This window comes from Microchirus variegatus, assembly GCF_963457635.1.
Source record: "Microchirus variegatus genome assembly, chromosome: 17".
Lineage (NCBI taxonomy): Eukaryota > Metazoa > Chordata > Actinopteri > Pleuronectiformes > Soleidae > Microchirus > Microchirus variegatus.
Window position 1 is genome coordinate 20,268,414 of NC_139818.1, and position 72,089 is coordinate 20,340,502.

Sequence of the window (72,089 nt, forward strand, 5' to 3'; positions counted from 1 at the left end):
AAATTTGACATTTTTTTTCAAAATCATTTTTTTGGTCTAAAAAGCGTCATATGTCGTCCGAAATTTGACTATAACGTAGTACTATGCTATATCATCCAAATGTGGCAGCTTTTGAGAGAAAAAAAATTTGGTCCAAAATTTGAAAAACATCATACTATACTATGTCGTCCAAAATTTGACATTTTTTTTCAAAATCATTTTTTTGGTCTAAAAGCGTCATATGTGGTCCGAAATTTGACTATAACGTAGTACTATGCTATATCATCCAAATGTGGCAGCTTTTGAGAGAAAAAAAATTTGGTCCAAAATTTGAAAAACATCATACTATACTATGTCGTCCAAAATTTAAAAAAAATTTAAAAATCATTTTTTTGGTCTAAAAAGCGTCATATGTGGTCCGAAATTTGACTATAACGTAGTACTATGCTATATCATCCAAATGTGGCAGCTTTTGAGAGAAAAAAAATTTGGTCCAAAATTTGAAAAACATCATACTATACTATGTCGTCCAAAATTTGACATTTTTTTTCAAAATCATTTTTTTGGTCTAAAAAGCGTCATATGTCGTCCGAAATTTGACTATAACGTAGTACTATGCTATATCATCCAAATGTGGCAGCTTTTGAGAGAAAAAAAATTTGGTCCAAAATTTGAAAAACATCATACTATACTATGTCGTCCAAAATTTGACATTTTTTTTCAAAATCATTTTTTTGGTCTAAAAAGCGTCATATGTGGTCCGAAATTTGACTATAATGTAGTACTATGCTATATCATCCAAATGTGGCAGCTTTTGAGAGAAAAAAAATTTGGTCCAAAATTTGAAAAACATCATACTATACTATGTCGTCCAAAATTTGACATTTTTTTTCAAAATCATTTTTTTGGTCTGAAAAGCATCATATGTCGTCCGAAATTTGACTATAATGTAGTACTATGCTATATCATCCAAATGTGGCAGCTTTTGAGAGAAAAAAAATTTGGTCCAAAATTTGAAAAACATCATACTATACTATGTCGTCCAAAATTTGACATTTTTTTTCAAAATCATTTTTTTGGTCTGAAAAGCATCATATGTCGTCCGAAATTTGACTATAATGTAGTACTATGCTATATCATCCAAATGTGGCAGCTTTTGAGAGAAAAAAAATTTGGTCCAAAATTTGAAAAACATCATACTATACTATGTCGTCCAAAATTTGACAATTTTTTCAAAATCATTTTTTTGGTCTAAAAAGTGTCATATGTCGTCCGAAATTTGACTATAATGTAGTACTATGCTATATCATCCAAATGTGGCAGCTTTTGAGAGAAAAAAAATTTGGTCCAAAATTTGAAAAACATCATACTATACTATGTCGTCCAAAATTTGTCATTTTTTTTCAAAATCATTTTTTTGGTCTAAAAAGCGTCATATGTCGTCCGAAATTTGACTATAACGTAGTACTATGCTATATCATCCAAATGTGGCAGCTTTTGAGAGAAAAAAAATTTGGTCCAAAATTTGAAAAACATCATACTATACTATGTCGTCCAAAATTTGACAATTTTTTTCAAAATCATTTTTTTGGTCTAAAAAGTGTCATATGTCGTCCGAAATTTGACTATAACGTAGTACTATGCTATATCATCCAAATGTGGCAGCTTTTGAGAGAAAAAAAATTTGGTCCAAAATTTGAAAAACATCATACTATACTATGTCGTCCAAAGTTTGGCTTTTTTTTTCAAAATCATTTTATTGGTCTAAAAAGCGTCAGATGTGGTCCGAAATTTGACTATAAAGTAGTACTATGCTATATCATCCAAATGTGGAAGCTTTTGAGAGAAAAAAAATTTGGTCCAAAATATGAAAAACATCATACTATACTATGTCGTCCAAAATTTGACATTTTTTTTCAAAATCATTTTTTTGGTCTAAAAAGCGTCATATGTGGTCCGAAATTTGACTATAACGTAGTACTATGCTATATCATCCAAATGTGGCAGCTTTTGAGAGAAAAAAAATTTGGTCCAAAATTTGAAAAACATCATACTATACTATGTCGTCCAAAATGTGACATTTTTTTTCAAAATCATTTTTTTGGTCTAAAAAGCGTCATATGTCGTCCGAAATTTGACTATAACGTAGTACTATGCTATATCATCCAAATGTGGCAGCTTTTGAGAGAAAAAAAATTTGGTCCAAAATTTGAAAAACATCATACTATACTATGTCGTCCAAAATTTGACATTTTTTTTCAAAATCATTTTTTTGGTCTGAAAAGCATCATATGTCGTCCGAAATTTGACTATAATGTAGTACTATGCTATATCATCCAAATGTGGCAGCTTTTGAGAGAAAAAAAATTTGGTCCAAAATTTGAAAAACATCATACTATACTATGTCGTCCAAAATTTGAAAAAAAAGTTCAAAATCATTTTTTTGGTCTAAAAAGCGTCATATGTCGTCCGAAATTTGACTATAACGTAGTACTATGCTATATCATCCAAATGTGGCAGCTTTTGAGAGAAAAAAAATTTGGTCCAAAATTTGAAAAACATCATACTATACTATGTCGTCCAAAATTTGACATTTTTTTTCAAAATCATTTTTTTGGTCTAAAAAGCGTCATATGTGGTCCGAAATTTGACTATAACGTAGTACTATGCTATATCATCCAAATGTGGCAGCTTTTGAGAGAAAAAAAATTTGGTCCAAAATTTGAAAAACATCATACTATACTATGTCGTCCAAAATTTGACATTTTTTTTCAAAATCATTTTTTTGGTCTAAAAAGCGTCATATGTGGTCCGAAATTTGACTATAACGTAGTACTATGCTATATCATCCAAATGTGGCAGCTTTTGAGAGAAAAAAAATTTGGTCCAAAATTTGAAAAACATCATACTATACTATGTCGTCCAAAATTTGAAAAAATTTTTCAAAATCATTTTTTTGGTCTAAAAAGCGTCATATGTCGTCCGAAATTTGACTATAACGTAGTACTATGCTATATCATCCAAATGTGGCAGCTTTTGAGAGAAAAAAAATTTGGTCCAAAATTTGAAAAACATCATACTATACTATGTCGTCCAAAGTTTGACATTTTTTTTCAAAATCATTTTTTTGGTCTAAAAAGCGTCATATGTGGTCCGAAATTTGACTATAACGTAGTACTATGCTATATCATCCAAATGTGGCAGCTTTTGAGAGAAAAAAAATTTGGTCCAAAATTTGAAAAACATCATACTATACTATGTCGTCCAAAATTTGACATTTTTTTTCAAAATCATTTTTTTGGTCTAAAAAGCGTCATATGTCGTCCGAAATTTGACTATAACGTAGTACTATGCTATATCATCCAAATGTGGCAGCTTTTGAGAGAAAAAAAATTTGGTCCAAAATTTGAAAAACATCATACTATACTATGTCGTCCAAAATTTGACAATTTTTTTCAAAATCATTTTTTTGGTCTAAAAAGAAGCGTCATATGTCGTCCGAAATTTGACTATAACGTAGTACTATGCTATATCATCCGAATGTGGCAGCTTTTGAGAGAAAAAAAATTTGGTCCAAAATTTGAAAAACATCATACTATACTATGTCGTCCAAAATTTGACATTTTTTTTCAAAATCATTTTTTTGGTCTAAAAAGCGTCATATGTCGTCCGAAATTTGACTATAACGTAGTACTGTGCTATATCATCCAAATGTGGCAGCTTATGAGAAAAAAAAAATTTAGTCCAAAATTTGAAAAAACATCATACTATACTATGTCTTCCAAAATTTGAAAAAAAAATTCAAAATCATTTTTTTGGTCTAAAAAGCGTCATCTGTCGTCCGAAATTTGACTATAACGTAGTTCTATGCTATATCATCCAAATGTGGCAGCTTTTGAGAGAAAAAAAATTTGGTCCAAAATTTGAAAAACATCATACTATACTATGTCGTCCAAAATTTGACATCTTTTTTCAAAATCATTTTTTTGGTCTAAAAAGCGTCATATGTCATCCGAAATTTGACTATAACGTAGTACTATGCTATATCATCCAAATGTGGCAGCTTTTGAGAGAAAAAAAATTTGGTCCAAAATTTGAAAAACATCATATTATACTATGTCGCCCAAAATTTGAATTTTTTTTTCAAAATCATTTTTTTGGTCTAAAAAGCGTCATATGTCGTCCGAAATTTGACTATAACGTAGTACTATGCTATATCATCCAAATGTGGCAGCTTTTGAGAAAAAAACTATTTGGGCCAAAGTTAAAAAAAAAATGTCATACTATATACACTGTACTATATACTATATACTATATACATGTCGTCGAAAATTGAAATTTTTTTTGAAAAACATTTTTTGGTCTAAAATTGGTCAAAAACGTCATACTATAGGATGTCTTCCAAAAATGGACAAAATTGGTCAAAAACTTCATAGTATAGTATGTCGTCCAAAAATGGTCAAAAAGTCATATTATAGTATGTCGTCCAAAAATGGTCAAAAACGTCATACTATAGTATGTCATCCAAAAATGGTCAAAATTGGTCAAAAACGTCCAAAAATTTTCAAAATTGGTCAAAAACCTCATAGTATATAGTATGTCGTCCAAAAATGGTCAAAAATGCCATCGTATAGTATGTCGTCCAAAAATGGTCAAAAACCTCATAGTATATAGTATGTCGTAAAAAATGTCATAGTATAGTGTGTCTTCCAAAAATGGTCAAAAAAGCCATAGTATAGTATTTTTGTCCAAAAATGGTCAAAATTGGTCAAAAACGTCATACGATATAGTTTGTCGTCCAAAATTTGTAAAAATTGGTAAAAAAAAAACGCCATACTATAGTATGTCGTCAAAAACGTCATAGTATAGTATGTCGTCAAAAGGGTGCTTGGAAGGTGCTCGGTTGGTAGGTTCATGAACAGGTAGGTTGTCATTTATTTTTCGACATGCCTCTAAATACACGTTACCTGTTGGTGTGTTACAACTGCCTCCTACTATTTTCCTTAACACATCTCAATTATAAGCCCAAACCCGTTTGTTTCCCTGACTTGACTCTTGGCAGCGGAAACCTTCTCAGTTCTCCCTGGGAATGACAAATTGCTCAATCAATTGTTCTGTGGGATTAGGCGGTGTATACCGTCTGTTCACATGCATCCTCATAACAGGGCCTGATGGTATAAAGACGCAGCTCCTGCAGCTGAGCAAAAGCAGAACACTCTCTGGTTTCCCCTCTCTGCCTCCTCACTGACCTCAGACATTATGTCATTTTCATCTCAAGACCCAAATGTACGACCTGGATTTGCAACCCTCTGTAACTCCTTCAATCATTACTCTGCTATGTGCACTTTCCCCCCCCCTCTGGGATCTCAGTACTGGAGAGAGGTCAAAACTGTGAAGATTCTCCTGTAATAAACAAGTTAATTTTTGTATATCATCAACTACCTGGAAAGCTCCTGCTGCTGTACCAGTCAGGAATGCAAGAACGCCCTATAACCCGACATGAAATACCAAACAAGCAGCAGTATTATGCAGGTGAAATACGGGTTTTAATCTGCATATTATATCATAATTTGACAGATTTGAGCTTTTTACAACAGAGACATCATCACTGACTCTCTTATCAGTTTGATATGTAAAGGATTTTCCAGGATGAATGTAAAATAATGTTAAAAAAAACTCTAGTCGTTGCGTGCAAAGACTATTCAGTGTGTGGTGGAGGAAACTACACAACAACACACACACACAGACACACATATCCAATGATGTGCGACATATACCTGGGTGTGGAAGATTGGATGTTCTGGGCTATCACAGTCTCTCCACACTCCACAGACTTCCATTAAAGGGAAAAGCCAAATTCAATTATTGTGTGGGGAAACTGCAGGAACACTACTCTGTCCAACACACACACACACACACACACAGAAAGACACAGTGAACACTCTCTGAGGACAGTTTTACTGTCTCTGAGTCCACACAACTGCAAACTCAATTCCAATTAGTCTTCAGGCACCTGCTGTCCTCTCCCCAAACTTTTAGCAGATCATGAGTCGCTGCCTTTTAAAGGTTTCTTTCCCCCTCATTCAAGATCAGAAATGATCTTGCCGTTTACAGCCCTCTCTCCGTCTTGACTCGACACGCCCACCACTGCCTGATCACGTCATCACAGTGCGAGGACGTCCTCTCTCCTCTGTCCTCTGTCCCTCCCACAGCAGCTGGGTTTCGAACGTGCGACACGTGCCTTGAGTTGGGTTTTTTTTGCTGACAAAGGCGTCGGCGAAACGAACGCATCTTCGCAAGCTTTATGGCTCCGTAGATATCGCCAACATGGGAAGTTGCATGGTTGATCTTAATCTGGTAATCTCAAATTGAACTTACTGTGACCCCCCCCACACACACACACACAGAGTGGGTTACGGGTGGTCGTGATCCCTGTCATCCTATGTCTGATGATGTAGTGTGGGGGTCACGTACAATCTTGTGACATGTTATTTTAAAAAACGAGTCCTTCAGCCTTGACCTGACCCAGATCCACATGGGTCAAACCGACCGAAACTCAGTGTTAATCCAGCTTCATTCAGTAGATTTGACCACGGCTATTAAGGGTGGGGGGGGGGGGGTAATCGATTCACATAGGAATCGCGATTCTAATCATCCACGATTCTGATAATAAATCTAAAGCAATTGGCCATAAAATCCTCCTAATATGTCACAGAGACTCAGGAATAATGTTCATATAACAAACTGAACTCACCAACAACAACAGTACAGACAAAATATTTGCATTAAAAAAATATTTTTTGCAGACTGCAAATCACGTTTATGTTTTGAAATCATGTTTTGGCGTCATGTGGCGCCACCTACCGCCGTCTACCAATCACTGCAGTCAGTAGAGTCTCAGCTGCCGAGCAACCACGGGTTGCCAGTTACGTCAGAAAACGAAACCTAAAAGACCGCGGTATTTTGAATTTGAGTGTAGTAACTGTTTTTGGCCACATTCTTACATATGGCACCTTTAAAAAAAATAGATTTTTTGAATCGATATTTTGTGTTATTTGTGTACAGTAACTTCTGGGGGAAAAAGGCAGCTAGCTTAAGTTATTTTTAGTTATTTTTTTGTACAGTCAGTAAGTTTTAATTTGTTTTGAATGAATAAATGTCAACTTTAGTCTTAAGTTTGCCTTTGTGTGATCACATTATCACATTATCTTATACAAACTGTATTGTTTTGATGCCATAATTTGCCTTAACACACTATGCATTGTATCAATTTTTGAATCAAGAATCATTTGAATCGAGAATCGTATGAATCGAATCGGTTGAATTATGAATCGTTTGAATCGAAATCGGTTGAATCGAGAATCGTTTGAATCGAATCAGTTGAATCGAGTATCAATTTTGAATCGAGCATCGATTCTGAATCGAGAATAGTTTGAATCAAGAATCGTTTTTGAATCGAATCGTGACCCTAAGAACCGGAATCAAATGAGCCACCCAAAGATTGACATCCCTAACGGCTCTACTGGAAAACAACAAAACAGAGACGTTTCAGGGCTGCAGCCATGATTAAATCAGTCAACAGTTGGGCGTTTTACCAATAAAAACAATCTTTCTGAGTTTTCTGCTTCTTAAATGTGAACATTTTCTGCTTTCTTTGCTCCACACGACAAAGAAAACCATTTAAACTGATACATTTTGAGGTTTGAAGTATTCAATTTATCGACATATTCATAGATTATGGAAAATAATCCCGAAAAAGCAATGTTATATTGCTATTGTTAGCTGTATTATAGCCCTTGTGTAAGCCTATAAAAGACGTATAACAACATTGTTTACGCCAAAAAAGTGGAACGTCAGCATCATTAAAAACGATGTCGTTATCTCGTGCCCGACAGCAGAAACTCGTTATCAACAGAAACTCAACTTTTTCCCCCGTCGTAAAAACGTCGTCGATTACATTTTCGATCCGGAAAACCTTTAACGAGCAATAAGGATAAAAGTGGATATCATAAATATAATCAGATTAGATTTAGGATTAGTCATGTGGATATCAAGGTTGAACAAAAACGTGACACTGACGCTGCGAAGCTAGCGGCTACAAATATTATATAAGAGTCGTCCGATTTGATTGATTCCGCAAATGTATACAAATGTGTGTTTTAATTCAAGCCAAATCTTTGAAATTGAACTTTCCAGAAGACGTCGTTAACATTTACGGCTTCTTCCTGAGGACGAGATAACTCACTGAAACATTATCAGGTTATACGACTTCATTCGGTCACGCCCGCAATCCACACAAGACACAAACATGTTTTGATGGGGGGGTTTTTTTTTCGCCTCTTGAAACACGTGTCGGTCATTTAGTCGTTTTGGATTCGGATGCCGTTTCCCGAATGCCTCAGAATTGAATTCTCATATCACGTGTCACAAAGTGTCACAAAGTCCAGTCATTGATGACGATCGGCGGCGATAGCGCTGTTAAATTTTTGAAGCGTCAGCGGAGAGAGAGAGTGTGCAGACGCGCGTCGCGGTCGCAGGGTCGCGCGTGTTTGCGCGCGTGTGCGGCGTCTGTGGAGCGTGGGCTGGACACATCCAGAGCTAATTCACCTCAAAAAAAAAAAACACATTAAAGGACAATCACGATAAATACTTCAACGTCCACGTGCGCTCAAGTCACTGCGGGAGCGTTAAGAAAGCCGTCGTGAAGTCGTGGACGTGCAAAGACGGTGAAAGCGCACGTGTTACAACAGCCAGAAAGAGGACGACGGTACGAGCTACACGTGTCTCTTCAGCCTATTTATACGTCAAATGCCATATTTAAAGGTGCATTATGTAATAAATGTAAAGCAACTGGCCATAAAATCCTCCTAATATGTCACAGAGACTCAGGAATAATGTTCATATAACAAACTGAACTCACCAACAACAACAGTACAGACTAAATATTTGCATTAAAAAAAAATCTTTTGCAGACTGCAAATCATGTTTATGTTTTGAAATAATGTTTTGGCATGTGGCGCCACCTACCGCCGTCTACCAATCACTGCAGTCAGTAGAGTCTCAGCTGCCTGAGTGACGACGGGTTGCCAGTTACGTCAGAAAACGAAACCTTAAAAGACCTCGGTATTTTTGAATTTGAATGTAGTAACTGTTTTTGGCCACATTCTTACATATGGCACCTTTAAAAACCTCCCCAAAGCTGACAAACTTATGCTAGGAGTATGGAAAGCCTTTTCCAACACTTACAAGGACGTCCCACTACCGTTAAAAAGTTTGGGGTCAAAAGAAAAGCACTTTTTTTTCAATGAATATAACATTAAATGAATCATAAACACACTCTATACTTTGTTAATGTGGTAAACGACTATTCTAGCTGCAAACGTCTGGTTTTAAATGGAATATGTACATAGGTGTAAAGAGGCCCATTTCAATCGCGTTAGAAGGCTATTGGATGATTAGAAAACCCTTGTGCAATTATGCTAGCACAGCTGAAAACAGTTATTATTTTGAATAAAAATCATTATTTATAATCTTGTCAATGTCCTGACTATGTTTTCTATTCATTTTGCAACTCTTTTAGTAAATAAAAGTGTGACTTATAATGGAAAACACAAAAAAAATTGTACAGGTGACCCCAAACTTTTGAACGGGAGTGCACGTGTCCGCGAAGGACGCGCACACGAGCGACATAACATCAACTATAGTTTTTCATTTTAATAGTTTTTGTGGCTCCAGATTCCAATTTTCATTTGGGTCAAAAGTGTCTCGCTAGGCGACAGGTTAACCGCGACGACGACGTTGACGTTGTCGCGTCGTCCAGACCAGCTGATAAAACAGCTGATCGCACAATTAACGAGCCCCGGCAAATATTGACACACACACACACACACACAAAGCGCGCGGGCGCACAAAAGTGTCCTCCTGAGCCAACACATGCCAGAGCTTTGTTTAAATGAGAAGGAACACAGAAGTGGTGGGAATCGCTGCATCGTCGCTCCGATACCGGTCGAAACCACTGGATGGGATATCGGACGAATAAAAACCTAAATCCTATGCACAGTGTTTATCGCATGCTTTAGTTTGGGCCGTACGTCTTCAGCGATGTCGTTGAAATGACTCAGCAACAGCTTCATAGTTCACAAATGGCCTAAAATGACTAATATGGGATTAGTAGATTAACTGTGTCTTCAACCGTTTGCCGGTTTGCACTGGATCAACCCGACAAGGTATTAGGTTCATATACGTCACAGGTTTTTGTTTCTCCCACAATTTAGGAGTCATGGGAAAAGAAAAGAAAAAAAAAAACGTGTGACTCATGCACAGCAGAGGATTTGATATTATTGCTTCATATAAACACTCGACTCCTTAAATCTGTTTTACCTGATCTCTCAGAGGACTTTGTGTTAGAGCTCAGAGTTAGATTTGAGATTTTAGTCAGTGAGCAATCATGACTTAGAGCACGAGAGAAAACATGTTGCTGCACGTTTGTCTGTCTTTAAATCTCAATGATCACAAAATCCTGTTCAGGATTCTGTGTTTTCTGCCTCACTTTTCCTTCAAATCTGACCTCAGTCTACGCTCTTTTTTCCCCCCCATTTTACCCCTCCTGTCCCCTCTCTCTCTCTCTCTCTTTCATTTCCCCCTCTCTTTCCAACTCCCCCCTCCCACTGTTGTCACCAAGTTGAAGGAGGGGTCTGAGAGCAAAGTATGTGGAGTCCCTCCTCAGACTCTCCACATGCTGGTTATTGAGGAGACGCACCCGCTCTGAGCTGCTGTGTCATATCTTATCTCTCATCTCGCAGAGCAACTCCGATCCGATCAAAGGTGCCACAGCCTCTCTCTCTGAGTTCGGGGAGGACAGAGAGGAGAGCAGAGGGAGGGAGGAGGGGGGGGGTGAGCAGAGAAGTGTGGGCTGGGTTAAAACTGGGCACTTTAAAAAGACGCTCGCTTTGGCTTGCTGTGCATTTCACCAGCAACCAGGCTGTGGACAGACGGCTCTCTGCTCACAGAAGAAAAAAAGTGCATTTCTGCTGCTCCTTAGAACTCCAACGATTTAAGTCTTTCTCCTGCACGCTTGTCTTTGGACGGAGCCATGGACAGGTTTCCTCGGTGCTCTGTGCTGCTGCTGCTGCTGCTGCTGCCAGCCTTGGGACTCTGTGTGACTCTGCCAGCAGAGTGGCAGCCAGGCACTTACGGGGACTCCGTGGCCGACGCGCAGAGGTTCCTCGGCGACTACAACGGCACGGCGGAGAAGGTGCTGTTCCACAGCGTCTCTGCCAGCTGGAGCTACAACACCAACATCACAGATCACAACTCCATGCTGCAGGTAAGGACAACTCAGAAGAAGAAGAAGAAGTTTAGAGGGTGAGCGTTTAAGCGTCGTTGCCAGCATGACGGCGGTCTGCTTAGATGAGTTCTTGGCAAACGCTGAAACCCCCCCCCTCCCCACCCCCCCCCCCCCTCTGTTCCCTCTCATCAACACAAATGCAGTCATGGTCAAAGGTCACTGTGGAGCTGGAGATCAGTGATATTCATCTGTCTCCAGAATCACATGCTCAGTTTCCTCTCGTCGCAGCCAACTCGCGGCTTGTGTGTCAACGCAAATATAAACCTGACCTGATGAATGTGCCTGTGGATTGAACGTCTCCATAAATAAATTCTTACGGGGGGGGGGGTTGTTGTGTACTGTGTTATTATCAGTTTTACTGTGTGTTTTATTACATATTCAGCTTCAAAACACACACACACACGCACCTGTTATAGGGAACTAATATCATCTCTACGCCGCAGCACATCTGATAAACGATATAATCGGTTTGAAGCTTTTTCCCACGATTAACAACAAGGTTTCTGATTGTTTTAAGCTTCTTAAATGTGAATATTTTCTCACCACGTGACAAAGAAATCGTTAACAAACTGAATCATTTTGGTTCGTGGACAAAAACATAGACGTTCGAGAACATCGTCATTTCCAGGTTTGACAAACGCGGATCAACGTTTTTTTTTAACATTTTCTGAAACGATTCATTGATTAATCGTGAAAATAATGCTACAGATTAATAATAATAATAATTAATGAGGCGTTTAAACATATTTCAGTGATTTAAGAGTTGAACTCACGGTTACCAGCTCTTTAGTAGGTTTTCTAGCATATACTTACTGACCTTGTAAGGACCAGTAGTCCTCGTGTGTGAGGAACGGGGTTTGAAGTTTATCAGGCCAAAATTGAATTAGAGTTAGACATGTGGCTTGGATTTGGTTGTCTAAATGAATGGGTGTTAATGCAGCGGTCCTGAGAACGATAGCGCAAACCTGTGTGTGTGTGTGTGTGTGTGTGTGTGTGTGTGTGTGTGTGTGTGTGTGTGTGTGTGTGTGTGTGTGTGTGTGTGTGTGTGTGTGTGTGTGTGTGTGTGTGTGTGTGTGTGTGTGTGTGTGTGTGCGTGTGTGCTTGGACAGCTGTCACAGCAGGATTTCACCACACTCTTCACACTTTGGGGAAACGGTCTCCTAATGGACCAAACAGGTGTAACCACACCAGTGTCAGCAAGGTCAGGCTGCAGCATGTGTTTTGCTCCTCTCCGTGTGTGTGTGTGTGTGTGTGTGTGTGTGTGTGTGTGTGTGTGTGTGTGTGTGTGTGTGTGTGTGTGTGTGTGTGTGTGTGTGTGTGTGTGTGTGCGTGTGTGTGTGTGTGTGTGTTGGAGCATTCTGCACAGTTCAAAGGATCTGAAGTGAATCCGAGGGTCTGAGCTCCATCTGATCCGGCAGCTCGGGCGGTGACCACTGAGCCTGACACACGTTTTCTAAGTCTGGCAATTCGACTTATGCTGCAGATTATTAAGCAGTGAAGAGGAGAATGGGAGCGGATTAAATATGCATGCGTGTGCGTGTGTGCGTGCGCTCACCACATCTTTGCACTTTCCATCCGCACATCCATTTTCTACCACTTTTATCCTCCACGTGAGGGCGGGCGGCGGGAGCCGGCGTCAGTCCATCACTGGGCCACAAAGACACAAACAACACAATTTTACAGTGTCCAATTTGCCTAATTCCTAAATCTGCATGTTTTTTTCAACTGTGGGAGGAAACCAGGGGTCATAAACATGCTGAATTTAGATCAGGCAACACTTATTCACCATTTACTAACATAAATAAGTAGCATACTAGCCCTTTATTTGTAATCATTAACCTTATTCTACCTCTACGACCACATTTTCCTACATAAGGTGTTAATACGTGCTTCATATTACTATTAAAGGGCTAGTATGCTACTTTTACGCATGTTAGTAAGCACCTAGTTGATGCTGAATGTGTTTTCCCTAATCTAAAGTGTCCCATATATCAGTGACTGATGCTCTTTTGGCCCCATAAAAAAAATACATAAAGTGTGACACAATCAGACCTGAGGCTCATTTCACTGTTGCACAAACGGTAAAAAATACGGCTCGAACGTCAGGTTTGTCAACGACTGTAATCTAAACACAACCGGTTCATTTTTAAAACATCAAACAAATCCCAGAAAATCTGTTTACACCAAACTCGTAAACTCGCAAATGTGCAAATTGACGTTTGAAATGCGCCGAAAAGGCGAACGTGGGAGTTTATGGAGCCAAGTCCCACAACATTTTACATTTACAACACAGGCTGCAGCTCATAAAAAAAACGCACAAGACCTTGAGCGAAAAGGTATTTCACGGCCTTATCTTTGTTATTCGTCAAGAACGTGATTATCCCAGCGGACGGGGCGGTGGGATCGACGTGGATGGGGGAAAAAAAGACAGAGATTGAGAGGAAGTGCAAAAAGGGTCAGAGCTAATGCTTCACCTCACTGTCAGTGGTTTGCTCTCCTGCCGCCTGTTGTTTTAATGAAGTGTGGAAAGAAAGCAGGACATGACGACGCTTCTGTGAAAACACTGCTGTTATCGTGTGTTGAGCAGCTATGGGAACCAGTTGGTCTGTTTTTTTTTGTTTTTTTTTTAAATGTGTGACTCAGCTCGGTTGCTTCACACCATAAGTAGCATTTCCCATTATTTATCACGATGACACAGTGTCAGGTTTTTTCTTTTCGGGAAGTAAAAACGTTTGATGTTTAGCGCTGCCGCGACACAGCGTTCAGCAGCAGTGTTCTGCAGCCTTGACCTCATCCATCCAACCATCCATCCCGGCAACTGACATTATTAAATTGAAAACACACACGTATATATACAGTATATCCTGTATGACCTTCACAGTCCCAGAAGCTCTGGAGATCCACTGAGGCCAGATAGGACCACGTGTACTTGAGCTACAATGGACTTTTGTTCAAATTATATTATCCCGAAGGCATTGGAGGATATATTTCGAGGGTTTAGAAGGTTAAAGCATTTTCTCCATCCCGTGAGGAAGCAGCTGTTTGAGCCACAATGAAGACGTCACATGTGTGATTTTAATAACATGAGGCTGGTACCGGTCACTTAGAAATGTCATTATTTTTTGAAGGAAAAGCACTTTTTTTTCAATGAACGTGACATTAACCCTTTAAGGTTCTACTCAACCATTTGGTCGACCACACTTTAAGTCACTATATCTCATTGTAAAAATGCATCAAGCTGAACTCACTAACACTTAATGTGACTTGTTCTGAATGTTGTACTTATGCAAACCAGGTTTATTATGAACAGACGTCTCAACCCTTTGGTAGAGGCCTGTATCTGAAATACTGTAGGGTCTCATTTAAAAAAATAATAAAAAATATTGATTGATATGTACATAGGTGTATAGAGGCCCATTTCCAGTGTTCTAATGGTACATTGTGTTTGCTAATCGCGTTAGAAGGCTATTGGACGATTAGAAAACCCTTGAAAACCCTTGTGAAATGATGTTAGCACAGCTGAAAACAGTTTTGATGGTTCTCCAACCCTAACCCTAACCCTTGACTTTTAATTGTAATAGGTGTAATTGTAGAGATGACCCCAAGCTTTTGAACGGTATTGCACATCAAAAAAAATAGAAACGTCAGAGGATCACTGAAGGTCAAAAATGTTGTCTATAAGACTAAAAAACTACTAAAACCACTGAAGGGGAAACTAGAAATAAGCCCAAATCAACCAAAAGTCACTTCAGCGACTTTGGCATGAATGTGCAAAGAAGCTAAATGCTGCTTTAAATCTGAATTTCTGAAACACCGTTACAGCTAAAAAAACCAATGACTTCCTCCATCTTCTCCTCCTCTCACCTTTAGGTAAATGCAGCCCTTGTCGAGCAGGCATTTTCCGAAGCCTGGGGGATGAAGGCCAAGAAAACCTTCACTGCTGCAACTATCGACAAACTAACTGACCCAAAAGACAAGACGCTGCTGGGAAAGATCAAGACACTGGGAGCTGCCAACCTGCCCGAGGAAGAGAGGAAGGAGGTTTGTTTATGCTTGTTCCTGCCTCTGCATCAGTGTTGAGGGGTTAACCCTAACCCTAACCCGTTCTATCTTCTTCCTGTTTGCAGTACAACACCATTCTCAGCACGATGGACAGTATTTATTCAACAGCCAAGGTTCACCCACAGCCAAACATAAGCTGGAGCCTGGAACCCGGTGAGTAAACGTGATAGAAAGTGCAGAGGGGAAGTCTACGAACAAAGTGGGTAAGATGTTATCGGCTCCGTGGAGAAAGTAACAGGATGGGCTAAATGACTTCAGAGAGGGTCAACAAAGGAAATGCTATATGGATGTGCCCACGAGTGCTGAGAGCAAAAGCTGTATAGAAACAACACGGGGAGCTTTTTAAACGCGGCGCAGACGTCGTATCGCGCACAATAGCCGCGCGTTTTTTTTGTACAGGAACAACCCACCGAGACATAATCGTGAGAAACGCACTGACAACACACATACGCGCTGTAACAAGGGTCGACCCAAACAATTGAAAAGTAAATGAATTTTGAGCTTTTGAGTTAATTGTCGCCAAGGTGCAGTCGTCGCGATAACAGTGATAACGAAACAGGGTCAGTCAAAGGATGTGGGCAAAAGCCTGTCATTAAAAACAACAAACAGACTCTCAGCAGAGATCTCTCCCTTTTCCACCATTCCCTCTGCTGTCTTTAGCTTCACCTTTCGCTCGCCTTCGTTTCCCCTCTAATACCCGCATTCTGAAGATAAATGTCTTTTTAGATGATGCTTCGAGCCGCTGAGCTCATCTCTTGGGTAAATGTGTCTGCCGAGAACGTTTCCTGCTGATAGAGCACAGAGTTATCTAAACACCAGTGCAACTTAACTACCTAATCATGGAAGAAGAGGAAGAAGGGAAAAAAAAACAACCTTTTGATTGGATTCTGGATTAGAACATTCACTTTTTTTTTTTTTCTTGTTTTTCTTGCAGACCTCACAAAGATCATGGCCACCTCCCGGAGCTACAAGAAACTGCTGTACGCCTGGGAGGGCTGGCACAACGCGTCCGGTGTCCCTCTCATGAAGCACTACCCGAGGTTTGTGGAGCTGAGCAACAAAGCCTCCGAAGCTGACGGTAAGAGCGTCACCGACGAGGAAGAACGAGAAGAACGACGGAGTGTAAAAAAGCAAAAAGAATGAATCAAAACGTGTGTCCTTTTTTTTTTAGATTTTGCAGACACCGGAGCCGACTGGCGGTCTTGGTACGATTCGCCGACATTTGAGGCCGATTTGGAAGAGCTTTATAAGACCATCGAGCCGCTCTACAAGAACCTGCACGCCTTTGTGCGCCGCCAGCTCTACAACCAGTACGGCTCCAAATACATCAACCTTAAAGGACCCATCCCCGCTCACCTGCTAGGTACAACATCCAAACATGTCGCTAACAAACACCGTCTACTGTTGAGAGCCATGATTATGTTCCAGAGAGGATTGGTGCAAGGCGCCATATGTAAGAATGTGGCCAAAAACGGTTACTACATTTAAATTCAAAATACCAAGGTCTTTTAGATTTCGTTTTTTTGACGTAACTGGCAACACGCAATTGCTCGGCAGCTGAGACTCTACTGACTGCAATGATTGGTAGACGGCGGTAGGTGGCGCCACATGCCAAAAACATGATTTCAAAACATAAACATGATTTGCAGTCTGCAAAATATATATTTTTAATGCAAATATTTTGTCAGTACTGTTGTTGTTGGTGAGTTCAGTTTGTTGTATGAACATTATTCCTGAGTCTCTGTGACATATTAGGAGGATTTATTTATTACATACTGCATCTTTAAGGCAGCAGAAAGTGTAGTTGTGCTTTTTTAAAACCACTGTAAATTTGGACCATGACCTTTGTGGAAACTATAGGTTTTGACTATTGTTAAATCTCTGGAAACTTCTACAATATCAAGAAGTCTAAAGTCATTAAATGACTTTCTTTCTCACTCACAGGAAACATGTGGGCGCAGACCTGGAACAATATTTATGGTCTGATGATCCCATTCCCTGAAAAACCCAACTTGGATGTGACTGATGAAATGCGCAACCAGGTAAGTGTACCGACCGGTACCGGTATTGTGCCACGGTGACGCAGATCAAAAAATCCCATTCTTATTGGGGGGGGGGTTTTTTTTGGATTGCATTTCCACAGGGCTACAATGCTACGCACATGTTCCGCGTGGCAGAGGAGTTCTTCACCTCTCTGGGCTTGAAGGAAATGCCTCAGGAGTTCTGGGACGAGTCTATGCTCGAGAAGCCCGAGGGTCGAGAGGTGGTGTGTCACGCGTCTGCCTGGGACTTTTACAACCGCAAAGATTTCAGGTAAAGCCGAGCAAATTCAGATATGTGTCGATTACTTGTACCGAAATAGTACACGCCCTGTGAGTTATATTTGGTGTTTTTTAGGATCAAGCAGTGCACCACGGTGACGATGGAGCAGCTCTTCACCGTGCACCACGAGATGGGCCACGTCCAGTATTACCTGCAGTACAAAGACCTGCCTGTAGGCTTCCGCCGCGGCGCCAACCCCGGTTTCCACGAGGCTATCGGGGACGTGTTGTCCTTGTCGGTGTCCACTCCCAAACATCTGAAAACCATCAATCTGCTGGAATCTGCCACCTCTGACCCTGGTGAAGACACAGAAACATATTTAAAAAAAAAGAAATCTAACCCGATTCAATTATGAATTCATATTTACGATGAAACGTTTTCTCCAGAAACCGATCTCAATTACCTGTTGAAGATGGCTCTGGAGAAGATCGCCTTCCTGCCCTTTGGCTACCTCATCGACCAGTGGAGATGGGGTGTGTTCAGTGGGAACACTCCTCCAGAGCGCTACAACTCGGACTGGTGGTACCTCAGGTAGGATAAGAATAACAAAATAAAGCCACATGTCTGTTGTGCATCGATGGTGTTATAATTATTTTTAAAGGTGCCATATGTAAGAATGTGGCCAAAAACGGTTACTACAGTCAAATTCAAAATACCGAGGTCTTTTAGGTTTCGTTTTCTGACGTAACCCAACCCGTGGTTGCTCGGCAGCTGAGACTCTACTGACTGCAATGATTGGTAGACGGCGGTAGGTGGCGCCACATGACGCCAAAACATGATTTCAAAACATAAACATGATTTGCAGTCTGCAAAATATATATTTTTAATGCAAATATTTTGTCTGTACTGTTGTTGTTGGTGAGTTCAGTTTGTTATATGAACATTATTCCTGAGTCTCTGTGACATATTAGGAGGATTTTACGGCCAGTTTGCTTTAGATTTATTACATAATGCACCTTTAAGGTCTATTTTTTGGTGGTGTACAGTTTGCGTAGGTTGCTTTGCAGTCAGGGTAGAAAGCAGTGGTTACTCTGGCGAGCATTCAAATTGAGGTGTGTGAGTGTTTGTGTGAAGTAAGGTGTTTCTGGGAGGAGGAGAACACACACACACACACACACACACACACACACACCAGCTGAGACTGGAACCTAAACAAAGAGGAAAAACAACAATTATAGGCAGGGTCGTTTTCCCGTTCTTATGTAACCACGTGTAGCAGAGTGCACGTATCCATCTGTTTCTTGTTTCTTTTCACAGGACCAAGTATCAAGGCATCTGCCCGCCCACCAGACGTACAGCTGATCACTTTGATCCTGGGGCCAAATTCCACATTCCTGGAAACACGCCGTACATCAGGTACGGCATCGCAGCTTTAATAACAGCGTGTGCAGCCGCAGTCGCGTTTTTAACAGGCGAGACGAGCCTGGTTGGCTGCAGAGAGTCGTGTCTGAATTCTGTGTTGGAACAACACAATAACCGTACAATAGCAGGAAGTTTTGTTGTCGAGGCATTGTAGGCATTGTAAGAAAATCGTACGACCTTGTTTTTCTTGGGAGGATAGTTAACGGAACGTACGTTTTGTGAATCGGGAGATGACAACCTTTCCCCCCCTTGCAGGTATTTCGTCAGCTTCATCCTTCAGTTCCAGTTCCATGAAAAACTCTGCGACGCAGCCAAACACAATGGTTCCCTGCACACGTGTGACATCTACCGCTCCAAAGAAGCAGGCGCCATTCTGAAGTATGTGATCGATCGATTGCGGCGAGCCTCTGTTGGAAACATTAAAGGCTTGTTGGCGGCAGTAAAGATGTAGTGCAATTTCCCTCTTTACCTCCCCCAGGAAGGTTCTCGAGGCCGGCTCTTCCAAAGCTTGGCCTGACGTGCTCATGGAGGCTATAGGCACCAACAAGATGAACGCTAAGTCACTGATGAACTACTTTGCTCCGGTTATTGAGTGGCTGGAGAAGCAGAATGAAAAGGAGACCTTGGGATGGCCCGACTTCAACTGGGTCCCACCCATCCCTGAAGGCTACCCCGAGGATATTGGTGAGCGAGAACTTACGGATGTTGTCTCGTTTGTCGTTCACACTTTATAATCGTAACTCAGAGATCGTCATGACTAACTAACTAACGGCTAATTTTGTACAGACAAGAACACGGACGAGCTCGATGCAAAGGCGTTTCTGGAGGAGTACAACAGTACAGCCGAGGAGGTGTGGAACGCCTACACCGAGGCCTCCTGGAAGTACAACACTGACATCAATGGAGCCAATAAGAAGGCGATGGTGAGACACTCTGACTCTACTGGGATCTTTTTTTCTCGGATCAATAACTGAGTCAATTCTTCTTCTCTAGCTGGAGAAGAACATGGCGATGGCAAACCACTCCTTTGCGTACGGAGAGAAGGCCCGTATGTACGACACCACCGACTTCCAGGACGCCTCGGTCAAGCGCATCATGAACAAACTCAGTGACATCGACCGCGCCGCGCTGCCTTCAGACCAGCTGGAAGAGGTGAGGAGGATATGCAATCTACCACAAAGCAGCTAATTTTAGCCATGCTGCTGCTGCAGGCCACGCAAAAAAAAAACGTGTAATCTCACATACTCGTACCCCGTCACTCTGAGCAGGTGTGGAAAGCACCCAACAATCTAACTCTTGGTGGACACGTTTGCCTTTTCAGTACAACAATCTCCTCTCCAACATGGAGGCCAACTACAGCGTGGCAGAGGTCTGCAGAGAAAACGGCACCTGTCACCCACTAGATCCAGGTAAGACAATGGAATAGATGCCATAGTTTAAACGATTTCCTTTAGTCTTCTCAATTATAAGCTGGTGTGAGTAAACAAATGTGTTGTGTTGCAGACCTCCAGAAGATCATGGCTGTGTCCAGGGATTACGATGAATTGTTATTCGCCTGGAAAGGATGGAGAGACGCTGCTGGAAAAATACTTCGTCAGGATTTCAAGAGATACGTTGAATTGGCCAACGAAGCGGCCAAACTCAATGGTACGATCACAAATGGACCCCTTTGTCCTTTTGAACTTCTCCAACAACTCCCCCCCCCCCCTAACTGGAAACCCTGTTGGGGTTATCCCTGGTGCTCTTTTCAGGTCACTCTGATAACGGTGCGTTCTGGCGCTCCCTGTACGAAACCCCGAGCTTTGAGGAAGACCTGGAGACTCTATGGAAGGAGCTGGAGCCTCTCTATCAGAACGTGCACGCTTACGTTCGCAGGGCTTTGTACAAAAAGTACGGCTCCAAGTACATCAACCTGAAGGGACCCATTCCTGCTCATTTGCTGGGTAAGTACCAAGAGGAGACTCTCTGTGAAAGAGCCATTTCTTTTTGAATTGGACGTCACAGAACTGCACTTTTCAGAGAACTTATGAAATCCAATGGAAACTCAGACCGCAGCCAAAAGTCTTTCTTTCATGTGGAGACGTATCCCACTGATTTTAGTCTGGATTTAATTGGCTTTCAGAGACAACCTCTGAAGCTCAAAGTTTTGATACCTGAGGGCCAATTTAGGAACCTAACATGGACTGAGGGCCGCCAAAGGAAAAAAAAAACAGAAAGAAATCCCATTTGTAATCATTTTAATGACCAGATTGCAGTTCTACAGTTTAGCGTTAACTAATATAAGCGTTAATATAATGTAATTTTAGCGTTAATATAATATAAACGCTTTATAATTTACTGGGTAATTACTCAGTATTTTGGCCATAGTTCTTATCTTCTAATTACAGTTTAATACCAAGCAACTTGTTTCTGTTATCATATATTTACTGGGTAAATAGCTAGTAATTGGGGGCTGTAGCTACCTGCTTATTACCAGTTTATAACCCAATAATACACTAAAATTCACCATATAGAAACCAGGTAAATACCCAGTATTTTTGTTTACACTTATTGGTCTGTATCCAGTAATGTCCAATAAACATTTAACAAGGATTAAACACTGGATTAAAACTATCAACTGTAATTCATTGCGGGCCGCCAGAAATGTTGCTGTGGGCCGCCATTGGCCCCCGGGCCGCACTTTGAGAACCAATGCTCTAAAGCTTAGAAATATGAATCGTCTTGTCGTCCTTTCAGGTAACATGTGGGCACAGACCTGGTCCGGCATCATGGATTTGGTTATGCCCTATCCAGATGCAACGCAGGTCGACGCCACGCCGGCAATGGAGGCAAAGGTAAACCGACTGATGCGCGATGATCGCAAAAACCGCACAAAACCACGTGAATGTGTACATTTATTGTACAACAGCTGTTGCTGTTAACGCACTTTTCTCCACTCAGGGGTGGGACGCCGTGAAGATGTTCGAGGAATCGGACAGATTTTTCACCTCCCTTGGTTTGATACCGATGCCGGCCAAGTTCTGGAACAAGTCAATGCTGGAAAAGCCATCCGATGGACGCAAGGTGGTGTGCCACGCCTCGGCGTGGGACTTCTATAACCGAAAAGACTTCAGGTTAATCCTCAGTTTTCCTCACGATCCCGTACATGTCAAAAAATTGAGTGGAATAACAATTTTAAAGGGGCAAGGGATGGAACTACATTGACGTGTAAAATGAACGCCTCATTTTGCGTCTCCAGGATCAAACAGTGCACCGTGGTAACCATGGACGACCTGATCACCGTGCACCACGAGATGGGCCACGTCCAGTACTTCCTGCAGTACAAAGACCAGCCCGTGTCGTTCCGCGACGGAGCCAATCCCGGGTTCCACGAGGCCATCGGCGACGTCCTGGCTCTCTCCGTGGCCACGCCCAAACATCTGCAGAGCATCGGCCTCCTGGACAAAGTTGAGAGCAACGCCGGTGGGTGACCGTTCTACAAAAAGCAGAATCACAACACGGTGTTCAGCTCGTGACACGGGTGTTTTTTGACCTTCCCTTTAGAGAGCGACATCAACTTCTTGATGAACATGGCGCTCGATAAGATCGCTTTCCTACCGTTCGGTTACCTGATGGACCAGTGGAGATGGAAGGTATTCGATGGACGCATCCCTCCCACTGAATACAGCAAAGAGTGGTGGAACCTCAGGTAAAGTTCACGTGTGCTTTTACAGTCGTCCTGTAATAAAAAAGGAGGCGGCAGTGCAAATTGTTAATTATTCACTGTAATAACCTGTTGACACACTTTTGTCGTTGCAGAATGAAATACCAGGGACTGTGTCCGCCCGTAAGCCGCACCGAAGACGACTTTGATCCCGGTGCAAAGTTCCACATTCCCGCGAACGTGCCCTATGTCCGGTAAATTCAGCCGATTCCACAGAACAAACACGACACCCTACAATCGAGCACAGAGCAACTGATAACTGCTTCAACGCAAACCTAATCAACCGTGGATTGATAAGATAAATATTAAAGTGGAACATAAAGTGCAGATAAGACAAAAAAAACTCAATCTCGCTGTCTCACAAGCATCTGACGTTGACTGAAGCGTTTGTTTGTTTGTTTGCTGATCTTCATCCAGGTACTTCGTCAGCTTCATCATCCAGTTCCAGTTCCACAAAGCTCTGTGCGAGGCAGCCAAGCACGAGGGGCCTCTCCATACCTGCGATATTTACCAATCAAAGGATGCTGGGAAGCTTCTGGGGTTAGTACACACACACACACACACACAAAGCTTCCCTCACTGTCATGTCTTAGTGGGTACATCCCAGATTATTTAACTTGGTTTAACCCGCTAAAAAAAGACAGTTTATCCATTGCCTTTTGGTTGTTCCACCCTGAGGTGTTTTTCTTCCACCACTGCTTCACCGGTGCGTGAAATGTGACGTTACAAGCTCAGCTCTATGATTTTTATTTTACGACTCGTATTATGAAGTAAGGTGAAAAAGAACGATAGAGCAAAAAGTGTGGATATATAATATGTATATATATATATATATATATATATATCTCTGTAGAACACGCTGACCCTCGTCTTTTTCTCTGACCCGTGATCGCAGTGACGTGATGAAGCTGGGCTTCAGCAAACCGTGGCCCGAGGCGATGGCCATGATCACCGGCCAGCCCAAAATGACCGCCCAGCCGCTCATGGAGTATTTCAAACCGCTCATCGAATGGCTGGAGAAAGAGAACAGCAACAACAAGGACGTTCGTGGGTGGCCCGAGTACGACTGGAGGCCGTCGGGTACGTCCTTGGACGTTCACAGCATCGCACTTCCACACACAAACACTCACACAGGCATGCGTTTATGGAAACACTATTTGCTGGATGTTTGGGTAAAAATACGTTTTCCTATCTCCGAGCCAAATGATTTTGTGAACTCTTTCCCAGAGAAGGAAAGGCACCATAGCTTCTCACAGAGGCATTCGTTTTGTTTATCCTTCGTAAAACAGTGAAATCAGCTCCGTCTTGTTTAACTGACGAGGTCCCCGCTGAAAGGACGTAGACACACGAGATTAATACACATTCTTAGCGAGTGCAGAGGAGACAAGGCGGCAAAACAAGAACACAGCTGTTGTTGCAGAGATCAAGCGAGGAAATCAAGACTGTGAGACCTGATCTGAAAAAGGCCGTCAAAGTGGACAGAGTTCGCCTTCTTTGGTGGATTTTGACCACATCACAGCACAGACTTTGATATTAAAAAAAACAGTCCTGCATGTCACTTATGCATTTGTTTTGTCTGTGTGTGCAGAGGAGAAAATGGACCCTAAAGCAAGCTCAGTGGACTTCCTGGGTATGAACCTGAACAGCTCGGCCGCCGTCGCCGGTCAGTGGGTGCTGTTGGCGATCGGCGTCGTCCTCCTGCTCGCCACCATCCTCCTCGGCTACAAGTACAGGAAGTCAAAAAAGGCCAAAAAGTCCAGCTCCATGATGGAGCTCAAGTGAAAGTGACTCGTCGTCGGTTGGCGGCGTAAAAGTCAATTCCGACTTACTGTAACGATAACAGTGCCAACCTCAATGTGAACGTCAGTGTTTTGTGTACTGTACATGTATACATGATCCAGTTTTGTTTTTCTTTGCGGCCTCCCTCCCTCCCTCCCTCCCTCCCTAACTAGTCTTGTACATATATTATAAACACTTGAAGTGGAATTGTTTTTTGCCTATGCAAGAGAACATCACGATTTTGTAATTTATTTGTAATATTTGAATGTTTTCAAATGAATGTAAAGTTGATAATTGTATTCGGATTTTTTGGAAATATTTGTTTCTTTTGTTTACGTTGAATCCCGTTGCATTTCTACAATAAAGAGATGAAATACCGACTGCGTCCACGTCCTCATGATAAGACAACACAGGATGTCTCCGATTGTGGAAAAACATTTTTTTTAATTACATTGAATCTGCACATTAAAAAAAAACAAAAAAACACACACAAAACCACAGAGAGGAGAGTTGTGCATGGGTTTCAGCCCTTTCCCGCATGACTCTGAGTCAAAGGAGCCTCTGTGAAGGCACAGTCTGGGCTGTGTGTCGCCGTCGGCTCTCAGGTAGCACGGAACGAGAACGGTAACGCAACACTCGAGTCCCTTCAGAGACGCTTCAGCGACTTTGTCTTCTCTTGATCCAGTACATCGTCAGTGCTGCAAGTGTCCGTACTGTCTTGTACAAAAAACATACAAAAGGCACAAACCCACTCACTCATTCATTCATTCAAACAGTTCACTTTCACGTCACTATCTACAAAAAAATGATGAAACTTAAGCTTAAATTACAACATCAGACGGACAGATATAACACCGCGTACTCTTTAATCCAGTGTTGCGACTCCCTGTGTGTGATATACTGTACTTAAAAGTTATCCAAGTAAGAGTGAAACACAAAGACGGCCTAATAAATAATTACAAAGTGAGCGCCGAGTAATTTTTTTTGGAATATTCCACGTACAAACAAGAATCTATACTTTCTCGAATGGAGGAAATTGATGTGGGCAATTAAAACATGTCCAGCTGGGCTATAAAACACTGTTGCCCTCTGAAAACTATGTCTTCTATGCAGCTCCCTGTACATGGGAAGCCGCGTTTCACACTTTTGGGGCGGCCCGTGGGCCAAGTGGAACGGGTACGTGGCTTGTAACCAGAGGGTTTGAGTCCCCAGCAGGTCAAAAAAGAGCAAAGCAAGGTACCCAACCCTGCCCGCTGCTCCTAATTCTAGGAAAGAAGAAGAAAGAATTTCTCCTGTGGGATTAATAAAGGACTAATGATCTTGATCTGACTAATTATTCATTTGTTATTTCTATGTAGCTTAAAAAATTAAGACATACGTCCCGAGATCGAGTGTTTGTCTCAAAAAGACACTTTTTTCCCCACTTTTTGGTCAAAAGCATTTTAAGTGCAACTGGAAAATGATGGTGTGAATAATCCTCATCAATAGATATGGTGTCAATAAACCATAGGAGGTTTATGCCCAATAACTGCTCGTAAAAGAAAATAAATGACAGTATATATGAAATCTTGAATGCAACCCCCAATTCCAATGTACAACACAACATTCTTAAAAAAAAAAAAAATACTTAAAAATACAATCTCTGAAACAATATGTTCAGTATATTGCACTGAAAGAGTTAATGACATCTAAAAAAAAAAATCAAAATTATTTTATGCTTTTTCCTTGGTCCGTGCACGGCAGAGTCTGCGCGGCTCAACCCTGAGCCCAGTGCTCTTTTGTTTTGCCGCGTGACAGTGTGACGGTGAGTGGGTTCAGGGGTTTCTCAAAGTAAAGGACTCAGTAGTAGTAATTCTGCATCTCTGTCCAGTTTGTGATCCAGTACTTTTTCTGCGGCTCCTCTGGCTGAAACCCCAGGTTGAACTGATAACGCTCAGCCTTGCGAATTTTCACCCCCTGGTGCTTTGGCATCATCCGGTAGTAGACGGACCGCTTAAAGAATCCAAGCTGGAGGGGGAACAAAAAAAAAATGGGAGAGAAGGAGGTGACATTTAAGAGGATGCTGTTAAACAGCAGGAAAGCTGGGATTAATGAGGGAAGAGGGGTGGGGGGGGTGGAAAAAGAAGATTTAAGTTTCAGGAGCTGAGGAAAATCAGGTTAGGTAACAGAAAAACAAAAGGAATAAAAAGTGATCAGCAGTAGAAGACTGGAAGGGAAACAGAAGAAATGTTAGTTACAGTAACAAGAGCAAGGTGGGCTACAGTGAGGAGCAGAAGGCGGAGCGTTAAGTTGAATCAAGTTGAGAGCTAAAAGAAAAAAGAAAAAAAATCCATTTGATGGGGTTGTTTTTACCCAAAAGCCCCACTGGTGTGTGCTGTTTGAGACCCGGTCAGTAGTCCTCAGTCAACCTCTCTGTCTCAGAGGGCTGGATCTTCATCTCAGCCTTCTGGGCTTTGGCCTCATACATCTCCCTCCTGCTGGCCCTCTGGAAGAAGCCACACTGGAGGAGGAGGAGGAGGAGGAGGAGGGTGCGTGGGGTGGAAGTGGGGGGGAGGTGGTTCAAAGGTTAGACTAATGTGAAGGTCACAGATGACAGACGAATGACTTTGCAAGTATCGCGTAACCCAGAGTGGGCCCTCTGTGTAGTAGGACCGGAGAGCGTTTACAGGTCATACAAAGTGTCTTTGTGCGTTTGTCAGTGCTGGTCTCACCTTCCATAGAATAAGGATGATGATTCCAAGCAGCAGAACTCCAGCGACAATGGCCGAGATGATGATCCACAGCGGGAGCTCGTAGGGCACTTCCACTCGTTCCACCGGCTCTATTTCTACCGCGAACTACAAGAGAGGTGGAGATGGTCGAGGATAAACAACAATCTGCGTTCAACGCAATTTGCAAACGTTGCACTTAAATGGTTCTAATGTTGTTCATTTTATAGGTAGGAGGGTAGGTCAGTCGTTTGATAGATGGTCGGTAGGTCGATAGATGGTTGGTGGGTAGGTCAGTAGATGGTAGGTAGATAAGATGGTAGGCAGCTAGGTAGATAATATGGTAGGTTGATAGATGGTTGGTAGGTAGGTCAGTAGATGGTAGGTTGATAGATGGTTGGTAGGTAGGTCAGTAGAAGGTAGGTAGATAATATGGTAGGTTGATAGATGGTAGGTAGATAAATGGTTGGTAGGTAGGTCAGTAGATGGTAAGTAGGTCAGTAGATGGTAGATAAGATGGAAGGTTGATAGATGGTTGGTAGGTAGGTCAGTAGATGGTAGGTTGATAGATGGTTGGTAGGTAGGTCAGTAGATGGTAGGTTGATAGATGGTTGGTAGGTAGGTCAATAGAAGGTAGGTAGGTCAGTAGATGGTAGATAAGATGGTAGGTAGGTAGGTAGATAGATGGTTGGTAGGTCAGTAGATGGTAGGTAGATAATATGGTAGGTTGATAGATGGTGGGTAGGTAGATAAATGGTTGGTAGGTTGGTCAGTAGATGTAAGTAGGTCAGTAGATGGTAGATAAGATGGTAGGTAGGTAGGTAGATAGATGGTTGGTAGGTCAGTAGATGGTAGGTAGGTAGATGGTAGGTTGATAGATGGTAGGTTAATAGGTCGATAGATGGTTGGTAGGTAATTTCGACAGATGGTAGGAAGGGAAGTCAGTCGCTCGATAGATGTTAGGTAGAAACTTGTGTTACAATATTATATTGTTTCAAATCTATAACTTGAGTTGCAATATCAGAAAAATCACATTTGTCCAGCCCTTATCAACACCATGATCATCATCACAATCTTCCATCATTATCAGTCAGGAAGAATACGCACCCTGGTGGTCTGATTGACCATCTTGAGGGTGGATTTATCTGTAATGAGCGTCAACGTGGCTTGACCGACGACTGTAACTCTCAGAACATTGGGATAGTCCTGAAAAAACAAACACACACACACACACACACAGACACGTGGAAAAGAAATAAGAGAGGCGATGTTATGGTTGGGTTGGGGGGGGGGGGGGGGGTAAGGAATGCATTGTCCTCGCAGCTGAGAAAGTGTGGGCGAGTCAGCTGACCTCCAGCATCGTACTGTTCCACAAACGGGAGCGGACAAATATCTTGGCCGAGTCCGTCATGTTGAGCAGCGGGCAGAGGAACTTGACACAGTTTGCTGTCCCTTTAGAGCATTCCTTCAACACAATAACGAGAGACAACGGTGAACTGCTTTGCAATTGTAGAATGACACTGAGTTACAATATTGAGTTATATGTATCTGCGGGAGTGTTCAGGCAAGTCCATTTCTCACCAATAGGTGGGTCTCTTTTCGAGGAGTGAGCAGAGATAAGGCTGCTTGCCGCTCGATGGTTTTTTGCCGACCCGTTTCACGATCGTCCACCGTGACCTGACGTCTGGTTCGCTTTGGTCTGCTCTCTGACAACTGGACGACAAGAGAGCGGAAAGACAAAATGACAGAGGGGAGTCAGAGGAGACAGAGACGGAGACATTACATCACAGGGTGAGTGGTAATTACTGGTTTTGATAAAGACATTACCAAATTGTCCTCAGAATAGCATTGTCATTTCCACCGTCTATATGTGGGCCTCACACGTTATGATTTTTCTATTTGTGGCCCTGTGAGGTTTGCATGAGGCGACACAAATGTTTTCCCCCAAAATGTATTTCTGAACAGCTGTGGTTTGGCCTGGAGACAGTTTTCACACCACTGAGGTTTCCTCGTAACGCTCAGACTGCGTCACTTCATGCTGACGTCAGGATGAATCTCATGTCACAAGACTGTGCATGACACTGTGTCATCTGGGTCAGGAGATTTTTTTTTTTCTCTCTCTCTCCTGTGGCGACTCCCAATTTTTCTTCTCTGCACCGATAATTTGGCACAGATTTCTTTGAATGCACCTCCTGACACGACCTTCTCCATTTATCCAGGCTCAGGGAACAATGCCAGGAGTACACTTATGTCCCCCCAGAGGCTGGATATACACTATATTGAGCACAATCAATTCCCACTATATTTTTTTTTGCTTAGGGAGACGAAACCTACCGACCTAAATTTACTGCCCTGTCAGTAAATGTGTTCTTACTTAATATCTAAGTCCAGGTCAGTGAGGTTGTTCACTCACCAAAGGCATTAAATCAACAGAAATACTTTCACAAAATGTTGGAATGAGAGTTTAAGACATTCCCCGTTGCCTCAGCTAAACTCCGCGGTCCAGTGCCAATTAGCAAAAGTCAGTGTGCAAACAAAACATGGTGCTAAACGTGTCATTAGCGCCTTAGCGTGCTGACGTTAGCACTTACGTCAGTGGTGTCAAAGTCATTTTCACTGAGGGCCACATCAGCATGATGTTTACCCTCAAAGGGCCAGATGTGACTGTCATACAGAATAAATGTTACTAAATGGAACCAAATATACTGTAAAATAAAAGTAACTACTCCATAACATATTGCTAAATAACTTTGTGTATTTATAACTTATTCAAGTTACAAATTTGATGTATTATAGATGTAACCTGGTCCGCAAAGTGTAATCGCCATGCATTGTGGGAAATGTCGTTTATGGTCAACGCACGCCTTAAAGCAGCATAGACCTATTTTAACACAGATTTTAAAGAACAATGAATCACTCGCGGGCCACATAAAATGACGTGGCGGGCCACATCTGGCCCCCGGGCCTTGAGTTTGACGTTATGTGATTTAGGTCGAAGGCCTCACAGAGCTTTATATTTATTTGTTACCAAGATTATGACATTTTGGCACATGTGTACCAACGTGGAGAGCTGCAGTCACGTTTAAAAAGAGAGGTAGGGATGACGTGCGTCATAGGTCTCAATCTTAACATCAACCACACATGGTATATGAACAATGTTTTAACGTGATGACGATGTGGAAAATGCCTGAATTTAACGGTCCCAATCAATTTTTAAATACCACGAGTCTATTTTAATCTACGGTGCCCTTTAAAGTAATGAAGATTACCTATCACCTCACTTCTTCCCCAGCCTCATCCTATCGTCTAAATACGGTCCCCTCATGTTTTCAAAATTGAAAAACTCGAGGCAGGTCACTGATGTCAGTCAACTCGCACTCCGTTCCATCGCCTCGCTATTTCAGTTTTCTCATTTAAAAGTCTGAGCCTTACAGTGAGGTTCAGCGGGTTGACTGCTTCTGGAGCGTAACACTCCGTCTCCGAATCCCCCTTGACGACAACCTTGGTCAGGTACAGCAGCCACTTGCCGCTGGCGACCTCAAAGGGCCAGTCGAACTCCACGGCCAGGGTCCCCAAGTCTCCCAGCGGCTGGCCCCTCATGTTCACCTGGTGGAGAAAAAAGAGAGTATAACTTTATAGCTTTTAAAGGAAAGCACAAAAAACTACGGAAGCGTATTGCATTCACTTGAAAAAAAAAAAAAAAAATCCTGTTTTTCTCACTAATTAATTTTCGGTTTTATTTTTTGAATAATCTTTTTTCTGTTTTTCTGACTAATATTTTTTTCCCCTGTTTTTCTGTCTAATTATTTTCCTGTTTTTCGGAGTAATTTTTTTTCTGTTTTACGGAGTAATTTTTTTCTGAGTTTAGAGAGCATTTGAAATAATAAACACATTCACTCCTTTATTGAGAGTTCGATTTATAACAACATGGATGGCTTGATTAGTTTAATCAAGTTTTACTTTGATCTGGGTTTAAGACACTGGGAGATAGTCCTGTCTTTAAGTCACATAGATGGTATTATCATTAGTTTGTCGACTTTACGCAGGCACCTGAGGACTTTGCGGTTGTTTTAATTGACCCGCTACGGTAGATCATTTATGAGGCATGTATGTGCGGGAAGGAGTCACCATATGTGTATGCATGGATGTATATCCATGGGTGTATGGGAGTCACTTGCAGGTTGGAGGTTCTCGCAAGAGTTCTCGATAATTCAGAAAAAAAATTACTCTGAAAAACAGGGAAAAAAGATTTGCAAGAAAAAGAAAAAAATAATTACTCTGAAAAACAGAAAAAAAATTACTCCGAAAAACAGGAAAATAATTAGACAGAAAAACAGGGGAAAAAAATATTAGTCAGAAAAACAGAAAAAAGATTATTCAAAAAATCAAACCGAAAATTAATTAGTGAGAAAAACAGGATTTTTTTTTTTTTTTTTTCAAGTGAATGTAATACGCTTCCGTAAAAAACAACAACAATGTTGTTAAATATAAAATAGTCAAAGCTGCATGGTAGCTTTGTGACTACAAAGACGGTATCCACCCCCATTCACGCTTACACCACAAACCATGTCTCACATAGCAATCTTATCCCCACGCAATATTAAACTTCTAAAAGAAGCAAAAAATGTTGGCTTTAAAAGACTGGGTGGGGATGATGGAAATGTGGGTGAGTAGCACTCGTCCTGTAGATGCAATATACCATCATGGAGGTCTAGTATAGACTGAGTGGCAGAGGTGACTCACGTTGAACTTGAACTCCACCAGACTGCCCACGTCACTGGTGTTCACCATGGCCGACATGCCCATCACTGTCCCACCGAACTGTGTCTGCACCAAGGTGTTCTCTCTGAGCGGAGTGGGTTAAAAAGAAAAAATGATTTGTACACGGTGAAAAACAATAAGTCAGTGTGGAAAAAATAGAGTGACGTGACATTCCTTTGTGTTTATGCAGCACGTCACGCGTCGTTAGGTAACGGGACTCACATGGAGAGGGAGGGGAGGATGGTGTTTTCGATCAGCAGGGCCACAGGCACAGGCGTCAGGTCGCTCTGCTCACTGAGACTGAAGAAACACAATCTTGTTCATGACGTCACCGTGACACCAATGTGTACTGTACATCTTTAAAAAAAAAAAGAAAAAAAAAGGCACTTACGTGGACAGAAGCAGCAGTGACTCCACCTCTTGTGTGTACAGATTGATACCCGACGTCTCAAACTTGAGGGCAAGTGACACCTGATACGGAAAAACCACAAGCTCAGTGTCAGAAAACAGAGGTATGGAAGAGGATTAGGGCCACACAGGAGAAAAAATACTTGAGTTCTGACTTTATTTGTCAAAATTCTGACTTTAAAACTCAGAATTCTGACTTTCTTCTCAAAATTCTGACTTTAATCTCAAAATGCTGACTTTAAAACTCAGAATTCTGACTTTATTCTAAAAATTCTGACTATAAACTAAGAATTCTGACTCTAAAACTCAGAATTCTGAATTTAAAACTCAGAATTCTGAATTTAAAACTCGCAATTCTGACTTCATTCTCAAAATTCTGACATTAGTCTCAGAATTCTGACTACACTCTCAAAATTCTGACTTTAAAACTCAGAATTCTGACTTTCTTCTCAAAATTCTGACTTTATTCTCAAAATTCTGACTTTAAAACTCAGAATTCTGACTTTCTTCTCAAAATTCTGACTTTAATCTCAAAATGCTGACTTTAAAACTCAGAATTCTGACTTTATTCTAAAAATTCTGACTTTAAACTAAGAATTCTGACTCTAAAACTCAGAATTCTGAATTTAAAACTCAGAATTCTGAATTTAAAACTCGGAATTCTGACTTCATTCTCAAAATTCTGACATTAGTCTCAGAATTCTGACTATACTCTCAAAATTCTGACTTTAAAACACAGAATTCTGACTTTATTCTCAAAATTCTGACTTTAAAACTCAGGATTCTGAACTCAGAACAAATATTTTTCTCCTGTGTGGCCCTAATCCTTTTATGCACAGAGGGAATATAATCCTTGAAAAAAAAAAAAAAGCTATGGTTACTCACCTTGTCATTGCCTTTCAGTGGATTCCCCAGCTCACAAATCACTGTGTCGTCAAAGCTGCATTGCACGTCATGGTCCGGGTCCTGGTAAAAAAACACAATGTTAAAACTTGGGATAGAGTGGGGAAAAAAACAAATGGACATCTGCTGCCCTCTAGTGGACGCACCGTGGACCTGACGCCGGAATATCTCAGTGCATCAGGAAAGCTGATGTTGAGCGTGGCCTGGTGGGCGTCCTCGCCGAGTCTCCCACCTGAAGGGAAGTTGGTCACCTCCACCATCATCCGTATTATCTTCATGTTGCTGTTGAACTTCAGCACCTGGAATTTGCCTTTCCTGCACAGCAACACGTTTACTTTTTAATTGTGTTGACGTTTGGTTCAGACTGTGAATGACACTTATCTCCATCACGGTGTCAGCGGCTTTAGGGATTTCATTTTTACCTGGGGTAGGGCTTTTCTTCTTTGTCGACAAACTGGGCCGTGAGCTGCAGATTACTGCTACACTTGTTGTCTGAGCCACATTCATTCTGGAAATTAATCTGTGGGAGAGCGGTAAATGAGATTACATTACAGCCCTACAGTGGTACCGTGACATGTACAAAGGCCTCTGTGAATGTGTCTTATGAGCACTGTGCTGTACCTCAGTTCTCTGAGTGAGTTTTTGTTCCTGGCTCAGAATGGGAAAAGAGTCCAGGTTCTGCACGGAGCGCCGGGACTTGGGTTTCTGCTCGTGCAGGGACAGGACCAGGGAGAAAACGATGGGCTCCAGTTTGTCCATCACAGGCGCCTGTGAATTCATCCAAGGATTTAGTCTAAGGGTGAATTTCCAATTCCTTGCCTAACCCTTAATCTCAAAAATGCGCGCTCCCGCCAGGGCGAGTGCTGTCCCGATTCTCAGAAAAATTAAGTTGAGGGGCAAGTTTAAGGGCTGTATCGCCCTCAATATTGAGATTTTTTCGAGACGACCCTTGGGAGCAAGGGCTACCCAGAATGCATTGCGTGTTTTGACAGAACAAAGATGGCGTCGAAAGCAGCAAAACGAGTGCGATACAAATTAACTATTTTCTTTGTTAATAGAGATATAAAAATGATGAAAAACATTGTATTATCTTAGTTTAGGCCCATATTATGGTTTACTCACGTCATTGTTGCGTAACATTTATTTTTATTTTACGATCTTTTGTCAATAGCCGGCCGGTGCGGACTAGCGATCGTTTGCTATCGTTTACCCTTCAATAAGCCGTGGTGTGTGGTAACTGTCAGCTGAATATGTCCGTGGTTGTGGTATTTGTATGAGTATCATCTTATAACTAACTGACAACCTAATAACTTGAATGAAATAAAATAATAAATAAATAATCGTGACATAAATGTGTTGTTCTTCTTCTTTTTTGGGGTTGACAGACTGGACGCAGCTTCTCGCGTTATTCTGCCCCCCGCAGTCTGACGACGTATCTGCATTTAAGGGGTGTCCCATTTCTAAGTGACAAAATAACCCTCAACACTTGGTTTTGAGGGTCAGTTAAGATTAAGGGTTGAGCTTGAGGGTTAAGAGATTGAGGGTTAAGATAGGAATTGGAATTTACCCTAAGTGAGCAGCGTTTTCATGAAATAAAATGGATATTCACGTTACCACTAACTTACAACAACAAACAGCTTCCGGGTGTCACATGTGGTCTTGGAAGCGGGCAGACTTATGACGCCAGTGTAGGTGTCGTCGTTATTGTCCTCGAAACGAACCCGAGGGCTTCTTCTCCTCTCCATGTCCGCCTCCACTGTGTACTTCACCACTTTGACAAAGTGTAAAACACAAACGGCACTTAAGAACACTGCATCACGGTGTAACAACAACAATACAGTGAAGAGAGACGACTTACTGATATTCTTCTTGAAGTCTTTGTTCCCGTTGCTCAGTGTGAACGACATACACAGTGTTGCTGTGATACTGTAACACACACACACACACACACAAAGCCACGGCGTGAATATTATTTCCAAATTCAAAAATACATTTTCATGACAAAGCTCGACATGACAGGACATCTCACCACGGTGTATTTCCAGGACACAGATTAGGATCCACGATCTTCGGCTCGACGTTAAAGTCCTTCGTCAAGTGAACGACTGGTCGAGCTCTGAAGGCAAAGAAAACAGATGATTGTGTACAATAAATATAAATGTGTGCAGAAAACCCGTCTTGACCATGTGTTCTTTGAAAAAGAGGCTATTTTTCCTGATTAAATAAAGGACAAAAAGCAAACAAAGAAAAGTCAAGTTTTTGTTTTACCTGAGCAAGGCAATGCGGTCGTCCAAAGAGCCAACTAAGATGTCTGGGTAACTGTTGTCATCCATGTCAATGCCTCCATTGAGGGAATAGCCAAACGTCTGGAATCCACCAACTGTTTTGCCTTCAATCACCTGTAGACGATAGAATTACTAATCTCAAGACTTCCGTGTAGAACTGAAGCACAACCATGATGGCATGAAGTCAGACGTTACCTGACTGGGGCTCTCAGAGACTCCCTTTTTACTCCCCATCCATATGTAGACCTTCCCCGCGTCGTGGAACGGAGCTCCGACTGCAAAGTCTGCAGACAAAACCAACAGACTGAAACTTCTCAGGGACACAGAAAGAGAAAGACACGCTTTATGTAATTCCCCTCTAGGTGGCAGCATTGCCCCAACCTGGTGATTTGTAGACTGCAAGCAGTGGCAGCTTTGTCAAAATTAAATTTAAATTTAAAAAAGGACCATTAAGTTTCTCATCTGAGATAACTGTGTAGCAACAAAAAAAACAATCATATAAAGTCTTTATTTTGGAAAAAAAATAAAAGAAATGTACCTTGGAATCCATCTTGGTTGACGTCACCAATAGCAGCAACGGAAATGCCAAAGGCAGAAGTGGATGGACCCTTCAGGACGACGGTGGTGGTCTTCTGGAAGGATCCATTCTCATTCATGAAGATGTACACGGCTCCGCCGTGATCGTTCATGCGGTCGAAGTAAAACGGAGCACCCACAATCAGGTCATTCCAGCTGTCACGGGCCAAGGAAAATGTCCAAAAATCAGCATTCATTGACCTTTAAAAAACAAATCTAACCAAGTGCAATCCACATGTAATGACTGTAACAAACTAACATCAACCAAGGTAAGCTGCTGCTGATGATTTCACCATGATATTACGATGAAATCGTCTCTGTATCTAAGACAGGATCCTTCTGGCGGAACTGGAGTAAAGAAACATACTCATCGTTGTTGAGGTCAGTGATGGCCATGCTGCTTCCAAAGTACGAGCCCACTTGTTCCCCAGGGATGATGAGCACAGGTTCGATTAGTTCGATGTTGTCCTTCTTTGTCCCAAACATCACAGAGCCCTTGGACTCGTCCCTGGGAGACCCTGTGACTACCGTGTAGTCGTCATGGCTGAGGAGTTTCTTCTCCTCGAGAACTGAATAACCTTTGAAAATGAGACAGTCGCTGTTAAACTGTGAAAAGGTCATACAGGCCTTTTTTCAGCGTGGCAGTTAAAACTGGATTTCCTCCGACACAGCTGACGCTTTTGCGTCCAGTATATTGTGAGAACGGTTGCGTATTTACTTACCAATATAAGTGTTACGAATATAATCTTTGCCTCTTTTCAGCGCTCCAAATTTCTTGTTGGTAGAGTCCCAAGCGTTCCCTGGATCCGGGTCTCTCCATGTGACATGGACATTTCCTGGAGAATAATCCCGGTGTTAGACGAACACTACTAGCAAAACACGCTATTTCCGGCGTAAACGCTTTGGCACCCACCTTGCCACGTATAGCTTCCGGTGGCACCGATGTAGACGTCGGTGTCCGTCATGCCGCCCGAGATGCCCATGCCGCACATGCCTTCCATCTGCATGTCAAAGCTGGGGTTACAGACTTCATAACTGAACGTCTGCCAGTCATCGTTTTGATCAAAGGTGAGATCGTTACTCCGCACGAAGCACTTCCCGATCATCCGCCGCTGCTCCTCTACGCCTTGGATCTTTGCGTACCGGTGCCCACATGCCTGGATAGATCATGAATGAATGTCAACATATATGCATTTTGAGATTACTATCTATCTATCTATCTATCTATCTATCTATCTATCTATCTATCTATCTATCTATCTATCTATCTATCTATCTATCTATCTATCTATCTCTCTCTCTATCTATCTATCTATCTATCTATCTATCTATCGCCCATTTAGAATCTAGCTAGCCTGACGTACAGCTAGCTATTCTTAATATAGGTATGTTCTTTCTTAATGTTTTAATTTCTTTCTTTATATCTATCTGTCTATCTATCTATCTATCTATCTATCTATCTATCTATCTATCTATCTATCTATCTATCTATCTATCTATCTATCTATCTATCTATCTATCTATCTATCTATCTATCTACCAACCTAGCATCTAGCTAGCTTGTCATACACTAGCTATTTTTAATCTAGCTAGCTTTGTTTTTCATAATGTTTTCATTTCTGTCTGTCTGTCTGTCTGTCTGTCTGTCTGTCTATCTATCTATCTATCTATCTAAGCTTCCAACCTAGCATTTAATCTCGCTAGCTATGTTTTTCTTAATGTTTTCATTCCTACCTACCTACCTGCCTACGTTTAACACAATACAACAGGGCGTCGTCTCACCAGCACACGTCCAGCCTTCTCCACCCTCTGACTGGCCACCGTCACACCGAGCCACATGCCCTCGACCATCTCTGAAGGATTCGCTGTGGATGAGTCAAAACATGGCGGTTACCATCAACGTAGTTTCAAAACCTTAAAAGGGAGTACGCAGTGCAGTCCACTGTCGAGCACTTCCGATTCTCCACTATAGATACAAAATCATTGTGATTATGGAGATGATCACAGTCACAAAGTCAAAAACCAGGCCCGACGGTAGAGCATCGTTTGGCCTGGTTCATGCCCCGACACATACTCTATTAACCTCAAAAATGTACTGCGACTGCAGCAACAGACTCTTTCGAGCTCAACATCAAAAGGGGATGAGGAATCCTTTCATTACAGTTGTTACTTAGAGCCTCTGGGCTGCCATATTCCCCTTAAGGTAGAACAGCAACAAGCATATCAGCTAAATAACCCTCAATTAAGCAAAGATGCACTTTCGAAGGTTTGTATCCTGCAGCTCTTTGTGTATAGATCCAAAATGGTGTCAATTATTTTGGCATAAACAGTGAATAAAAAGCAGTTAGCTGATCATAATTTGAAGGTTATACTTTCCATTTTATTGGTTTAACATTCAGGGAAATTACCTGCGAAATGGAAACTCAAACTATTTTACTCACAAAGGTCATGTTACGAGGTCGTGTTAGAGTAAAACTCTGTAGCCTTGTAATGTTTTCTGTGGTTTTATAGTAAGTATAGTAAGTCTGAGGAAAAAATACCCCACATTTGATTTGATCGATTTGCATTAAACTCCAAGGGGATGAAATATAAATATGTGCAATAATGTGCAAACTTCTTGGTGGTGATTATTTGACTTTTCAAGACATACTTTTACGCTGCTTTTTAAATGTAAACTGATCGGGGTGGGAAATCACGGGGGAACCTCGCGATACAATACGCAATACATTTTCCACGATTCCAACAATATCACAATACGATAATCAATATCTTACAAGACAATCATATAGCGATATGTCACCATATCTGAAGTCTATAAAGCATGTGTTGAACGTGGATGGAGCATCTCTTAACATATCTTTCTATATCATTATCCCGCTGTAAACTCCCCCGTCTTCGGACCAGGTAACTTCCACACAAGTTTCCCTGGGCGTATCGTTTATCGTATTGCACTAGGAAGGATGTGCTGCCTCTACTCTGAAGCCTAGCAACAGTACCTGGCAACAGAGAAACTCAGTTTCTCAGCATCTCTGCACACACACACATTTACCCCTGTGCGAGATGTGCTTCACACTTACTTTTGGTGACCAGGTCCATCCTGGAGCAGTCGGTGGCGTCCGTCGTAATGGGACAGGAGTAGACGGCACCTGTTTCATTCACATTCGGTAGGGACTGTGCTTTCTCTTTGGGCGCTCCCGTCAAAAGCCTGAACACACACACGCAGACACACAGATAAAGAAAAGAGCGAGACAGATAAAGATTACTACAACAAGATCATATCATCGGGTCGTGTCACGGTTGTTCTACTGCACAGAACAGACTCAGCAACGTAAAAAAAAAAAAAGAAGACTAGACGATGGCCTGATAAGCCTGCAGGTCTAAAAACAGAGGGAGGAGGATCCTGCGGTTTCACGGTCTGAAGCATCTTCATATATACGTATGACACTTTGACGCTGAGAGGTTGAATTTTTCAGCATGATTCACTAAAAAAAAACAGACAAGTAAAGACTGAGCCGGTACATCCTGGTGACGTGTGAATCGCAAGTGGGGAGAGCGGAGCAGTCGGTGCATGACCCGGAACAAGTCTGGGCACCACATGCACAAAAAGACAAGCAAGCCCTCCTCTTGGTGGATGGACCTGATCTTTTTGTCCACTCACCCAGACACTCCCTACATCAGCACCTTCACACACACATGCACCACATAACTTTGAAGTAGAGGGATTAGGCCCTGTGCAAGGCCACACTATTTACTGTCAGCACAAGATTTATTAGCTCCACTTTGTAGGCGGAAAGGTGCAGACACTGGCTTGTTTTCGGCGTCCACGTGAAATGTGTTGTTCTTTTCTGTCAAACCATCTAAAAACAAGATGTTTGTGCCCGTCTTCGTGGGTATTTATGCCGACACGTTAATGCACGTGGTGAGAAAAAGGGGTCAAGGTTGCTTAGGTGACTTAAAACGGACCCTTTCAAGGAGGTCATCGCGCCACGAAATTAAAATCACGAGTCAACGCTGAACTGTTCCAACAGGAAGACGAGATATGTGTCTGTGAGATGAATCATGGCAAGGACTGCTTGATATTTGAGGATTTTTATTATCCATGTTAGTCAGAAGTGAGTGAGCTCTCATCCCTTATCCCCACCGTTACATACACAAGGTGCCCCCCAATATGTACTCACACTCTAATAATGAGAATATCTCACGAGCTCAGACACAATATCCTCTCTTTGATGCGTCACCTGAGCGTGAACGGACCCAAAGTTTGTCCTTGCAATTGGAAAAAGGTCTTCTGGCGTTACAATTTGAGCCTTTTTCAAGCCTCATTACACACAAACTTTAGGAAGAAGATGCCTATACAGGCTCTAGCACAGTGGTGTCAAACTCATTATAGTTCAAGTGGGGCCGTACCACTAAAATAATAGAATAATATCCTATAAACAACAAGAACTACAAACGTTTCCCTTAAAGGTGCATTATGTAATAAATCTAAAGCAACTGGCCATAAAATCCTCCTAATATGTCACAGAGACTCAGGAATAATGTTCATATAACAAACTGAACTCACCAACAACAACAGTACAGACAAAATATTTGCATTCAAAAATATTTATTTTGCAGACTGCAAATCATGTTTATGTTTTGAAATCATGTTTTTGGCATGTGGCGCCACCTACCGCCGTCTACCAATCATTGCAGTCAGTAGAGTCTCAGCTGCCGAGCAACCGCGGGTTGCCAGTTACGTCAGAAAACGAAACCTAAAAGACCTCGGTATTTTGAATTTGAACGTGGTAACTGTTTTTGACCACATTCTTACATATGGCACCTTTAACTAACTTGCTAACTAACAGATCAGTATTAGATCTACAAAGGAACAAAATATTTCAAAATATGTCACAGGTATCTAGAATAGGAAAATATAATGTTGATTATGATTATTGATTCCAATTCTAATCTAATAATTCATCCTGGGGGCAAGATTGGACACTCTGGTGGGCCTGTTCTGGCCTGCGGGCCCTACGTTTGACACCCCTGCTCTAGCACAATACTAACTTTATGATCCACTGCTTATCTTTAAAGGGTCGTGGAGGGGGGGGGGGGGGGTGAGCTGGAGCTAATCCCGGCTGAAATTGGGCAAAAAGGCACAGAGTATAGGCGAGACATGCAGAGAGTCTCCAAGTAACCTAATCCCAACCTGCATGTCTGGGGACCGTCTTCCTTTGACTTTAAATTAAATATAAATAAGGTCCTCGGCCTTTCTAACACCATCAACAGGTACAACTGTTCTACGAGATCTGCACTCACAGCTATGAATAAACAATAATAAATAATTTTTAAAAACACTGCTAAAGAGCTAAAACGGCCACTAAGGGACCGGCAGATTTCAGTGAGCAGGGAGGAAGTGGCTGCAAACTCCGGTAATCACTCAGTCGTGTCGACAGCACCTGTTGATTCCATAGAGGATCGTAGCAGTTAGTAGGACTGACGGATACTGTGTGTGTGTGTGTGTGGAAAACCAGGGCCACAGAGTCCCACTGTGAGTGTGGGAGGCCCATGCACCTATTCTATAGATGTAAGCACACGAGGAAGTGAGTCTGTGTTTTCAGCCTGCACCACTTCATTTCTACTAAATCAGCAGTCACGGCCACCTGACGAGCTCTGCAGCTGTTTCCAAACATTCACACACAGTATGTATTGTAATCTTTGAGAGCGAGAAAGTACTGCGTCAAACTCAAGCCTCAAGCTTAACTTAACTTATAAAACATTTAGAGGCCGTGTTAGTATGAACTTTGCTCTCACTAAGAAGAACTTAAGGAGAGCCGAGGAAACCAAAGTCCACTCGCTAATCGCACTCGCTGGTGGAAGGCTTGGATAATCAGACGGGAACGAGACTTCAAGCTGAACCCATAACACATTCACCGTCGTCTGGGTTCACCTGTGTTTGTTGTGCAAAGTCAAAACCACAGATTGACGCCGTCAGGTCAAGACACAGCGGAGACTGTGTTATATTAGGAAGTCTTTGAAGGAGTCATATTATACCTCATTTCTCCAAGTTAACCTAGTTCCCTGGTGTCCTAATGCACACGTCTGTGACATGCTTTGGTCAAAACACCTTAAGGATGACGCACCACAGCAGTTCAATCACCCTGCCAAAACAGCCCTGTTCAGAACGCTCAGTTTAGTAGCATCTCTTTAGGTCCACCTTGAAAAAAAGTAAAACGAAACTTAAGGGACAGGAAGTGACATCAGCCACAGAGGCTACTGGGAGCTAACAGCAGTTAGCATTTGGAAAAGTGATCATTTAGAAAGGCTCTAGCAGGCACATTGCTGTCATATATAACATACTATCCACTGGCCAGATAAATCCTCTGAGGCTGGAAGTTTGTGTAGAACTCTGTGCTGCACTGTGGAGCCAAGAATAGAATTTTTCGTGGACTTCACAGACTTCTGGTTTTCCCATGCAGTTGGCCTCGCCAGAACTCTCGCGTGTTTTACAGACAAAGTGGAGCTCCGCGGACAACAATTCCAGGAATTTAGCGCATTGTGAAGTCAATTTTTTTCACATTTTGCCAACTGATTGGGCCTCCAGAGTCCCAAATATAAGGATTTCAATGATTCAAAAGTTGATTTTGCATAATATGTCCCCTTTAAACGGAGAGAAATAGCTCCATCATTTTGGGGATTAACACAATTTGCTTCACAGTTTTCAGGTTCTTTATGTTGAAGCCATAGCCAGCAGCCTGGAATATCAGCTTACCAGGCGGAGCAGGAAACAGGTAACTCCCTTTGCTGCCATAATGACAGAGGGATTCCACTCTGCAAAAAACGCAAAAGATAGCCAGCTAGCACCTTTGTCATCTGAATCGTACCCTAAAACGGCAACTTTTCAAGCGTTTTTTTTTTTTTTTTTACATTCTTGACCTCAAGTTTGTCAGCTTATGCGAGAGGATATGAAAGGATTCCACTCTTCTCCACCTGTACATCAAAAAAATGACCACAACGTGAGCAAAAAGAGGTTGACTCAGCCATGACAGTGCATCTCATATCCTGTCCCAACTGCAACAATGCGTGCTCTCCCTCCCGATCTGCCCTCGCTGCTCATCACCTCCTCATAAACATGCTGTCAAAGGCCCCGGGAACGAGGCAAGGGAAGGGAATGGAAGAAGAAGGGGGCACTCGGCAACCGCATTCCTCCTCCCAGGACATGTTGAAATTCGCCCCCCTTCCAATGAAGTGATCGTGAAGAGGCTGACTAAACCAAACATTTACTGGAGGCAAACACACCCAGCCAACAAGGTGAGAGTGTGAGAGAGCGCATTCTTGAAAAATCAGGACCGAGAAACTCTCCAGACGAAGGGAGTCGCTCAAACAAATTCATATCAGTGGTGGTTGTTTACCGAAAATAAACCAGGCTTATTTAGCAAAGCCTCACGATAGAGAGAAGACAGGACCACGAGGTGGGGTTGAAATAGTTAACAGGGCAAAAACGGTGATCACGAAAGTTTTCTTCACATTTTCTCATGCGCTCATCCTGTATCTGACTGTTTCAGTGACACCAACAGTCGTGAAACCAGGAAACCAAAGTCGAATAAAGACTTAAAAGACAACGGTGAACTCCCGTTCTTCTTCAACCCTGTCCTTAAATCTCAGAAAGTGTAAATGTTGAACCCTTATCGCAGACGACACCGTTGCATTAACGCAATTACGCGACGGTTTGTGCTGTCGGAAATATTCCAGCGGTTTCCAAAAGTTGCACGTCAAAGCCGTCGTTATTGGTTATTACGGTAATTTCGCTCGCGCTGTTGCAGGAAGCCGGCAAATCATCGTCTTGGTCGCCAGAGAGGAGAGAGTTGGAAAAACGCCTGTAGATAATTTTGGGAAATTGAGACAGACTCAAACAAATGTTATTTTAAATATGTTCTATGTTGTTCAAATTTCAAATTTAACACACGTAACATGTGTCTTTTCTGATTAAAAGTTTTAGTTATTGCCAGATTATCCTGGAAAAATGGGCAAAAGCAACTCACTCACAGGACATTTTCTGACCCTTTTATGGTTAAAATAAGCAAAAGTCCAAGCGGACATTGTCAGGCTTAGATGTTAAAGGGTTAAAAAATGAATAAGTCAGCGTGTGGTTCAGCCTGTGATTGATCGTCTGTCCAAATAAAGCTCAGGGCAAACAGTTTGTTATAGGGTGTGTCTGTGGCCCTCAGGGCGATGGTAAAATGAAGCAACACAGAAGACAACCTCAGGGCCTGTGTTTCCTCGTCTTCAAATATCATCAAAAAACTCAGTCCGTGCAAAGCCTCCACACAACCCCTCTCTCTCTGTCTCTCAGTATTTAGATCTCACGTTCGCCAGGTGATAATCCCACGCTGCGCGCAGGAAGCGATTTGTTTTATGTCACACTGACACTGTGCTCGTAAAAAAACGAGACGACTGCAAACGCAGAGCTTCAAGAGTGAGTTTTACTGCCACACAAACGCACCTTCAGACCCTTTTCAGATCAGAAACTGAAATCATTTATGTTCGCAAAGACCAAACGCAGGCTTTATCTGAGAAATATTTATAAAATATGTGAAAAAAAGCCACTCTTCAGGTTATCAGGTGACTCTATAATATCTAACTCTAAATGTGTCACTCTAAAGAACAGTAGACAAACACAGTGGGTGGGACTGTGTGTGTGTGTGTGTGTGTGTGTGTGTGTGCGTGTACTTGCAATCAAGCCACTTCCACAGGATGTGGATTCGCACAAAAACGAAAATTTTGTGACCCAGCCATGAACCTGTTCTACTGTATCACGTGCAGCCGCTGTGATACAGTGACACACGTTACTGTTGCCCCTGGCAACAAGGATCCAGAGAGCGGATTGGTGAATTGAGGATGTACGGTTCTTAAATGACGAGATACAGACACACATTCAAAAAGTATTTGTTATCTGAAACTGTGTTGATTTAAATCAGGAAGTAAATGTTCGAGTCTGACAACAAACTGTTATTAATGACGATACAGTGAGACAAAGACTTAAAGTTAATTAACACGTTTCCGCATTTTTGTGTCTTTGGCTTTTTATTTGCCCTTTTTTTCCCATGCATATATTAATCTTTATGCATTTTTGAGTGTTTTTAGTCTGTTGTAAACAAAATACTCACACTAACACACCTACGGACAAAAATGTCCTCATTGAAACCCATTCAAATCACTGTTTTTGATGCATTATGATGAAAAACTTGGCAATTTAAGGGTTAAAAACGTCATTTAATGTTTGATATGTATGACGAGGACTGATAAAAAATAATACTTTTAAAAAAATATATAATTTATACAATGTTATAGCTTCATTTTAGGGTGTGTTAATGCAAGTATTTTATAGGGAAAAAAAATAATGCTAATCTTATACCAGGCTGCAATAATTAAACCAAAAATGATCCAGTTTGCAATGACGTATATTGAAACGTCATTGCCATAAAAACCATAAAAAGAGCATAAAAAACATGGCAATTTAAGGGTTAATTAACATTAACACATTTCGGTGCTCATCTAAGGTTTAATAGATATACGTAAGAACATGTGAAACAAAGGTGATGAAAAAATTTAAATAGGGGGAGGGGGGGGGTTTCCCTCTTAGTCAAACACATAATAGGTCATGAAAGTACCAAACAAGTACAGACAAGGAACAGATAGTTTCAAGCTACTGGACTGTAAGCAACTCATATTGAGCAAATGAATGGGGGCTAATATTGAATGGAGTGACTCAATTTGTAGATTAAATTAAGCATGAGGACAAGAGCGAGCGAGGCAGAGATAGATGTCCATAAGCTCTCGTAATGGTGTAATGACTGAAATACGAGAGGACGTTTGATAAAGGCATGGTGTAGTACAGTACAGTACAGTACAGTGAGGTGGGTAGAGGGACGTAAAATCACGTGATGAATTAACGTGTGTGCGTGTGTGTGTGTGTGTGTGTGTGTGTGGTGCCCAGTTCAGTTTTATTGTGTTACAACAGCACAATGATAAATCCAGTTCTTAGTCAATTCAGGAAACACTCACAAAGCAGTAGGCGGGGTGGAGCTATCGGACCATTCACAGCGAGCACGCCTTGTTCTGAACACACTGTTAACTGTAAAATGTGTCTGCATGTGGACAACATGGTTCACAGATGAGTCGCCTCTAGACAAACAGTGAGCTCAACCGTGCTGTAAAACAACAAAAAAAGAAAAAAAACAGAGAAGTGTTGGTCCCTCAGAACTTCCCTCGTCTCACCTGCACTTCCCTTTCTGATGCTTTCAACTGTTTCTGCATTCATTAACAGGCCTGAGTCATACGCTGTGTTTGATATTATTATATATTGATAAACGCCTACAATTAAAACTCACTCCGATTCTTGGCTCGTGAACTTTGTTTGAGTCACTTTTCTTTAGGTCAGTACAACCCGCCCTTTCATCCTGTGCTACAGTAGATAACACACAGACTTGTTCGAGCTGGTGCTGAAACGGCCCGATCACCAAAATGTCTTCAGGTATTACGCAAGTTGTACATTGTACTTTATTGTTCTGTGTTGTTCTTTCACCACTAAACGATTCTACTCACACATATGCAGAGGTGGAAAGAGTTACTGAGATGGTCTAGTCAAGTTAAAGTAAAAAAGTAGCTTGTTCAAAATGTATTCGACTTTTATTTAAACAAGGTTGGGGTTCTTTCTTGTGTTGTGCAAAAAGGACACAAATGTCACATTAATTTATTTTTGATTAAAGGCACAAATATTAGTGCTGGGCACGTTAACGGCGATTAACGACGCTAGCTGCGTCAACACTTACGCACATTAGCGCATGACGCGTTTCCATGACGACTGACCGTAAAAAGACGCGTGTAAGGTCATGTTTACGTGCCGCGGCACTGGAGTCCAGGCACAGTTTACCAGTTAGCTACACTAGCTACGTTAGCTGCTTTAGCGCCGGTTAGCACGAGCAGCGCTACAAATAACCAGCATACCCGTGTAGTGCGTATGTGTGCCTCTGTTTTCAAAGTTTAGCGTTACTTTAGAGACTCATTCTAACAATCGAGAGTCACGTAAACATGCCGTCACCCGTCATAATAAATTATGTACATCTAAAAAAAGTGTTCATATGTGTGAGAATAATATATCCATAGCATACCATCATCACACAAAGTGATCCACGCGATGGATGTAAAGTCGTATCGTTTACACACATGTCCCAGTTGTATTAAGACAAATCCTTCAGTATCGCCGTCACAGGGCGTAAGAGTGCAAACACTGAGAGAAAGGAAAGCTAAAGGTGATTTGTTGGCACACTTAGCAAATCATATACAGACACATGAGGCCAGTGGTGGTTAAAATGTAATTTGAAAAAAACAACAAACACAAACAGCCCACCTGGTATGATACAGATGACTGGTTTCAAATTAGTGCGATTGTTCACACTCGTACTAATAGTATAATCACAGTAGTGGGATTAAAACGAGATGCATGATCAAAAATCACTCTGCACCTGTGTTCTACACAGACAGACACACACACACACACGTGAGCGCCAGTCTACCACGGGTGAATCAGCTGGGCAAACATCCTGTTTGATGACCACCATCTGCCACCAGTGAAACAGTAACAGGAGAGCAAACTCATTTAATCCCAGTGTGACGAGCTAAACACAACGTTCTTCCCTCCCCCCCCGATAATAAACTAACACACTTTTCATTAGCAACAAGTAAAAGCATAACCGACAATTCAGCCTATGACACACACACACACACACACAGGTTTGTGCAGCTGTCCTTCAGCATCGACTCCCATTCATTTGGAGAAAAAAGCTTTATCCCTAACATTAACAATAACCACCTAATGCCTAACCCTAACCTTAGATCAAATCAATCGGGAAACTGGACTACATCACACCGGTCCTCAGATCACGACGCTGGCTTCCTGTGATTCAAAGGACAGATTTCAAAATCTTACTCTAAAGGCCACATTATACTTCTCCGACTGCGTAATGCGTTATCCGTCTGCGTCACCACGTAGACCACTCGAGCCATTATACTTCTGCGTCGTGGTGACGGATACGCGCTGCAATTTCCCGCCCGATCAGTAGGGGTTGCTGTGCAAGGTTGTTGTGCTTTTGGCTACAGTGAGCAATGGCGTCCGAGGGAGAAAGACTGTTGTTGTTGAAACAGCGGCCGTTTGTCACTTTTCTGTGTCCCGGAACGCAGTTTTAAGATAATTTGAGGCGAGAAATTGGCCATTTAGAGTCTAAACATGTGCTGTGTGTGTTAAGATATGACGTATTTATAGTTCGGCAGCGACGAAGTCGGCGGTGTTCAGCTCCGCCCTCTGTGGACGCTCGGTGCGCACTGTGAGCCGGCACAGAGCAGCTTCGCTCGGCCTGTCCTGAGGACCAATCGCAGCTCTTGCCGTCTCCGTTGTCCCTTGATGGAGTGACGGACACTTAAAAAATATTCCGTGCAGCCGGAGACGACGCAGAGACTCTACAACAGGTTCTGCGTCGACGCAGAGGACTCTGCGTAACCTACGAAGAGCACTTTACGCAAAATACATCCTAGGCTTGGTTAGAGTTAATCCCTAAACCCCTAACCCTCCCTATGAAGCATCCAGACCTCTAATCATGATCGGGAACAGGTTGACTGTGTGTTCCCATGCAGAAGCCCATTGCCCTGTGGTGCTATATGAATAAACTTGCTAACTGAACTCATTCCTCAGAGAGCAGTTACTGCCTCATTAGGACTAGGTTTTTAGTCTCCATGAGGCCTTCTGGTGCTGACAGGGTCAACGAGGTCTTAAAAAGGTTAACAAACACAGTCCACGTACGCAAAAAATGCTGTTTTAGGGCATTTTGTATGAGCAGGGGTAGGAAAAAAAACATACACAGTCCACGTACGCACAAAGAGTCTGGACGCACACATCATATTCACGCGAGCACATAGTCACATGAAGCAGCCATTGGTGAATTCAGCAGAGACTCACAGTATCAGTAACAGCGTTTCCATTAACATCTTGACCCCGATTGTATATACAGAGAGACGGGGGAGGGTTGGGGGGGTGTTACAGGTGGACGACCTCACAGCTGTAACCGTGCTTAGAATAACAGTGGCAGCGTGTCTGCTATGTGCCAGGTTCTCACTCAACTATTACTCAGCTTATATAAAAGCAGTACAGGTGTGTGCGTATGCGTGTTTCTACCTGATGGAACTTGAAACGCTTCCAATAAATAAAATAAAAACCCACTGTAGCAGATTTCACTGCTTGTTATCGATCAATAAAAGTCATACTAAGTCGTCAGGAGACATTTTGTGTTTGTTAAATGTACAGTAGGCAGCATTTTGAAGGCCTCGCTGATCAACAAATCGATAATAACCTCTCAGCAAAGTGTAAATCAAAACAGAGGGTGACGTCTGATACTATGATCACACACAACCTTGAGTTTCTGGTGATAGTGACTGGTGATTACTCTGATTTTTTTTACATAGTTAACATACTCCCAGACATGTATTCTGCTTCCATAAAGTAAAATAAACATCCCAAACCATGACTTTGTTGCAGCTTTTTATCGATTTTACAGTCTGTACTTAGTAAATATGAAGTTTAGAGTGTTAGAGTTGTAATTTTTGAAGTATACCAGGGCTTGAAGTACAGTATACCAGGCTATACCAGGGCCTTAAGTATACCAGGGTATACCAGGGGCTTAAGAGTACCAGAGTATACCAGGGCCTTAAGTATACCAGTGCATACCAGAGCTTTAAATGTACCAGTGTATACCAGGGCCTTAAGTATACCAGTGCATACCAGAGCTTTAAATGTACCAGTGTATACCAAGGCCTTAAGTATACCAGTGCATACCAGAGCTTTAAATGTACCAGTGTATACCAGGGCCTTAAGTATATCATGGTATACCGGGGCCATGCGTATACCAGGGGATACCGGGGCTTTGCGTATACCAGGGTATATCGGGGCCTTGCGTATACCAGGGTATACCGGGGCCTTGCGTATACCAGGGTATATCGGGGCCTTGCGTATACCAGGGTATATCGGGGCCTTAAGTATACCAGGGTATACCGGGGCCTTGCGTATACCAGGGTATATCAGGGTCTTAAGAATACCAGGGTATACTGGGGCCTTAAGTATATCAGGGTATATCAGGGCCTTACGTATACCAGGGTATATCGGGGCCTTGCGTATACCGGGGCCTTGCGTATACCAGGGTATATCGGGGCCTTGCGTATACCAGGGTATATCGGGGCCTTAAGTATACCAGGGTATATCAGGGCCTTAAGTATACCCTGGTATACCCATGTCAGTATCAACAGAGAGTTTCAAAGATTGAAGAAATAAAAGGCCTCTGGTCATCTTTGGTGTGTGAAACAAGCGAAAAAACCAAAACCATCTGTGCACGACAGGTGAGTGGAGCTCACACAAGTAACCCAAAAATGTGACTATTTTAATAAACTGTGGTCATAAACTCAACAATCCACTATGTTCCCTGTCTTCTGCCGCTTTAAGGACCACGTGATACCACGCACCCAGACTTGTGCACAGACATACCAAAGTGTAAACCAATACTCGAGGATCATTTCCCCTTCAAAGATGATAAATGACATGACGAGACAAAGGTATTGAAGCATATAGTTTTTCTAGCTGCAGGTAACCTTCATTAGCCCAGAGGCCAGCTCCACCAGTGCTCCTCATGCTGTTTTAGGCCATTTTGTACGAGCAAGGGGGAGAAAATGAGGATCTCTTACATTTTTGTTCAGACGGCAACAGTCCTCTCTGCAGGTATTTTCCAATGAAAGCGCGACCATAGAGAATCTCTTCAGCGGAGATTAGCGGGAGGCCCTGCGTCCCGCTGGGATCCATTTCATCGTGTTATTAGAAGCTGTCGCTCACTCTGTTGCTACACAAAATGTAGCTCACGCCATTAACAACTGATTGGGTACAGACAATAACTAGCATAAAGATCAAGGTCAGTCAACGTGAACAGACTAGCATGTTGCTACAAGGACTAAAACCTTGAATAACCCCAACTACTATTAGATTAGGGGTTGCCAAGACGTCTAGAGCTGCAGCTAATGATTATATTCATAATCGATGAATCTGTGGTAATCTGGAGTATTTTCTCGATTAATGGAGTAATCGTTTGGTCCAGAAAATGTCCGAAAATGTTGATCATACCTGGAAATGATGTCTTGTTTTGTTCACAAACCAAAAGTATTCACTTTTACTGATTTCTTTGTTATATTGAGCAAAGAAATTAAGAAAACATTCACATTTAAGAAGCTGAAACGATCATAAATCTTGTTTTGATCATGAAAAAAGCCTCAAACCGATTATCAAAATAGTTGACGATTCATTTATTAATCAATAAATAATCAATTTAGTCATTGCTTCAGCCCTAAAAACTGCTCTCTTGCTACTAAACCTTATAATTATTAATGTTAAGGTGTTATGAGGTGTATTTTAATTTTATTCTAACCCTATCTACGTGATTTTATACAAACCAGCAACTGATCTTTAAAATAACTATAAATTAAGTGTTTTGGCACAAATTTTTGTGTAACTACGGAAGGCGATCAGGGCCAAATGGGAATTTTATCGAGAAAACGGCCTGACTTCTGAGATTAAAGTCAGTAATCTGAACTTTTTTCATTTCAGACTTTTATATCAGAACTCTCTTATCATCTTCCATATACAACCCTCTAAATAAAATAAACCCAACAATAAAAACCTTAACATTAATAAAACAGAAACATAATTTAATAGTGAAATTAATTGAATATGTTTGTCATAAGGGGTTTGGCATTAAGTGTTACCTGTTATGCATGACCACAATAAAAAACTCTGCTTATATACGACCCTACAATGTTAATAAAGTGGAAAACAACATTATATTCACACATTTAGTCAGACTGCCACTTGCCACAGCATCTCTTAAATCGCAAAATATCAACAAAACAACTTCCTTGGTGAAGATATTGTTTTTGACTAAATATACTGCGGTACAATACAACTTCAATAAAACACAACACGACACGACGACAGACATGCAGTCGTTACCCAACGGCAGATTGGAATCCTTCAACGCAACTATGAAGGACAAATATCTCTCTGCTGGAACACAAAAGAGAACCGGTAACATCAGTAACATCAGTAAGAACGTCTGCAGCCAGGCTCTGGTCTAATGCATGCATGAGGGTCTAATGCACAACACAAGAGCGGATTCTTATCTGCGAGCGTTTCACTGCGGCATGACAGTGGCGCTCTGACACAATCTACTTCAGAGACAAAGACGACTGCCGCGCGTACGACGAGGAATGTTGGAGCGCGGCCAAGTTGGCCAAACCCACCTGCGCCGCTCTCATTAGGCCTGTGCTACAGGATGTAATGTAATATAACACATTAGGTCATTCAGGTGACGCTAAAGCAGCAGTGTGTGTACATTTATTGTTTTATCATTCTGCCTAAAAGGGCCAGAGAATGTCCTGTAACTGTAACTAACTAAAAAGTACTTTTGCTGCTTTGGTTTATTTTGAAATACGCTGCTGTTGAACAACAGATGCTGTGTTATATTTGAAATTTGAACAGTATACGCTCGGTGTTACGGGGTTATTAATATAAAAATAGGCTCTGTCAAGCAATACTATCATACCTGATTAAGGCCCTATCCACCTGGAAACCACACGAAATGTATACATTATATATATTGTATATATATTTATATATTATAAAAAGTTTTCTGTAAACACAGCATCGTTTCAGGACATGGTCTCCATGCACAAAACGCTGTAGTAACATATGCCAGGCCTGTAGGTGGCGCTGTAACAAACACATTGCAGACATAATAAGAAAACTTGAGCCAGAATTAACCTAGCCAGGAGAAATATAGAGTTATCATAAAACAAACAGCAGTGTTGACAACTATATTTAGCGACTTTACAGACCCACGATGACCAGTGACTAATCCAGCGACTTTCTCGCATGATTTTAAACAACTTTCCGAGAAGGAAAAAGCCAGTTCTGTCGTATGACTGAGCTTCATCTAGAGAGATTCAGTCTGACTGTAGACACAGATCGAAAGTAACACTGTGACCACACAGATCTGTAAAAAGAGTGTCTGTGGAAATAGGTTTCCCCTTATTTTACTATTCAGTTTCACTGTTAATCTTAAACACATACACTACCGTTCAAAAGTTTGGGGTCACTTAGAAATGTCCTTATTTTTTTAGGAAAAGCACTTTTCTTACAACTATTCTAGCTGCAAACGTCTGGTTTTTAATGGAATATGTACATAGGTGTAAATAGGCCCATTTCCAGTGTTCTAATGGTACATTGTGTTTGCTGATCGCGTTAGAAAGCTATTGGATGATTAGAAAACACTTGTGCAATGATGTTTGAAGGGCAAAAATTATAATTTTGAATAAAAATCATTATTTCTAATCTTCTCAACTATATTTTCTATTCATTTTGCAACTCTTTTAATGAATAAAAGTGTGACTTTTGATGGAAAACACAAAAAAAAGTGTATAGCTGACCCCAAACTTTTGAACGGTAGTGTATTTGTCTGAATTCGCAGAGGACAGGACGTGTTCTAGCGTGATCCAGCATCTTCTCAGGCTGACTTTAGTTACTTCTTCAGGTGGTTACACGCTGCTGCCAAACAATCACCAAAAACACGAGAGTGTGATGACGACAAGAATGGCGAACACGGCGGAACGGTGAACGCCAGTATTTTCAGGTCTCGCAAAGCTGTCGCTGTTTCCGTGTAAACAAAACGGTAATGCGACAAAAACAAACGACTTTGCGTATTCACCTACATCTGTTTCCTTGTGGACAATTCAGGCCGTGAGAGGGTGTTTGTGTGTATACAGCAACAACACAGGGACGACCTGGTGTCAAACTGCCGTAGAATTCACTTATGAAAGTCTTTTTTCAGACATAAAACTCATTTTTACGCCAGTTTCATTTAACTCTGTGCAGTGAAAGCCGAGTCCTTGATAAATAACCACATAGGACGGAATATACAGTACACACAATGGCAGTGGACCCATTCATACGTCTTTCCTGCTTGGGAAAACCTCGCCGCCTTTTTAAAAACACTGTGCCTGACGTGATAAGAGAGAGCATTACATTTTCAAAAACGCACACGGCTGTCGTTTTTACCTCCATCCATCTCTCTTCTGAGAGCGTTGAAGTAAACCAGAGAGCGCTCGTGCGTGTTCAAACTAAACATCAGCCCGTTTGTGGGCTATAAACCTTACAGCCAGGTCGGGCCAATCTAATATGCACCTCGCAGCAGGAAAAAAAAAAAAAAAAAAAAGGCCCCGACAAATTAAATGGCTGACTTTCACGGCCTCAGGCCACAGCGTTCAGACAGAGATGAGCTGGAGAAGCAAAGGCACTTCAACTGTGATTAAATATTCATCAGTCAGAGGAATTAAACTCTTTGACTCAGGGTCGCACAGGCTCTACAACGCAGGGACTTTTTTTTTCTGTCTGTGGGAGAAGATTCTACATTTTAGCTGGAGGTTTTTGCATGTGTGTGTGTGTGTGTGTGTGTGTGTGTGTGTGTGTGTGTGTGTGTGTGTGTGTGTGTGTGTGTTCCCTAGTCCCCAGAGTCATCATTCTCACTCATGTCTTGTCTCAACCTGAAAACCTGGCAGGTTGTGACTGTGCAGAGAAGGGGTAATACATTCCAGGCATACCATGGGGTCAGGGGACTGGAAGAGCCAATAGGTGGCCAGCTGACTGCCCGGTTCCTCCTCCTCCTCCTCCACACACACAACAACAGAGAACAAAAAAAAGGCTCTCTAAGGGGAGAAAAAGTCTCTTTAAACAAGTGATTCAAAGAGGAGAAGAAGGGGGAGTGAATACCCTGAACAAATTGGCCTCAGGTTGCTTCTATACATGTTTCAGGTGCCTGTACCTTATGAGGTTAAGAAACATTCTGCATGAAGGCACAACAACCACTTTAAAGGCAGATGTATATGCAAAGTTCTTGCATTATTGCAAATATCCCCACTCCAGTGATGTGAGAACCTGCGACTAAACCATCGGGACGACAAAATGTCAGCGGAGACACGTCGCACACTGGAGTCTACTGTCTTTAGCGAGCACTGATAGCGCCGCAGATTAAAAGAGAACGACGCTGCTCAAAAACGGGAGGTGCCGTTGCAGGAAATAAGTGTACGACACACACTTGACGTGACACAGAGTCTCCTGGTGAACAGATAAGTGACTCGGAAGTGTGACATTGTCTTTAAAAAGGGGGTTAAAAAAGTTAAACGAGTTCCCTGGTGTCCGAATGAACATGTCTGTGATGTGCTTTGGTCAAAATAGCCGTTCAATCACCCTGCCACAAAAGCCCCGTTCAGAACGCTCTGTTTAGTAGTATATCTTTTGGTCCATGTTAAAAAAAAAAAAGTAAAAAAAAAACTCAAGGGACAGGAAATGACATCAGCCACAGAGGCTACTGGGAGCTAACAGCAGTTAGCATTTGGAAAAGTGATCATTTGTAGGCTCTAGCAGGCTCATTGCAGTCATATATAACCACATATCCACTGGACAGATAAATCCTCTGAGGCTGAAAGTTTGTGTAGAACTCTGTGCTGCACTGTGGAGCCAAGTATAGAACTTTTCGGATTTCGGATACCATTGCCATCGCCAGCACTCTCGCGTGTTTAACGGACAAAGCGGAGCTCCGCTAGACAACAATTCCAGGCATTTAGCGCATTGTGACGTCCCAATGAGTACGGAAGTCAACGTCGCGCGTTTTATCTCCTGTACTTGGACTGAGGAGGACCACAAAAACACGACTGAGTCCTCGTTTTTCACACTTTGCTGACTGATAGGACCTCCAGAGTCCCAAATATAAGGATTTAAATGATTAAAAAGTTGATTTTGACTAATATGGGACCTTTTTGAGGTCGTTCTTACTTACATACACCGAGTACAGCAGGTGTAGTTTCATGGTCCTGATAAAAACAGAAGTGCAAATTTGCCTCAGACTGTTTATGACCTCTTTGTCTCTGCAGGGCTTCCAGTCTCATTATCACAGCCATGTGTTCCCCCGTCTTGTGTTGCAGTCTGTGTTGACAGTGACTCCATCCTGGTTCTGTCCTCTGGGGGGGAACACAAACCAGGATGGCACATCGATCTTGTGTCAGATGGACACGGCTATCCGCTCTATTAACTGTGGGGTGGTGGGGGTGGGGGGTGGAGGGGGGGAGGATCTCTGTAATGCACATCAGTGTCCGTGAGCTGACGGCAACAAGACGTTCAGACTTGAGCGGTGACGACGCAGAGGAAGTGGGCCCTGGTTTGCAATTTTCTGTCTTCAAAGCAGAACAAGGATACAGATAACAGCAGTGAGTGAACATGCTGTGTGATCATGGAGGCGGAAGGACGGGGAGGGGGGTGGTGGGGGGGCACACACACACACACACACACACACACTGTAATTGGCTGAGGGAAATCCATCCCTAAACAATGATGCAGTTTGAGGAGCTTTTCATTAAAGACGCTGCGACAGGAAATATGTGAACATGAACTCCCTTCTTTTGCAACAAGAATGTAAATCCCCCCCCCCCCCAAAACACTGTTAAGTCCAAATTACGCCGTGGTAATAACAAGCTACGACAAGAGCTTCCTTTACTTTAAAAATCACTTATAGTCTGAGGGGAGAAAAGTGGGTAGAGAACAGACTTATGTGAAATAACCTTTACTTTCAATAGTCCGTGTAACAATGGAGCTCACCTGGCACAGCTGTTTCACCCGCAGCTATGAAAGATCATATTCAGTCATGTAAGCACTTTTTTCCCCACAACAATCAGGGCTGTAAGCTGTGATGTATGGAACATGTACATGTTAAAACATTAAGTTTATAATAATAATAATAATAATAATAATAATAATAAAAAAAACAGATTCTTGTTTGTTTAGAGTGGATTTAAAAGTCTGCCCTACTACTCTGTTGTATTTTTATGGTCCAAAAGTGTCCACAAATGTCTTATACGTTGTTTAAATAAAGCATTTAAATTAGAAAAACTAGACTGGAGAAAGCAGGTGAATGTAACAAGTGTGTTAAAGCAGTTTATAAACAGGCGACAGGTGTTAAAAACGCACCATGGGCTCCAAAGGAAGCGTGCGTAAAAATCAGTGCCGGATCGAAACGCAGATTTTGTTTCTCCGCTGCGCTTAAACAGGTGCGTAAACTACGAATAGGACCTTGTTTTTTTTGTTTTGTTTTTTTTTTAAACACAGCTGTCGGACTTACAGGTTCTTCCTGGTGCCTTCCGTCTGCCGATGCAGCGCCACAGAGAATCCAAAGAAGCTCCCTTTGGTTTGTCCCTCCTTGATGACAGGAAAGCGATCGTCGATGTTAAATCCGCTGCAGGTTGCAGCCAGCGCAGCGCACACCAAGAACACTCTTGGAGACATTGTTTCCGGCACTGCTCTCGTGGTGTCTCCCAAGTTGCAGTTGCCCGCAAAATCCACGCTGGCACGAGGAGCGTCTCCCGCACTGACTGACTCACTGACTGACTGACTGAGAGCTCCAACAGGTAGGGCTGTTTTCACAGAGACCTCCCCACGGAGAACCGCCTGTGCAGACTGTGCCCCTCCACACTCACTGTGCGCATCGCGTAGGTGTCGGTGTGTGCCTCCCTCTGCTGCTCCGCTCTGTCCTGCTTCCTCTCTCTGAACCTCCCTCACCCACTCAGAGCAAGTGCACACACACACACTGTGGAGTGTGGAGGTTATCCCTCCCTCTCTGATTCTGTCAGACAGGCTCACACGTTCATGTAGACTTCCTGAAGACACCCAGACATCCCTTAGCCTTATCTTAACCACCACAATTAAAAGCTCTAACCAATAAAACCAAGTCTCCACTCTCAGAAAAGTCCATCAAAATTGTCATGGCCTCCTTAAATGTCCCCACGTTACCGAAAAATGTCCTTAATAATACATGTGTGTTTACCTACTCCATTTACTACAGTCTAAACAAATTCCACAATTCAAAAGTTAACCATTAGGACCAGGTTTTGGTCTCCATGGGGACTGCTTTAGTGAGGACACACCATAGATATAAAGCATTCAATCACAACTAAGTCCCTAACCCAAATCCGTAACCTAACCCAAACCTTAACCCTAAAACCCAAGTCTCAACCATCAGAGAGTCCCTCAAAAATTTGAGGACCTCCTTAAATGTCCAAATTTTTCTTAAAAATGTCCTTGTATCCTATGGATAATAAAGGTTATGGTCCTCATGAAGAAATACTTTACTTTATTTTTTTTAATACTTGATTTACTTTAATTCATATAGACAACCCTAAACCCCAAGTCTTAACCATCAGAAAGTCCCTCAAAAAAAGTGAGGACCTCTTCAAATGTCCTAATTTTTCTTAAAAATGTCCTTGTATCCTATGGTTAATAAATGTCATGGTCCTCGTGAAGATATACTGAAGTAAAAACAGGTTTGTCCATCTACCTCATTCTCTTAAAATTCATATAAACAGCCAAAACAAATCAACCTTAACCATAAAAAAAAGGTCTTAACCCTGAAAGTTGTGGGGCTGAGCCAAAATGGTCAAAAACAAGTTCAAAATGTCCTCCCAAAGACAGTTTTGTACATTATTTTGGACTCTTACCTTTACCCTAACCCCTAGACTACAATGATTTCTAACCCTAATGCTAAAACCAAGTCTTAACCCTTAAAAAAGGACCCTTGAAATCATGAGAATCAAAAACAATGTCAAAATGTCCTCACAAAAATGGTTTGGAGCCAAAAACGTGTCCCCCCACACCACACACACACACACACAAGACAAAATGACTGCCACTGAATGACACTGAAACTAATCCCCTTATTTCCAAAACAAAGCGCCGAGAACAACATGATGCTGTTGGTGTTGGTTCAAGAATTCAAGGAAATTGTTTTTTTTTTCCTGATCTTATTTGCTCCATTTTTCTCTCACTAATAGAAGCACGGCCCGCCCTCACATGAGCGCCCTTGTGACTCAGCCACCCTAACCCCTTTGCTCCGTTGCCTATATCGCTCAAACGTCTGGCTTCAAATAGGCAGTTCATTAAACCCTTAATCCCTTTAGAGAGTTCATGGAACAGGCCGGAGTTTTTTAAAAAAAGAGTATCCTTGCAGCCTTTTCACTTTTCTCTTTGTCTTTCTCCAGAACCCTACGGCGTTAAAAAACCATGGCTGCAGTTTTCCCCCCATGTTGCCTTCGTCCAACCTCTCATCTTGTATGTTTTTTTTTTTTGGCCGACTCTTGGCTAAAATCTGACCTCTTCTAATTGAGGAGCTTTGCTCCCACTCTGAACGTTCTCATGCTCCACGAGCTCTAGAGTGAAATAATGCCCTATGGGGAATGACAAACTGCAACTATCTGTGCTACTAAAAACGCTGCCTTTGGAAAATAATAGAAGTAACTGCTCAGGTTGTTTTATTTTAACATTGGACAACAAACTCCCATTTTCAAGCCTCGGAATCTGTGATTTCCCTGACGCCATGACCGTGTTTGCAATCAGAAACATATGGTGTCCACTCATATGTGCCATGGTTTATTGTCCATTTTCTTCTATGTGGGAACATCTATCCGTCCATCTTCTACTGCTTTATCCTCCATATGAGGGTCGTGAGGGGGAGCGAGGCGGGGTTAGACCATGGACAGATCGCCAGACCATCACAGCCAACAACCATCCACCTCTCACGCTCACACCTATGGTCAATTTAGAGTGTCAAATTTACTTAAGGCCCTCCCTGTGGGAGGAACCTGGAGAGCTTGGAGAAAACCCACGCACACACGGGGAGAACATGCAGAAAGGCCCTTGTTCCGACGAGGTCGCGAATCCTGGCCTCCTTGCTGCAAAAGGCAAGAGTGCTAACCACTGCACCAACCATGTGGGAACATATTTTACAGAAAATTACACCATTAACCTGTCAAAACGTTGAGATTTAGGTTCATTTTGCACAGAGTTCTATTCACATGCAGTAGAGCTTAGATCGGGCCCAAAAAAAATCCAGCCCGAGCCGACCCTGTGCACATTGTGTCCGAGCTCGGCCCAACACATTAACTGTAATTACGAGCCCGAGCTAAACCAAACAATTTTTAAATACGTGAGCCGTACACGTACGTCCACGTCCCACATCGGGAGCTTGTTGTACCTGCTGCCACAGTCTAATTTACAACAATAACAGAGCCGCTGAGATCCGCTTCCATGAACGCATACGCCGCTAACGACGATTACACTTCCCGGTTTTTAAATGATGCGTTCACGGCCGCAGGTTTTCACACCTTCACGCAATACGACGTGTTGGAACATGCCACGCGAACGCGACGAGGGAGAAAAAACACAAATGCTTGATCAAGGGCCCGACCCGGCTCGGCTAGCGGCGGGAAATATCGGGCAGAGAATCTTAACTCTAACATGCAGACTAGTGGAGTCGCCCCCTTCTGGCTAACTTCTTGTCCTACTTCCTGGGCTTCACTCTTCAAACCAGAAGACTAAATAAATATTTTATCCAGTCTATGATAGTTGTAGGTTTATAGTATTCGTATTATAACTATTTTGTGTTGACCAAATCAAATGCTAATCTGGTTTATTATTATTATTATTATTATTATTATTATTTCCCCATTGTAAAGCCAGATTAGCCAGCCATTAAACTTTAACTGTGTTAAATCCTGGTTCATGTAAAGCAAATGGTTTCTGGTGTCAAGGTGAGCAGACGTGACAACACGCCCGTGTGTACACTGTCAACAACCTCGCAGCCTTATCGAGGCGAGGTCCGTCTGCAACACAGCACTGACACTGAACACATCCATGCAACCATTAAAAACACACATTTAGATAGATAGAGAGAGATTGACAGGAATTCAAAGCAACCAAACAACAATAGAAAAGCAATCTGACCTCCTTTCCTTTCCCCCCCTTCTGTCAACCAATTTGTGTACAATCTGAGAGCACCTGATCCGCAAGGCCCCTCCAGGTCTTAGACCCCGCCCATTAACATACGATAAGTGTTGCTCTTGAAAAGTGACGATAAGGCGATACTGACAAACTGCGTTCCTCTGTATTGTCACACACTCCTTCCTATAGAAGTCATATGAAACAATGAAAATGAAAAAATCCAGTTCCAGCTTCTAAATGTGTGTATTCCCCAGACCCAACTGTAAGCCAACACCAGCCTCTGTGTGTGCCGTGGGGACAAAGACCCAGATGCTCTGAATCCTTTCAGTCTCTCAGCCCACACAACACATATGGAATGTCATTTGCAAACTTATCTCCCCATTTCCTGTTTCCAAACCGACCACCATCCTCCCCCGCCAAAAAAAAAAAAAAATCCTCAGATTTTCTTTCGGGCCTCATAATAATTGAGAAAAGGTTAATCTGACATGATAATTATAACGTGTGGCCCCTCTCGACTTTCCTGAGGCTTTGTGGTTTCGCCGTATTCACCGAATGGCTCCGCAGAGTCCTCTCAAAGCATCCTTTGAAACGCGGGCCCGTGGATGTTGTGTGTGTGTGGGATGCTGTGTTGAGTTCCCGATGTGAATATGTGATAACAGAAGTGGACATGGCTATTGTGGAGCGAGCAGAGAAGGCCACAGAACTCAGGACTCGACACACACACACACACACTGCACTGTGTTGTAAACGCACGAAAATAAACAAGGCCCCTCAAAAATAGCTAAATGTCAGCCTCGCATTGATGAATATTAATCCACAGCAGCCACGGACTCGACACACACAGGAGGACATTGGTTGAATATGAAACACAGCACGCTCTCTCTCTCTCTCACGCTCTCTCCCTAACACCGAGTCCTCGACAGAGGCAGCCGTTGCCATGGCGTCGGGAGTTGCTATGAAGCCACTATGTTCGATGAGCGTCTGCCTGCAGAGGGAAGACAGTGTGGTCTGTTTAAACTCGGGCCAGGACGCTGGCTGAGCTCAGATGACCTTTCACAGGGGGATAAAACATGATCTTCCTTAGTCCTGGTCCCAACAAAACTGGGAATTTACCACAGGACATAAACAAACAACAACAAAAAAGGACACAATCCTCTAATAATAATGTAGTTTTACAACGATTCCTGCCCACGTTCTATTGAAGAATACCATAATATCAGGGGTGTCAAACTCAAAAGGATCTGGGGGCTAACAATGAGTGCCCAGTCTGGTCAAGAGGGGGCGATGTAGAGACCGTTCAGTCGCTTAAAATTATAACAGGATACATATTCATCACGATAGTTCACAGAATTTCTAAGTAAAAGTCTTTGTTTGGCACATTTATGATGTAAAAATAAATCTTATATTGAGTCAATAATAACGTAAACAACTGTAATTAAAACATCAAACAAGCTTATATATGTACTTTAATAATGCTATCATTATAAACAAATGTTTAATGTAAAAAACACTATTTTTTAGTATAATATTCTGTCATTATTCTGTGTTTAAAGGGCTGTGACGTGATATTAAGAGGCCCAGGAGCCACCACTTTGACACCTCTGCCATATAAAGTCACCAGCCACTTTAATAAGTACACCTCAGTGCATTCACACATGTAAACATGGGCAAAATAAACCGCTGATATTCAAACAGAGCATCAGAATTGGTTATACTGGTTTGTATAATCCCTCATCACAAAGCAGGTATTATTATGTACATGTATTACCTCTAAATACTGAGCATTTGTTTTTACCATTGTTTTCTCTCTCTGTGTTTGTGTATGTTCACATTTGAGTGAGGGGGCTGTATTTCACATATGCTCGTGTGTGTGTGTGTGTGTGTGTGTGTGTGTGTGTGTGTGTGTGTGTGTGTGTGTGTGTGTGTGTGTGTGTGTGGCAGGAAGGAAATGCAGCAGGGGTTTGGGACCCACACAAGGTCTCGCTGTTCTTCTCCACTCCGTGCCTTCGGTACAGGAATGCATCGCCTGAGGTGGAAGGCGTGGATCTAAAGCCCTCGTCTCCCACTGTCCTGTGGCACCTGTTTTTCAGCTTATAGCTTTCAGGCCGACAGATAGAGAGCGATGGGATGATATGGGACGGAGGACAGACGGGGAATCACAGTCACCGTGTTGTGGAAACAAGAACTGCCGTGTGACGAACTGTAGCATGTCATAATTTATATGTTCTGTTTTGTTAAGGGAGTAGTTATGTATATATATGTATATATATATATAGTAAATATATAGTAATATGTGTGTATATACACATATATACACATTCACATATATTTACACACATATACATATATACATAAATTACTACAAATAACTACAACTACATACATAACTACAGCCAGGTTCCTTCTGAAGGTAACAAAATCAGACTACCAGCATTTCTGACAGTCAGCGAGCTGCAGACGCTGTTGTGTTACACAAACAAGACGCCTCTGATTGTGAGGAAAAACACATAGGGGCAGCATTATGACAATAGTTTTTTAGTTTTTTCGCCAAGAATAAACCTTTGTTTTATAGTTTTATTGTTTATACATTGTTATAGTTTTATCATTTATAAATATATATATATATATATATATATATATATATTATTATTTTTTTATTTTATTTTGTCTCCTATGTTTTATGTGCCATGTTTTATTTATTGTACTGTTAAGCACTTTGTCCCAGCTATAGCTGCCTAAAGCGCTCTATAAATAAAGTTGAGTAGAGTTGAGTAACACCTAAAAACGGCCGCCATAAAAGGACCAGAGGATGTCCTGTAACTATGTGTTTTTTTTACACAGAATAATTTCCAATATCTGGCAGTTTTACAATTCACTGGTATGATAAAATACTGTTTTAACAATTTAAAATGAAGAAAAACAAAAAAGGTTTAGTCAGAAAAGCACTGCAGTTGTACATGAACACATTTTGCGTGGTAAATTTGACATTTTTTGTCTCTCAATGTGCAAAAACAGGCCAAAAAATGGAAACTACGGTTTTCCAAATTTCCAAAAAGACGCACATTTTCCAGCTTCCTGAAACAGGGCGAGTGAAATTACCGTAATAACCACACTTTGCTTCACAGCTTTCAGAAACTGCATAAACAAAGCGTGCTTGTGTCGTTAGCGATACGCTCGTTTTTTAAAGGGTTAACTGCTCTAATGCCAGAAAGTAAAGTTGGTTATGGATATGATAAGTATTCTCTTATTGGAGTTGATAACTTTTTCAGGAATGCACTTAGAGCAAGGTCATTTATTTCCAAAGAAGCCAAAGCACCGTGCAACAAAACAAACTATTTCAAGATAAGAAAATGGCAAATAGTAGTAGTCACCAAACGAATGCAATGGAATCATTCTCCTCAGTCTGAGAATGTTGCTCTAACAGTAAGTTAATTATTAACCAGTAGAGGAGGAAAAATACGTTAGAACACTCTCTGTAATGTTTAATCTACAAAAAAAAAGGGAGTTCCTCCACGTTGCATTCTTTCCCTTTGCCCATAGAGACACTTTTGTTCTAATGCACAATTCTGTGCAGAGGAGTCATAGGTAAAGAAAGAAATGTCAGAGGGGAGGCTGAGTTTGATCTGGCTCTGTGCCCAGACGACTGATAACCTTGGGCAAAAAGGGATATTGAGCAGCAATAACCACATCAAAAAAAAATAACTTAACCCATATATTGACTGTTCAGAAGGAAAGAGCAGAACTTTATGGGAGTGGTGGATGAAGGGGGCTCTGTCCACAGGGAGCAATACCAACCTGACCTTTAGCCGGAGCTCAGTCACAACAAGACCCTCACTCAGTTTTTCCTCTTTTTACATCATGCTGCTTATTAGGACTGGCTGCTGCTGCTGCTGCTGCCCGAGCTCAAAAAGGTCAGGAGAACATTGGAGATTTTCCCCTCCTCCCATGAGACGCGTTAACTCGGAGTTTGATAGTTAACCTTGTGACGACCACACCGTTTCTTTTCTGCTCTCGACTGTTTACAAAAGGAGCAGTTTAGTGGACAGTTTTATGGGAAGAAACACGTGGCGACGATTCATTCTTGCGCAACGAGCAACTGTAAACACAATGCTGATAGTATTGCTTGACGGATTTTCACTTCGCATCGCTTCTGTTCACGTAGATTAAACCGGGGCGGAACGATAACGTCTTTTCTTTCTGAACGTTACTTCCCCTGCACGTTTGACAAAGTGGATAATTATCTCCCATGTTTACATTCGCTTGATGCAATTATTGTCCGCGGCGACTCGCTATTCGTCACAGTGGACGCGAGGTGAACGTATGGTTGCAGTAAATCTGATGCGCGAGGCTGGGGGGGACCCTAATGTGATCTCGCGGACAGACCGTTGAATGATGACACAATCTGGCCCGGCTAACTGCACCGGTGAAACACACAACGCTCGCTCACTACCCTCCCTCCCACACCACGCTCATCTTCCCCTCTGTGGCAAAGTGAGTTCCCTATGATTTACAACGCATCTTATAAAGCCTCCTTCCTGTCTGCTCAGTGCATAGACCCCAGCCTGATCGGGTCATCCTTTAGACCTCCTCTAAGGTGTTTAGCAACTCTTGCCTTTGCAGCAAGAAGACCCGGATTCAAGACCCGGTCGGAACAAGGGTCTTTCTGCATAGAGTTAGCATGTTCACCATATGTGTGCATTGGTTTTCTCCAGTATGGGATGGATTACGTATATAGGACACTCTAAATTGACCATAAAACGGTAGAAAATGGATGTCAAAACTAAAAATGATCCGTTTGTTGGGGCAGATGGTGGTGGATTCATACAATTATGCATACTTTTGTTGGTTGAATTATTGTTAAAACTTCTGATTCTGGGTTAAAAACACTATGAAAGGCTCTCATTTCTGCACAGGTGAGTGTAAAAAAACATACAAAAGCTGTCCACTCACTCTCTCCGTGTGTGTTCAGCTTCCTCTCAGGCCAGTGCATGAATCCACTCCATCTCTCTCCATTGTGTGAATGCAGAGCCAGGCCCTTTGTTTCCAATGGGAGGGGAGGGGAGGGGGGCGGACTCTACAGACCTGCACATTTTCCACTCAATTGAATGGCCCTCTCAGATCATTAAATGTCCATTCATTAGCGAGGGACACCGGCGGGGGGAATCAGCAGCAAACCAAACACAGTGAGGCCCCGTCTGCAGGGTTAGCGTTCGGGCACTGTCCCTTACACTGTGGCCTGCAACACTGTGGGTGGTTGTAGATCTCAAGTGCGAGCACCTGAGATGAGAATTGTTGCTCCTAAGAAAAAAAGCTGCAATGTCCATAAAAACTGGCATGATTTAAGCATTTTATAAAAAGAAGTTTGAATCCCAGTTCAACTGAGGGACTTTCTATGTGGACTTTGACTGTCTCTGGGTCGTCTGGTGTCCTCCCACAGTCCAAAAACATGCAGAGGTTAATCAGACACTGTATATTAACAGTAGGAGTGAATCAGAGGGAACTGTGTCAGGGAACTATGGTGACCTTTGCATACCAGGAAGGACGCTGAAGGACTTTGTTTTGCGGTGTAAGCGTCCATTTAAAAGCGATGCTGTAGAAACAAGACAAGATGGCGGACGCCCTCGCCTAAAATATTATTTATACAGTTCTAAATGGACCTTTTAAAATTATGTTCTAAACCCAAATATCTCAAATAACTCCTGCATCAGCGCATTCACAAACTACTTCACTAAAACTCCATAAAAACTCATCAAATCAAAGTCATGACTAACTTGCCACCAGTGGATCGATCAAGATCATTTGGGTCGATTTTGGGCTCCTGTGGTGTCATCCATCTTCATGTAGGCATCTAGTCTGTGATTCAACTACCTACTTTAAGCTATTTTAGCATCTGTCCAATGTCTTTTAAAGGGACAGAAGACAACTTTGGCATCCCAGGCAACTCCCGTTTGGTCACTTTTACAAATACGTTGTGTTGTCTCATAATAAGCAACGCCTCGTCATTCTGTCCTCGTAGCCAAGAGAGTAAATCAGTGAGAGCAAGATTCATAAGGGATCCATAAACCATGGCTCCATCATTTAAAGCAACTTTTTAAAACTACACATGAGTTTTGGCAAACTACTTCTGCTCCGCCGATCCCTTTAAGTTTCCCCTGGACGAGAACCTCCCAGTGTTTCTCCTGAACTACAGCCTTGTCATCACTTCCCTGATGACACCAGATCCAGGAGTGGAGGGAGGTGGGGAGGGAGAGTTTGGAAGGGGTGCTCACATGTTCCTGCAGAAACTTAGTCATGGTCAGGTGGGTTTAGAGAGCTGCGTTGTTTCAACCTGACTTTGACTGAGTCACTCTGCCACATTTGATTTAATGAAGATGACCGCAAATTTTATTAAGGTGGAGAGGAGAAGTCAACGGGGAGGAAGGTAGGGTGGTGGTAGGACGGGAACTCCTAACATCTGCTGTGCTCAGGCATGCCTCCAGAAATGACAGCTCTATACTGTGTGCAGCATTAACAAGCCCACCAAATCACTAGGTTCATGTCTTACACAAGACTGTGATTTTCCTCTCCGCAAAAGAGTCTCAGTCAGAAGGTTTTGGCAGTTCAGAGAGTTTCAGTTTTGTTTCGTTGACTTAAAAAACCAACACAGAGGTTCTGGATGTCAGATGGTGAAACCGCTTGAATTTAATATTATGTTAGCATAAGTTTAATGAATGGATATATGGATGTTTATTCATTCAAAACCCCTTTAACGCCAACCGTATCGCACACTTCGCATTACCGTAATTACGCAACTGTTTGTGCTATCGTAAAAAAAAAAAGAGCGGCTTCTGAAAGCTAAGAAGATGCCAAGTCAATGTCAACATGCGGTTATTACGGTAATTTCACTCGCAATGTTGCAGGAAGCCAGCGAATCAGTGTCTTTGTCGCCAGAGAGTCGAATAGAATAACATTCACATTTTTTGGACCGTTTATGGACATTGAGGTGTTATACTTCTCAAATTTAGCACGCATCTGGTGTTTGTGCAGCGTTTTCCCTTCATTTTACATTGTTAATACAATTTTAACATGCACTAAATTGTAAATAACTGCCAGATATTGAAAGTTAATCTGGAAAAATGGGCGAAATCACTCACTAACAGGACATTTTCTGGCCCTTTTATGGTTAAAATAGCCATAAAATGCCTAAGCGTTAAAGGGTTAAGCTGGCCCACCCACAAGATGCCTTTGCCTGGGTACGATTGTGATGCTATTCAAGGGTAACAAACTCTTGCTCTTTACAAATGGCTGTTTATACTAGGAAAAAGAGAACTTTACTGGAGCAAACACCATGTTTCACTGTGTCGAACTTTGCGCCAGGAAACGTTTGATTGTGTCACGATTGACCGGCGTAATCCTGCTCGTAGATAATCAGCAGATACAGAGAGAGCGATTTTCATTTTAGTCCAACGAGCAATTTCGGTCTGAGCCAAAACAAACATGCTCGGATTAGGGTGGAGCTTCCTGTGAGAAATCCTGGGAGAGGGCATCTCATACTAGACGAGTGCATCTGTAACCGAGGCTACGTGTTCCGTCTTCAGCGATAAATGTTCTAAAAAGAGACCGTAACAAAGATGAACTGTGGGACAACGGGGAGAAGTTTGTGGCCGTTCGGTTTCGTGATCACAGGACTTTTTAAAATACCAATAATGATGAATAAGCACGCAAAAAACAATCAAAACAAATTACTGCATTTCCACTTAGAGAGAGAGCAGCATCAGTGGATACGGAAGTTTGAGTGGACGGCAAACAAAGAGCTCGTAATCAAAGAGGTCTCGTTCTTTCTTTTGATCACTCCCTGAACAGCTGTTTCTGGTGGCCACTCGTACTCTGAGTCGCTCTTGGCAGAGCAGAGCCTGGAGCTGCCAGGACTGAGGGGGGGGGGGGGGGGGCTGGACACTTGTGGAGAAGCCTGTGGGCAGCATCTGGTGCTGGTGCCAGCTGAATGGCGGTAAGATGGAGAGGAGGTGATGGATGGGAGAGGGACAAACAAGACAGGAAGTGATCATTTAACGGCATCAGACCTTGAAAACAGAACCAGTGGGTCGTCAAGGCTGCCATTGTCCCAGTGTCTGGACCGGACCATTCAATGAACACAGTGCACTGTAACAGTGGCGTGGACTCTGAACTGTGCAGGTCAGACGCCTGTTGTCTCCGTACAGGAGGACGTCTGCTAACATCCTCACACGTGTATGTAGAGTTAAATTATACAAACATCAGGAGGTCTGAAATAAGTGTATTTTAAATTAGAAAATGTTAGCCAATAATACATAGTCCATAGGTGACATGACGTTAATGAGTGTTTATACATTTAAAACCCCTTTAAGATGGGTGCTTTGGACTGGGCATGACTGTGACGCTATTTGATGCTAATTGTAAATTAGCATCAACATCTCCATACAAGACACATGTACAATTTAAACTTCACACAAGGCAGGGTCATATGGCTAAAATAAGTGTATTATAAATGAGATAATGATAGTTATTGGTTTATTTATACGCCACTAATACATTTTGTAGAGTATTTTGCCTGATACGGATTAGCTTCAACAGCTATTATTTATCAATTTTAGCTAGCATTGTTATCTCTTTAACCATTATATCAAATGATGTTACAATTTCCAATTATTTGTCCATTAATTACTGATAATTACTCAATACGCATTTCAATATCCGAGGTACAAACATAAGGCCCGCGCCCCAGAACTGGTACACCAGAGAGTCCAATCTGGGTTCGCAGGATGAATTTGTTAAAAATGGGATTTGGGGAAATATTATATTTTTCAGTTCCACATACCTGTGACTAAAAGTTTTGTGCCTTTGTGGATCCACTGTGATCTGAAAGTTGTGTAAATAGTAAACTTGGGCATAATATTGTTGAAATTTCAGGGTTTTCATCATATGTTTTGAAAAAAAAAAAAAAAACAGAGGATAAATGTAAAACAAAGGCAAACACATTGGAGTTCTTGTATCTAGAGGTTATTGTATTTATCAGGATAATACTAACCATGAATTTACTGTGTTTTCTATTCACGGACATACAGAAGAAAAACAACCATAAAGAGATGACCTCTATAATATAACACGTTGTGGCCTAAGTGAAGGAGGTAATGTGTTAACTGCTGAACATGACCACAGAAAGACGAGAGTCATTAATGTGTCATTAAAGTCAGAAGAGGATGGTGTATGTCCCCCTCAGCGTGAGTGGAAGAAGAAGAAGAAGCTCTGCAGGGGCTGAGCTTTAGAACGTGTTTTTGAATATGTTTATTGTGCATTTGTGACCATGTGTGTGTTTTGGAAGGGAAAAGGGTTGTGCCCTTTAAACATCTGGCCACATGTGTTCTCCATTAGCTTTTTTTTTGTTTGTTTTAAACAAAACTTCTTTGGCAGATGTGGACCCCGGGGGGGGGGGGGGGGGGGCACATTAGCCGGCTTTTTTACCTGATTTGAGAACAGTTGTCGTGGTGTGAAGCAGCCTGAGAACAGCACGGGGTCCTGACTCTGTGACGACTTACAACCCTGCTGGGAGCCTGGAAGGATCGTTCGGTTCCAGAGAAATCCCACTTCGCGTCGAGTATTTTTAGTTTCCGAGGGATGGGAGCGCTAAACTGTTGGCACGTTCGAGGGAAAACCAATTACCAAGTTTTCCAATGGTCATTTTTTTTCTTTGTGCCATTATTCTGCTCACACAATCGACTCAAATTTACGATGATTTGCCGTGGCTGCACGCAGATGTGCTTCAAAGTCCTTTTTTTTTTTTTTAAATATATATCTCTTATCAGGACCAAAGAGGGGGAGGAAGTGCCGGAGAAAGAGAGAGTTAGCAGTTAATAGACTTCCAAGACTCCCACTTATGAGAGTGCCTCGACTCCCTGAGTGCACCGTTCAATCAGATCAGCACAAACTGGCCAGTGGTGCTTCATTATCTCAGAGAGGAGCTGCTGCTGCTGCTGCTGCTGCTGCTGCTGCTGCTGCTGCTGCTGCTGCTGCTGCTGCTGCTGCTTTGAAATGTTCAAAGGGAGATGAAATTGCGTTGATGGTTGCGTGAGGGCGTAAGGAAAGCCGAGTTTTGTTTAAAGTCTAAACATCCTCTGCGGCGTAGGTGTGTGTGCATTCGGTCACACTGGTCCATAGGAGATGTTTATGTGTGCGTAGGGGGTTAAATACATCATTCTGTGGAGAGGGAGTAGGATTTAGGTGCATTTAGAATGTATGCTTTTCATCTTTCTCTCCGTTTCTGCTACCTACGATACGTCGGGTGATGGGATCTAGATCACTTTTCTGGTCACCCTAACCAGAAAAGGCTAACCCTAACCCCAAGGTTCAGTGAGGTTGCAGCAAAAATAATTATTCTGAGACAGAATTCCACCACAGGGCCGATGTAAAGAGATGAACAACCATTCACTCACATGCTTACACCTATTCTGAGTTTTTTTTTTTCAGATTTCTGACTTTTTCCTTGGATTTCTGACTTCAACCTCAGATTTCTGACTTTTTCCTCAGATTTCTAACCTTAATCTCACAATTCTACTCTTCGGTATATATACATATATGTGTATCTGAACTTTAATCTGAGATTTCTGACTTTAATCTCAGAATTCTACTCTTCCATATATATGTGTATCTGAACTTTAATCTCAGAATTCTGACTTTAACCTCAGATTTCTGACTTCAATCTCAGATTTTTTTCCCCGGATTTCTGACTTTTTTTTTCTCAGATTTCTAACTTTAACCTCAGATTACTGACTTTAATCTCTGATTTCTGACTTTTTTTTCCCTCAGATGTATGACTTTAATCTCAAGATTTTTTTCCCCGGATTTCTGACTTTTTCCTCAGATTTCTAACCTTCATATCTCATAATTCTCACCCCAACCCGTCTAGGCAGATGGCTGCACATCTTTGAGTCTGGTTCTG

At 42.1% G+C, this 72,089-nt stretch overlaps 2 protein-coding genes across 2 annotated transcripts; one reads left to right on the plus strand and one right to left on the minus strand.

The window, feature by feature from the left end:
• The first annotated feature begins 11,043 nt into the window (after positions 1-11,043).
• ace (angiotensin I converting enzyme (peptidyl-dipeptidase A) 1) lies at positions 11,044-24,715 on the plus strand. The gene is made up of 25 exons (XM_083903555.1): positions 11,044-11,305; positions 15,197-15,367; positions 15,454-15,541; positions 16,323-16,466; positions 16,560-16,751; positions 17,333-17,430; positions 17,532-17,701; positions 17,786-18,009; positions 18,097-18,241; positions 18,968-19,066; positions 19,328-19,450; positions 19,551-19,756; positions 19,859-19,995; positions 20,066-20,224; positions 20,394-20,481; positions 20,576-20,719; positions 20,824-21,015; positions 21,809-21,906; positions 22,013-22,185; positions 22,311-22,534; positions 22,616-22,760; positions 22,871-22,969; positions 23,193-23,315; positions 23,671-23,855; positions 24,364-24,715. Exons 1-25 carry the CDS (start codon positions 11,072-11,074, stop codon positions 24,555-24,557), a joined length of 3,855 nt encoding a protein of 1,284 aa, XP_083759681.1. The 5' UTR covers positions 11,044-11,071; the 3' UTR covers positions 24,558-24,715.
• A 1,678-nt stretch (positions 24,716-26,393) lies between these two features.
• On the minus strand, positions 26,394-57,652 carry itga3b (integrin, alpha 3b; the record flags this gene model as incomplete). Its single annotated transcript, XM_083903741.1, has 25 exons — positions 26,394-26,561; positions 27,266-27,391; positions 28,370-28,468; positions 28,614-28,727; positions 28,844-28,975; positions 30,695-30,868; positions 32,006-32,108; positions 32,246-32,323; positions 32,415-32,494; positions 33,317-33,391; positions 33,481-33,649; positions 33,757-33,854; positions 33,956-34,102; positions 34,960-35,105; positions 35,193-35,260; positions 35,364-35,450; positions 35,603-35,733; positions 35,815-35,903; positions 36,158-36,351; positions 36,563-36,773; positions 36,933-37,031; positions 37,109-37,352; positions 37,978-38,060; positions 39,273-39,400; positions 57,489-57,652. 25 exons carry the CDS (start codon positions 57,650-57,652, stop codon positions 26,394-26,396), a joined length of 3,207 nt encoding a protein of 1,068 aa, XP_083759867.1.
• Positions 57,653-72,089: the final 14,437 nt, after the last annotated feature.

Coding starts and splice junctions, on each gene's coding strand:
- ace (XM_083903555.1), top strand. CDS start 11,072: ATGGACAGGTTTCCTCGGTGCTCTGTGCTGCTGCTGCTGCTGCTGCTG. Junction 11,306..15,196: donor ATCACAACTCCATGCTGCAG/GTAAGGACAACT, acceptor TCTCACCTTTAG/GTAAATGCAGCCCTTGTCGA. Junction 20,720..20,823: donor CGAAGCGGCCAAACTCAATG/GTACGATCACAA, acceptor TGCTCTTTTCAG/GTCACTCTGATAACGGTGCG.